Genomic DNA, 72,089 nt, shown 5'->3' with positions numbered 1-72,089 from the left:
ACACCAATAATTCTGGTCAGTCCTCTCATTTCAATGAAGTTCATATATATATTTTTTTTTGCAGTTTTAATTTCCATTCATCTCAGTATAGTTACATCACTTTACCATTGCAGGGTAGGGTCACATTGTTCAGGGCTGAGGTTTTGTTCTACATGCTTTACCACCACTGAATGAGATAAAGAAGCTTTTTGGTGGCCTGAGACAATTAGGCTCCAACCTTGATCCCATTTATGCTTCAAATCCCTCAATAATGTTCATGGCACAACTTTATTTAACATTTTCATCTGATTGTAATGCAACTTCCTAGTTACTTTATCGTGTGTCGTGTACATCCGTGCACTTTGTGTATACACTTTATTTTGGACATAATCCCTTCTAATTTTAAATGTCAATTACCATGCCTATCTGTGGTATATTTTCCTACACATTTCTATTATTTTCATTGCTACTGTTTTAGCAGCTATTGGCCGTTTACATCACTACACATTCATTCCGCGTAATCGTCCACAATTTCGTCATGCATCTCACAGTAGTGTAAACTATTTCGAATTTAAAACTATCGTAACTAATGCACTCCATTGTAGTAATTGATTCAACATCTAACAGTTAAAATATGTTACTGAGAGCAATAATTGAACAGAGTGCATGTATTTGAATTACTACTTATTGTCGTAATTCCTCAACCATAAATGTAACAAACACTACATGGCATTCTCTTAAATATATCCCTCCAGCTTCACTCTTCATCCAAACCACTACAACATTTTGTTATCAGTGATATATCATTTTATTGTCAATCAATATGTCAATTGTAGTAACTCAATTTCCAATTTATTCCCACAGTATCCTATACATCTAAAACGAATACAACTACTAAAAAAATGTAGTAACTACCACACTCCATTGTCGTAATAGATGTTAACTTTTATTGTTATCATGGTTGCATTTAAATATCGTAATTCATTTCACTTTATATGGTAAATTGATGTACATTTTGTGGTCAGCAAAATATCATATGACTTTCAACTAGTCTATATTGGTGGTGTGTGGCAATCAAACTAGTAGAGGTCGAGTTGGTCACAGTTTGAGTTGAGCAAAAATGAAAGTCCGAGTTGATTTTCATGTTCATGGATGATGCTTAACGATTTAAGTAGTTACGTATACTATGCTTGCGCTAATTTAATTCAAACCACACTATTACATTATTGTAGTAAATAGATCAGCATTTTGTAGTAGGAAAAGAAATATCTCATTGTCAGCACATGGTAATAGGTACTGCAATTTTACGGTAACACAATTAATACATCTCTTTGTTTAATAGATGTGGCTAGCTACGGTGGCCACCAGGATAATAAATGCTGCCAGATAGTTACGACTCAAATATAATTGATATTGGTTTCATTGCTGTAGCGGACACAATCAAATGTAGTCGACAATTTTAAGGGCCTAATTTGATTCTCGTAGACTCGACAATCAAGCATTAACTGATCCTTATGATTAGGATGGCAGTTTTTATCGGCTCGGTTCAGCTCGACTCGTGAATAGAAGGCAAGGAAAAACGTCTGGCTGTTGAACCACCTTATCAGATCCAATTTCTCCGGCGCTAGTCAGTTATGATGACCAGTCTCGGCAAATCATAATTAGCTCTGCTTGACTACGATGCAACCAGGACCGGCTACACGCAAAATCGGTTTTCAGGAACCAGAAAAGCCATGATAGAAAACTTGACTATAGGATAGTCTATTTTATAGCCGGCTTCAAATATATATATATATATATATATATATATATATATATATATATATATATATATATATATTGCATGCTTTTCACTTTAGGCCACAACATGGCACAAACGAAATCGCCGAAATTTCACTTTAGGCCAACATGACACATCATCCCTTCTCACCACTCGCACAGTCGCACTAGCTAGCTCGCTCGCCTGAAATAAAGAAATACAAAAGTCGAGAGGCGCAGTAGTAAGAATCGCAAGTACCAACCAAAGCCTCGACATGAGTCCTGACAAAAAAAAAAATGCTTGACATGCATGAGAAGTTGAGAACATCGCATTGAAATGACTGGCCCTCGTGCGTGCATGAGGCGAATTGCCACTCTGTGGACAGCTGCAGGTTAGCGAGGTGGGTCCCGGCCGGCCGGCCGGCTGTCTCAGACCAACCGATAATGCTCACATGCCAAAATTACTGGCGCGACCGTTCAAAAAAAAAAAAAAAACTGGCACGAGCATCCTGATCATCTGCTTTAATGTACGGCTTGCGCCATAGCAGCATCATTGGCGGGAGTTCCTCATCACATGCGCAATAGCCTCATCGTCGTTGTGGTCGCTGTCTACTTCTCCTTTCATTGCCTGGCAGCGGCTGTCTGCACCGCTGGTGTGGCCATGGTGAATATTCTCGTGCCGGTGGTGAATATGCTCGTGCTGTAACAAAAATAGTCTTATTAAATTATGATTATAATTTTGATGATTAATAATAACATAATTAATGATACTAATATGTTTATTACAAATATATATTAATAGGTCTTTTGATGCAATACATAATAAGTTACCGTTGGGACAAAGTTTGGTTGAATTACAGAAGTCGTAGGAAAAATGACTACACTGAAATATCCAGCGTATACAGTGAATTTGAGCCATTAGGACAATGGCTAGCCCGAGGGTTGAGACTATAAATACTCCTCCACTCGGCTATTTGAAGGTGCTGAAGTCTAGAGAAGCCTATATACACTTGAGAAGACATCCAAGCCATAAAAGTACTAAAAGTGATTATCTAAGAAGATTAAGCACCAGATTAGAGAGTGATTAATAGTTATAGGTTTAAAGAGAAGTGTTGCTAGGTGCTGTAACTGAAAGATGGATCACGGAGTGATCCAACTTTATACCAACAGGTACGCTGGAGTCTTAAAGTCTTAGTGACTCACGGGCACCTTAAGCTATGGTAGATCAAGCTTTTTACCCTTCGACTTGATGTGGAGCGGCGTCAAGAAGCGCGTACGGGGACGCAGATGCCCTTGTCTTGGTGGCTAAAACTTTGATGTGAAGATGGCGTGTAAGTGACCGGAAGAGAGATTAATGGTGAAACTTCGTCTTGGTGGCTTGGTTGCTTATCGTGGTTAAGGTCTTGCTTTGATGGCTTGGTAGCTTAAGAGTCGTGACTAGAAGAGTCTTGGTGGCTGGGAGCATATCCTTAGTGGAGCTCCAACGTGTACTAGAGGTGAATTGTGTGCCACCGATACCACGAGATAAAAATCCCTTATGCAGAGTTTGCTTTCTTTATCTTATTTATGTTTTAGCATTTACATAATTGCAATTTACCTTCCTAGAGTAGGTTGCAAACTTTTTTGAATGGTAGAGTAGACATATTAGATAAACCTAGAGGACATTTAGATCAAAATTAATATAGGTTTATTTTGTGAAGTTTTTAGAGCTATTAGTTTTTAAATATCATAATTCACTCTCTCTTAGAAAGTCATCGTTCCTCAAACCTACGATGAAGGCTTGTGTGGTTTTCTAGAGGCTTGTGATGCTTCAGTTGTAGAAGTGAGAATAAGGCAAAGAGTTGTGCTGGAAAAGAAGGGGCTAGTGACCTTTCCTTGAGGAACCACTGCTATAGAAAAGGCATCGTTGCCGGTTAAAAAACTATATTATTGTTGGTTTTTGAACTGGTACTAATTAAGTGTATAATTATCAGTGCTAGTTATAGAACCGGTAGTGATAAAATTATCGTTGTCGGTTCTTTAGCTTATTCTGCTGATTTGTATACTTATCACTGCTAGTTCCAGTTACAAACCGGTAATGATACTCAATCCAAGACAAAAAAAAAAATTAAGTAGTGAGGCAAAAAATTAACTGAGTTTTATATTACTAATCACCATAAGATTAAGGTTTATATCACACTAATCTATAATTAACTAACTAAATCTATTACTGTAGAACAAAAACAAAAGTCATACATGATGGTGCACAAAAAATCCTAAATGAGACTAACAGCCATCAGCCATGATGACGAAGAAGTAGTTATCATCCTTGTCATCAACGTCAACATCATCGCCGTCGTCATCGTCATCTTCCTCATTGTTGCCTTTGTCACTATCGTCATCGGCCATGCCGCCGTCGCCGGCCTACTCCTCCTCATCCGAGCGCGATCAGGGCTTCTTCGCCTTTATCTCGTCGAGGAAGAAGTCTCACACCTCATCCTCAGAGGCGGACCCTGCAAGTCAATGGAGTTCGAGGTCTCCGTCTCGTCCGATGACCGCGCTGGCAGTGCCTCCTGCTCCTCCCCAGACGATGGCACGAGTGTGGGAGCGGTGGCCGAAGAAGGTGGCAAAGGATGCAGCGGCAGCGGCAGTGGAGGTGTAGAGGATGAGAGCGATCAAATGTGAAATATTTAAAGACTCTAAGAAGAAACTGAGTAGACGAGCACGTGAAGACGTACTGATTTTTTCCTTATTACTATCGGTTCTTAAATATAAGTGACAGTGATAGCTATTATCACTACTATTTATTAAAGACATGTCTTTTAATGAACTAATATTACTGTCGGTTCATGCTGTATTGGTTTTTTATGTGCGTCGTGAGCTTATTGAACCGGCGGTGAAGGGGGCAGGAATGACCATTTTTATGGTAATGAACCCACAGTCAGAACCAGAGCGAAGCCAATTGCAATAATATCTCAATCGGTTTGCGGATGGAACCAGTGTGACATACCATATATCGTAGTCTGGTTCTATTCTCGGACCGATTAAGATATTACACAATCAGTTTTAGACCGGATCCGACTATGATGTCTGATTAAAAACGGACTCCAGATACAGTGCATCAAAGAATCGGCGGTGATGACCATGATCATAGTCAGTTTTCTAAAAACCTACTGCGATCATGGTCTTTAAACCGGCTGGATTTAAGGTTTTTTAAGTAATGATTGATAACCGATTTGGCCATGACTGTAAGATAGCTAGGGCGGGCCAGATCGCTGGCAAGGTAGCTAGGTCTCGGGGCGAGCCGGATCGCTGGCAAGGTAGCTAGGTCTCGGGGCGGCCAGGATCTAGCAGCAGGGTCGTTGCGCACACCACCGTGCAAGCACACAAGAAGACAACACTACCTTCTGGACGAGACCATACGTACTTGGCACAACAGGAAATAAATATAATTTAAGATTGTGCGTGTATACAGTTTATTTAGAAATCCTTTATCATTAGTATCATAATGGTACAGCTTATTTGGTAGTACCGTTTTAGTTTTCAAACTTTTTTGTTTCTCCTTTTTTCTATCTCTCTCTAAAACTTTTGGCTTTCTATATAAAGCTAGGATATTGTCCAAAAATATCATATAGATACATGTATGTTTCAAGATTTGTCACATGGAAACAATATTATAGAACGTTTATTTTAGGAAGTACCTCCATTAACTATTTACAGAGTGGTAGTTCTTTGCAACATTATAACTACATAAATCATGCATAGCCAAAAAGATGTGTAGTGAAAGTTGAGTTGCTATATATACGGATAAAATTTAGTGGAGTACACTACGTAAGAAACTAGCAAACGAGACACCATTTTAGTGACGGTTACTCAATACATGTCACTAATATTCTATTAGTGATAGGTATAATAAGGACACGTCACTAATATCCCTTTTGATTGAGACCAGATATAAACTCGTCATTAATAAGTGGTCATTAGTGACGGGTCATAACATAACCCGTTACTGATGATAATAGTAACGGGTCAAGTTGTGATCCATCACTAATGACTAGGTTATCACTAACTGGTTATCCTAGGTCAGTCATTAGTGACGGGTCAAGTTGTGACCTGTCACTAATGAGTAATCATCAGTGACGGGTAGTCCTATGCTAGTCATTAGTGATGAGTCAAGTTGTGACCCATCACTAATGATAAGGTCATCAATGACGAGTCATCCTACGCTGATCATTAGTGACGGATCAAGTTGTGATATGTCACTAATGACTAGGTCATCAGTGACGAGTCGTCCTAGACCAGTTATTAGTGACGAGTCAAGTTGTGACCTCTCACTAATGATAAGGTTATCAATGACGAGTCGTCCTAGACTAGTCATTAGTGATGGGTCACAACTTGACCCGTCACTAATAATCCACTTATTAGTGACGGGTCGTCCTATGCCAGTCATTAGTAACGAGTCAACTTATAATCTGTCACTAATGACGGTATTCGTAAATATTTTTTATTTTTATTTTATTTTTTCTCATCTCAGTAGCACTAGAATAGGAATAATAGTACATTTCTTCTCAAGTTTTATATAAGGGGTGACGGCTATGTACACAAACACACATTCCGAAAATAGTGCAAAAACTATCAGGGGTGAGAACTCAATCTTCAAGCTGTTTTTGGCCTAATAAAATCGCCGAACCCGACGAAGTGGAGGAGAAACGGATGTAACCTTTTTTAGATGTTCATAGAGTAAAAAAACATCGAAATCGAAGTCCGTATTCAAAAGTTATGCTCATTTTACTAAATACACTCCAGGTCACCTATCAAATTATAACCCTCGATGAAATTTGGCAAAATTATTCATTAGTGACGGGTCATGGTTATGACACGTCACTAATGACCTTCAGCAAACAAGGTTAAAAGGATAAAATATCCGGTTTCTATCACAACTACGTGATAGTAGAGATAGTAAGGTGGCTACACGCGCGAGTAGGAGGTGTGGGTTCGATTCCTATGGAACGTAAAATTGAAAATAATGTGAAAGAAGTGTGGCTTGTGAAACATGGTATGGGCCTGCGTTGGGATGGCTCGGGTGAAAAAAAAATTAACTTTTTTGTCCAAAAATATGAAAAAATTTCATCGGTCAATTTGATAAGTCAAGATTATGACCTGTCATTAATGACTGAACATTAGTGACAGGTCACGGTTATGATCAGTCACTAACAACCTCATTAGTGACGGGTGATCACCCATGACTAATGAACTATTATTAGTGACACGATAAGAGTGACGGGTCCGATACTAATACCAATTATTACTAGTCACTAATGACTTTTTTTCACGTGGTGGTAAGTAGTATCCATCTGATCATATCTTAAAACTTCTTATTTTAGACAAAATAATGCTTTTGGCCAGATTTTTATAGAAAGCATAGGTTGTTTTGCTGGGGTTATACCAGCTTTACAATGACAAGCATATTGCAGATAGCATCGCTATCGATACACAACTCTACCTCTAAAACGCATGAAAAGCATATTGCAGATAGCTTGCAAACCGAAGAATCTCCGAAGAAACCTGGATAAACTTCTTCGGTTTGCAACGGTTACAAGCATCGTACGTGACAACTTGTGCAAAACCTTCTCAAATTTTTATCACAGCCTCCACATATGATATCATTACATCTTGACAAGTTTCATGATTTTCGGACTTCGTTTGCTTTTTATACAATTTAAAAACAACTCGCCCGCAAGTTCGTGGTCATGTTTCGTGAACAAGATGTTCGCAATTTGTGGTCTGTTCCTGGATACGGCCTCACATTATACTAAATAACATGAATATCATTTTTCCATTCATTTTTTTTCATTATTCGAATGACTAGCAGTTATAATTTGAATTATCCAAGAAAATTCAATTAATTGAAATAAATTAAAGAAATATAGAAAAAGTCCGAGAAATGTGCCACATTGGAACATGGAGTACCAGGTATTGTATGAGGACTGCAGAAAAAGTTTGGAGGTCAAAAGTGAAAAAACAATTAGGGTTTGCCGAGTGTCAAAAAATGACACTCGGCAAAGGAGCCTCTTTGCCGAGTGTCAAAAAATGACACTCGGCAAAGGAGCCTCTTTGCCGAGTTCTTTTTCTCTGGCACTCGGCAAATAGCCTCCACGAACTTGCTCAAAAGTGAAAAAATAGGGTTTGCCGAGTGTCAAAAAATGACACTCGGCAAATTGCCTCTTTGCCGAGTTCTTTATCTGTGGCACTCGGCAAAGAGCCTCTTTGCCGAGTGCCAGATGTTTGCCGAGTTCTTTATCTCTGGCACTCGGCAAATGGCCTCTTTGCCGAGTGCCCGATAAAAAGCACACGGCAAAGTCTGGGACACTCGGCAAAGAAGCTGTCTCCGGTAGTGCTCTAAACGGACACCATAACCAAAGTACATAGTTCAAACTTACACTTCCTCAAAAGTCATCTTACAAGCAAAAGAGGACACAACTAAAGTTTTATCAGCCTATCCTAGTTGGCAAACAGGCTAAGTTCTGTTGAGAGCCTTCACTAATTGCCATTTTGATGCGCCCACCAGGTTGTCCACCTTTGCACGTTCATCCTCCTTGCTTAGTTGTTTCCATCGCTGCATAAACGATGTCAACCTGTAAACAACAGCTTGAGGCGAAGGACGTATATGATTTCTAAAAACAAGATAATTGCTAGTCAGCCAAAGAGACATATATGATTTCTAAAAACAAGATAATTACTTGTCAGTCAAAGAAACCAGCAAGTGGCTCCTAAAAGGTAAATCATCAAGTCATTTCGTTTGCTCCCCACGGGCTCAAAAACATCTCTACAAACTGAGAAACCAAGTTGAGCTATTTGTTTCTAAAGTCATTCACAACATTGTTTTTGAGTGAAACTTAGTTAGCATGAGTGCGTTTATGTATGACTTTGCTTATGGCTAACCATTGTTAGAAAGTACAATGGAGTTGGTACAAGTCCAGGGAAAATTACCTCACTGGATCGTCAAGTGCTTGGGATTTTAATCTCATAGGATTGTCCGGTGTTAAGGTGAAGAAAGCACTGGAGCATTTCAGCGTAGAAAGAAAAGTGAGAGTAGTGCACCAAATGGTCAGATGAAAGCGATGTCACTGGACTAATTCTTGCAGAGATGGTGTAGAAGTGAGTCAGGTGGAGATGAAGGCACCAGATGGTCTGGTGCTTATGCCTTGTGCACACTAGACTATTCACCAGATAAATTCTTGCAGAGGGGTTGCAAATGAGAGTCTGGTGCATGTGGACTGACCGGATGATCCGGTGATGGACATGAGATCACCGGAGCTTTTCTTGCAGAAAATAATTTTTATGTGTGCAAATGAAGTTGAACTTACCGGATGGTCCAGTGTTCAAGAGCATAACATACTGAAAGATCTGGTGTTCATGATTTCTACATGATGTGCTTTCATTTGAGGATTTTTTGGTTTGAGCTAACCTAGAGATGATTTTGGAGTGGGAGAAACATGTTTACTTATTTTATGCTGTGCAGGTGATGGATGTAACTTGGCGATCGACAACGGGATGATCAAAGCCAAGGAGGAGGCTTAGTGTCTAATTATCAAGGAGGTCGGGCGGAGTTAAGGGTGATCCTAGCGGTACACGTGGATGTTAAGCAAAGCATGGATGGAGAAGGATGAAGATGATATGTTGACGAAGTTAAGTGAATAGGATGCCGGTGCAAGTGACAAGGCATTCCGAGGGATCGGGAGCGGGAGAGACTTGTCGGTGGTCAAGATCGCAAGACAGAGTACACGCGCCGACATCAGGGCACTTGCTTGAAGCAAAGCAGGTGACGGCTAGTCGCGCTTTGAAAAGTGTACTAGGGTTTCACGATTTGGCCATAAAACCATGGGAGGACCGGAGGGTCATGTGGCATCATCGCAAAGGTTGCGTTGAGGTGAAGCTAAGTCATGAAGAAGCTAGACCATTCGATAGATGGAGAGAAAAATGGACTAAAAATACCCCGGTGATAGGTAGGAGTGTATTAACGGTGAGGGGTATTTTGAAAATAAGAACACTTAAGGGCCAAGGCACCTCCCTAGGCTTATAAATAGATAGGTAGATTTACAAAGAGAGGATGAGCCAGCCATTTTAGAGCCTAGTGATAGCTTTTGGAGGAGAGAAGAGGGTAAACTTAGTCTTTGTAATATGCTAGAGCTTTTGTGAGAGAAACAACTTTGTAATCTGCCTAAAATAGGGTTGACCTATTTGAGTAATGAAGTTTATGTTTTTGTATATGCTTGAATTCCCCTCCTTCTAGTCTCTCTCTATTGGTTCCCTTGCGAGTTTGCAAGTTTTCCTTTTCGGTTGTGATTTTATTTTTCTTTTTGAGCTGCAGTTTTTCCACCTTTATGGAGTAATTTTTCTTGTTGCTAGAGACATAAAGGTTCATATACTCATATATTTGAGAGGGTCTTGAATCCTCTTGCCTCTAGACTATCAATCAGGAGAGTTGCTTCTTTAGGTGACTATCTTTTTGCTTTTTTCTTCATTCAAGTTTCAAGCTTTTGTGCACAAAGACACATAGAATGGTCTTGAATAGAACCTATGGTTCATATTCTATCTGTGGAGTCATGTTGTCTTGTAACTTTCTTTCTCATTTTGTCTCTCTAAAGTTTATACTTCCGTTTATGTGTTTTTGAGGAGCGTTGGGTGAACAAAAAGTAGGCCATCTATTTTGCAAAAATCTATAAGGTGCCTATTCATCCCCTCTAGTCGTTTATCTTGGTCCTACACAAACCGTCCAAAGAAAATAAAATGTCTCTAAACACACACCACACATATTTAGCCAAAAGGACATTGGAACATTATGTGATATGCTGTTTCTCTACTCCCACAAAACTTCAGCAATCACTGCCCTTCCATTTTTTCCTCAACAATTGATCAGCAGATTGAATTCTATTTTTGTACAGCATCCATAGAAAAATTCTAATTTTAAGAGGTATTTTAGTTTCCTAGATTTCAATCATTCTAGCATCTCTAACACTAGAAAAAGCAATGTTTTTATAGAGAGCGGATGTGGAAATATCTCCAGATATCTCCAAAGCCCACTGATGCACTGAGTCCTGTACATCAGCCAACTAAATACTATCAAGCACAGCATTCAACTCTAGCCATTCTGCAACTTCTTGTGGACCAAATGTCAGCACAACAAAAATCTCGTGTAGAGACACTTTTGTAAAGACACTATGTGATTTGTCCTTATGAATATGACATATGATTATGTAAAGACATTTCTTATGACAGTTTAAAAGATGTCTCAAGTATAAAGACACTATATGAAATATTTTAAACTATATATACATGTATCTTTTTAAGATATTTTATAAAATGTTAATAAAAAATTATGTAGAGACATTTTTGAGGCATTTTTAATGTGACGTTATGTCGAAGAGATATAATTTGAGACACTCCTTTTAATATTCAAGAGATACTATTTTGACGTTTGATCAGGAATGTAGTGAACTACTCATAATAATTATAGCATACATTTAAGCAACAAATGATTTGACGTTGAGGTGGCTAGCTAATAGAGATTATGCATATACTTGTGAGTGCATGAGGTCTTGAGTTCGAGGATTGGTCCCTACAAAAGTATCATATTTTGCAATATATTTCTAGCATATAGAGATAATATTGTGTCTCTACCAAGTGTCTTGTAGAACCTATTGACATTTATCAAATTGTCTCTTCGTTCAAAGAGACAATGTATGCAATAACACCTCTATGACACTTTAGACAATGTGTCCACGACTACGTAAAGACAATATTGAATGTTTCTAGAAGACAAAAATAGTGTCTCGACATGTAGGGTGTGCTTCTAAAAGAAAGATTCACCCTTCTCCCAAAAATCTGGTGAATAGTATATTTCTGATCATGGCAAATTCTAAAGAGCACATCAAGCCTGACTTTTAGTGGACATTGCTCGACCCAAGTATTTACCCAAAATATAATTTTCTTTTCATCTCCAAGCACATACACTAACCCCATCGGATCCTTGTCAAAATCTATTTTTCTTATCAAAACATCTTATTTTTCCAGGAATTATTTATCCTATTATTTTAATTACATATTGTATACGTACTGTTTCAAAATAAGGTGCTGTACTAGGTAACTGCAAGTGTCGTTAAAATTTCCAATAGAGCAGCTCCCAATCTCTAGCCCTAGCTAGCCAATTGGAGCAAGGAAAGGACAACCTAACAATTGCGATGGGAGCCACAAGATGGTGAGCACCTACTATTACCTGGCCGAAGAGCACGTCGAGTCCCCGACACGACACAGTGACACCCTACAGGACATGGAGTTGATTAGGCCCTCCTCGTACCTCTTTTGTCTTTGTTGCAACATCGCGATAGAAGCGCTCTACCAAATCGACCGGCCAGTACACATATAGGGTGGGGCAAGCCATCTCTTGCAGGCTTTGATGTTATTCGTTGTGGTTAATTTGTTCCCAGCTTGTTCCCGCCCAACATATACATTATATTGCTCAACAGTAAGCATGTTTGTTGTTTAAGTTAGGATTTTGGATTTGATTACAATGGTACAATTATAAGTGTATATTATTTTATATCTTAAACACAGCTAGCGTGCCCCCAAATTGATTATACAACTCGATTGAAAATTATGAATAATTTAGCTACCGTAAGTATTAAAATGTATTTTTTTTGTGAAATACATGCATATATAAGCACCATACATATGCCGATCTATACTACTAGCAAAAAGTGGAATTTCAAATCACTCTTGTTTCCAGCATATTTTATGAGATTTTCTCCGAGTTTTTGCAAATTTACAAAGACGGTGTCCTAGGCGTGACATTATGTTTGAACCAGCACCCTACTTTTTTTCCCTGATAAGATCAGTACTCTGGTCATGCAACCTGGCCTGAGTTCTTCCGTTGCCACAGTAACGACGTGCACGACCTCCGTCCACTGGATAGATCCACCTGTCCATTTCTCCAGCACCCGTACTATATAATCCTCGCTTAGCACAATAGATTCTGTAGCAAATTAAGCTGGCTACAATGGGGAGTAGTGAGCAGGACCTCCATCCCTCCGCCTTGGCCGGGCCGGAGGAGCCGCCCGGCTTCTTCCTCTGCACGTACTGCAACCGAAAGTTCTACACCTCCCAGGCGCTCGGCGGTCACCAGAATGCGCACAAGTACGAGCGCACCCTCGCCAAGCGCCGCTGGGAGATTTCCGCTGCCTTGCGAGCGCACAGGGAGTCCGTGGCCGGTGCCGGCCAGGTCGTCGATGCTTCTGGAGCTGAGACTGAGCGTAAGAGGTCGAGGCCGCTGGATGCGCAGCATGTTGTTCCGGTGCCCGGGAACGTCGAGCGCGCCGTCGAGCTGGACCTGTCCCTCAGGCTATGATTGGCTTCTCCTGCACCAAGTACCTCTTCTCTTTGCCTTTGCCTGTTCTCTAATTTGGTTGGTTTCTCCTGCACCTTTAATTCGATCGACAGTGCCTCTTGCTTGTATAGCTGATGAATCTGTGTTGATGAAATTTCTTGGCAACAAGGACAATGTGTGGATCTATATATCCAGAGTGTTTCAGTTGCTTTTTCTTATTTGTTCTCAGTTTAGCTATTTAATTTTACCATCCATCTTCAGGTGAAATATTTTTAGTGGGGCTTCTTTTCTTTTCTGACTTGGAGCTTCTTGAAGTGATTCAACATTGTGCATATTCCATGTGAGACTTTTCTCACTTGATGACCAAGTACTAACTCTTCCAATTCTATATACCGAACTACTTGCTATCTAGGAGAAAGTGTAACTTATATATAGTAGTGGATTAATCTTGTTTGCCGCAATTATCATCAAGGCATCACTGGTTAATCACTTGTTTTCTCTTGCCATGGTCAAATGCACGACATACTTGCCCGGTCCATGCGTATTGGTAGCAATTCATGAACTCTTACATGGTTTGGTTTTTAGCTCTTGGATCATGAAAGAGCTAACAGCTCAATAAATGAAAGGGCGAAATGAGTTTTCATGAAGTGCACAATTTCAGGCTAAAAGAATTTAGAAAATTGGTGGCATTCATGGCACAATAAAAAACAATAAATCAGGATTATCTAAAATACGATACCCTATAAATTCTTAAATTAATTCAGAGACAAAATAGAGAGATCTGCCCCACTTATTATGGTTAATCCAGATTAATTATTGTGATGAGGATGTGTCCCTTTTAATCCCATTCAGCTCCTTTGTCACGTCACCCTGCCACATCAGTGCCACATATGGGCCAAGCCAATAGATCTGCCTACGTGTCAGTCCACGTGTTAGTCCAGTTAGCCTCTGCGCAATAAATAGGATTTTTAGTATAAAAATAATTCCAAATAATCCTAATAGTTAGCAATTTTGCAAATAGACCATAAACTTCTCTATTTTCACAAAAAGGCCCCTAGCTTTTTATAGTTTAGTCCCTAAACTTTTCCATAATTACAAAAAGATCCCTCTATTTGTATAAAAAGATCCCTAAACTTTCTGTTTCTTTCAAATTAAGTCCTCTTCTTTTTTAATTAAACCCTAAACTTGTTTTAGCGTAATTTTCTCGTCCTATCTCCTTTTCAGCGATTCTTGTGCCGTTAGATTTGTTTTTCAGAGCTCTATCTTTTTAGATAGGTTTTGTCTTGTTGTTCTTTTATTTTGTGCTCTGTTCTTAGTGTGTTTTGTTTGTGTGCTTTACCAGTAATTGTGCGATTACATGTCAATGCGTTGGATCAATTTGAGGAGCGTTAAGACCAAAAGCTAGAGTACACTAAATAGTAGCAAGGAGAAGGCAAGTGTCCTTGATCATCTTGAACCTATATTTTTAAATGTTTTGTTTTATTGCATGCAATGTCTATCAACTTTATGGGTAGTCACCTATGTTAGGATTACCTAGTTCTTCCTTTACATTCCTTGAAGCATAAGAGGTGGTTAATATGAGTCTTTTGGGTAGAATTACTTGGCCATGCTATCAGAAAGTTGGGTAGTGTCATATACATGATTAGTGGATATATGCAATGGTCATGGTGAACTTGATATAGTAACATGAAACCTTAGGACTTGAGCAAAGAGTTAGTTAGTTTACAATGGTAAGCGTGATGGGCTTGTAGATTCATTCCAAGCAGTTGTCTCTTTAGTTAGGATGGCTGTAACATCTGTTATCTTTGGTTAGGATGGTTGTAACATCTGTTTCCTCCCTCTTTCTGTTGGTTATTACCTGTTGAGTAGTCTTTTCCCTAGTGTCACAAATAAGGACCGGTTCGTGGAGTGACAACCCAAGAAATACCATACCAAATACGAGGCCAATATGGGTAAGGCTTAGCATATTAATTAGACACCTAGCTGGTATTTGTTGGAGTACCAGGACTTAATTGATAGACCATGCTTCGTAGTGATTTCCTGGTGGCACACCATTAATATGTGTTAAGTGTCTTGCAAACACGACAACATAGATATCACGACTCGTGGCTAAAAGTTGGACAACCTCTACAGAGTGTAAAACTGTTATAACAACTACGCCCGCAGTTATGGGAGACTTGGATCCTCACATAATTGGTTGATTATGGTTTTGTTTATAGGTTGGTAGTCTGCTGATGGTTGTATGGTTATGTTTGCATGGTGGTTAGCCTTGGGTAATGTCTAGTTGTTGGGTTGTTGGGTTACATTTACTTAACAATGATTTAATACTTTTGAATTACATTACTGTTTTTCTTACTCGTCTTTATGCAAATATACCATATGTTAGCCTATTCTTGTTGAGAGCCTAAATATCATTATGTTCCCATACTTTCTGAGTACTCCATGTGTTTATCCTTGCTATCTCCCATAATTTATATGTTGCTTAGTAGAGGACTTTGAAGATTTTCAAGATGATGATTTGGTGTTCTAGGAGCATGTCTTCCGATTGGTGCATGTGGAGTTGTGTGGTCACCGATGCTTTCATTTTGCTGCTGTCATTTAGTTGCTATATTTTAGCTAATAAAGTTGATTAGGTGAAGTCTTTTTGTAATAGTTAAACTGTTATAAGTTAAAGTATTGATTTTGTTACTTCACAAGTGATGTCCTTATGTGTGTTAAACTTCTTGTGTACACATAAGCCGTAATTGGTTTTGTCTGTTAAAATCGGATGTGACATATACCAAATCCACTTTCTTAAAAATATCTAACCTTACATCTCTTATAATCATTGCCTGAATGTGATTTGATTTCTGTTGAGCTACAACTAAGGTAAATCAGAGTTCCATCTTTAAGAATGAGGGACTGGAATTGGGTAGATTTTCAGCTAGCTTCTGGGTTGGTCTTAGACAATTAATTATAGTCGATTGACAGTTGGAGAAGAAGCTTAGACACAGAGAGAAGATTGATATAGTAGCACAAATATGCTGTTGCATATACTCGCTGATATGCATATGCACCTACTGCTACAGGAGAGCTCATTCCTGAGAGATCATTTTGTTTATTTGTAAATGTAGGATCGACATGGTGAATCAAAGTGATATACCAATGAGGATATATGTAATAATAAATCAAAAGGAGTTGTGATTCTATTTCCAGCAATAGTATTAGATTATCATCACAGGCCGAAACAAAAAACTTGCATTAAATAGAATTCCTCGTTATACAAACAATATTGTTGGAAATTTGGATTCACTACGTGAAAAACAGACAAAGAAGACATAAAATTAGTAACGTTTGTAATATGACCTGTCACTTATGTTAAAAGTAACGGATCATAGTTGTGATCCGTCACTGATGACTCGTCATTAGTGATGGGTCATCTTAGGCCAGTCATGAGCGATGGATCAAATTGTGATCCATCACTTATGACTCTTCATGAGTGAACTTATGACTCTTCATGAGTGATGGATCATTCTAGACCAGTCATAAGTAACATGTCAAGTTGTGATCCGTCACTAATGATTAACTCATCAGTGATGGGTCATCCAAGAGAGTCATCAGTAACGGGTCAAGTTTTGACCCATTACTAATGAGAAGTTTTGACCCGTGAGAACATATGAAGGAATCTTAATTAGTCAATTATTAGATGTATTAGTCAATCATTTTGATGAAATATTATATGTATTAGCCCATCAACTCTTCAGTTTTTTACGTAGTTGTGACATGTCTAATATATCCTTCATAATGTATCAATTATAAATCTAGATAGTATTAATTAATAATAATAACTATATAATTTCTTGTATCCAATAGTAAAATTTGCATTGATTTGCAAACCATAAAATATGTAGTAAAATGGTAAAAGCAAATATCATTTTTCTAAAGCAATTTGATTTATATATTGCATTTACAAATAATTTTTATTTTATTTTTCTCTTATTTTTTCTCACATCACAAACACTAGAATAGGAACAATTGTATATTTCTACTCAAGTTTGATGTAAGGGATGGCAGCTATGGACACAAACGCGTATTTTGAAAATGGTGCAAAAACTTTCAGGAGCGAGAAAGCAATCTTCCAAGCCGTTTTTGGCCTTAAAAAATTCGCCAAACCCGACGAAATTGAGGGGAACAAATGTAACATTTTCTGAAGATGTCCGTAGAATAAAAAAAATATCGAAATTGATGTCTGTATGCAAAAGTTATGCCCGTTTAACCGAAGATACTCTGGATCAACTAGTTGTGTGAGTATTGTACAAAGCTCAAAAGTGACAGGTCATAACGATGACACGTCACTTATTACAAGTCAAAAGTGATGGATTATAGTTATGACCTGTCACTTATGACCTTCGGCAAAAAAGTTAAAAGGATAAAATATACTGCTTCCTTCAGAACGCAAGCGAGGGTGAAGTGGTAAGATGGAGATGCGCGCGAGGGTAGGTCGTGAGTTCGATTCCCATGATACGCACATTATGAAAAACAGCTTGAAAAATAGCAAGGGACAAGTGGCGAGTGGTGATGGCTCTGAGTTGAGTTGGCTCGGGTGAAAAATATTTTTTTGACTTTTTTCATACCCAAAAAGAGCGAAAATTGTTCATCAGTTATAAGTGACATGAAATAAGTGACGGGTCACAGTTATGACCCATCACCTATGACGGTTATCAATGATGAATTATGTTTTGACTTGTCACCAATGATCTTATTGGTGATGGGTCTTTACCTGTTACTTATAATTGGTCATCCGTGACGCATTCGAGATGACGGGCGTCACCTATGGCAATTATGACCCATCACTTTTGAGATTTTTTTATGTAGTGATTTATCTCTGTAAAAACAACGAATTTGGATAAGAAATCAGAATACAAATAAATATACATGCACCAGAGAAGAAGGGGAAGTATAAATTAAATGCCGGTCGATCTACTCTATGAGCACCATTACAGATGATAACGGATGAAGTTTAAAAAATGTAAACACTACTATTCTTTTATGAGTGAAATATAATGGTAGTTATTAAACTTGTTCAGGAGTGTCACTTAGAAGCATGAACTCTCAAAATGCAGCTTCATGCCTCCAAAGTTGTTAAGTAGTTAACTTGATTTCCAAACCTCTCAGTACAAGCTAGGATCACTCTTTGATCCACTCTCTAGGCACCGACACCTAGCAATAACTCTCTCTAGGCCTATTAACACTAATCACTCTCTAATCATATGCTTAATTATCTTGGATGATCACTTTAAGCATTTTGGTGGCTTGGATATCTTCTCAAATATATATGAGCTTCTCTGGACTCCAGCTTATTGCCATACCTTCAAATGGCCGAGTAAGTGGGTATTTCTAGCCTCAAACCCATCAATTAACCATTGCTCCAACGTCTTAACTTTAATATGAACATCGGATGATCCGATGTAGATAATGGTACAAGCGCCAGAACATACAATGTGTACAACCTCATAAATTAGTTGTTACAACCTCACTCAAAACTCTGTGAACACCGGTTATCCGGTGTAACCTTCAAACCATCGCCGGACCATCCAACGTGTGTACTTGAGCTAATCCGAGACACTAACATCTTCTTTACACAAATACTCTGGTGTGATCCTTCGGTGATCACCGGACCATCCGGTGAGTTGATCCTCATGTTTAAATACTGAATCCTTCTATGCAAGAAATACTCTGGTGCTATACTCTGTTGAGTACAACTCGACATCGAACCATCCGGTAAGTTCACCTTCCTCTGCCTTCTTCTAGAACGCTCTGGTGTGTATTGCTTCATTGAGCATCGGATCATCTGATGGGGCTATCCTCACCCTCTATCAGAAATGCTCCAGTGTGTTCACCGGTTCATCACCGGACCTTTCAATGAGTGTAACTTCCTTAAATTCATTGACAGAAACACTTCGGTGTACACTCAAGCCTAACACCGAACTAACCGGTGAGGTTAACCGCATCCAGACATAATATTCTAGTGAGTGTAAACTCCTCTGCACTGGACCATCCGGTGATGCAAATCTTCCTAATACTTTTCCAATTCAATCAAACTTTATTCTGACTTCGATGGCTTCTTCATGTATTGCATCCATGAGATCTACTAAAGCATATACTTGATAAATATATTAGTCTCATTGGCTATATTATCATTAATCACTAAAATCACATTTATGGCCTAATAGGGACATTTTCGCTACATCCTACTGCTTGTACCTGTGTACTCATGGGTCCTCAGTCTCCCAGGCCACCAGCAAATCTAGCCCACCTAAACCCAACTAGACAGATTAGCCCATACCGTGAAACCTAGACACCACCCTCCCGGCCACCCCTCCTAGCCGCATCTAAGCCTCTCTCACCTACCGTCCACTCCTCCCAGTCGCCTATCTTGCCTGCCGCCCACCCCGCCTAGCCGCATCTCTCAACCGCTGCCCCTCCTAGCTGCCGCCGTCATCAGCCCTATTAGTCGCTGGTGCTACCTCCTCCGTCACCCTTCTCAGGCACAGCCCCCTTTGCATCCCCTCCCGGCCGCCGCCGCCTCATCTTGCATCGACCATCCCAACCGCCGCCTCTGCCTCTTCCATCGCCCCTCCTGGCCACCGCCTCCTCCATCGACCATCCCGGTCGTCACCGCTGCCTCTTCCGTTGCCCCTCCTGGCCACCGCCTCCTCCATCGACCTTCTCGTCCGCCAACGCTGCCTCCTCTTTCGTTGGCCCTCCCAAAGGTTGCCGCCTCATCCTCCTTCATCGATCTTTCAGGCTGCCACCGTTGCCTCCTCCTTCGTCACCCTTCCTTGCCGCCATTGTCACTGCCTCCTCTGCCACCCCTCCCGGCCATTAAGGGTGAGTTGCCGGGTGCAAGTAACCTATCGAGTACCCATTATCGCATGTGTATAGGCACTGGTGCATATCGTAGATGTGTGCAGATATGAATATTGTAATGGACATGATTTTTTTACATACGGAGTGGTACAGCTCGGCGGTTTAGACCCATTACCATCCTATACATGTATGCTGGGAGCTCAGCTTACAAGAAAGAACTAATGGACGTCGTACGGTGCATCACAGGTGAGTTCTGGCAGAGGATCCGTTCCATTGGTGCAGAGAAAGCGAGCTTGTTGGGCATGCCTGCGTTCTGCGCCTCTGCGGCGTGCCATGCATGCGCCCAGTCAGCCGGCCTGGTTCTCTGCGACGTACGGTGTATATGCTTGCATCCACCGGCTGTGATATTTGCAGACTATCAGAATTGCTTTGTTTGAGTCGGTTCTAAAACTAACTGCAATAAGGATCAGAACTGACTAGAATTAATGTCTTTTTAGTAGTGGCAGTAGGTAGTCCTGCATGCGCGCGAGCAGTTATTGATTCCTTGGTCTCGCGCGTTGATCGATTGGCATTAGTGACGAGCGGCGCACACGAGGGTGAGAAGCGGAGCAAGCATGTGGACCAGATAGCGTGAACGTGTGCGCTCACCAGATGTAGCCTGCACTAATCCATACTCCGTACAACTGAGCAGTAGTGTAGCCTGCATTACTGCATACAACTGAGCAGTAGCTCGTCAGTGCAATGCAATTACTCTCTCCATTTTTTAATACTTATCATTTTTAACTAAATACGTATATTAAGTAGTACCAATTTTAAATAAGAAATGATAAAAATATTTTTATAAACTAACATAAATATTCCAGAATCCATCGTAAATGGGGCGGTAAGAGATATTTTTTTTGAAGATAAAATTGAAAACTAAGTTTTAAAAAATGTGAAGTGATAAGTACTTGAAAGCAAACAAAATGGTAGAAAAAATAATAAGTATTGAAATACGGAGGAAGTAATTAGTTTGTCCGTACGACCATATGCTGTGCTAACCAGAAGGCGGCTGCTGCTGCTATCTTGCAGTGGAGCTAGCTAGGATGAGCACGACACTACTGAGGTAGCTAGACAAGCGGTCAAGCAGACAGGGCACGACAGAGGTTGAAGACGCAGGCATGCGCGCACGCAGAGCGGCACGATTGCCCTCATTTGCTATGAAAAGGCTATCAAAATTGTTTGGGACCACAAGAGAATCAATACGTACTGGAGTATCACTTATTATGGCGTTGAAGTGGAGCATCAATTTCTCTGATTTCGTTAGGGGGTGGTACAAAATATGACTGTGGTGGAAGTTATTTGGATAGAACCACTTATATTGTCCTTTTAGGAAGGACAAACATTATGACCACGTAGCCGCTAGTTCCTCCAAAAAAGGACCACCCTCTATGATTGAGTACGTATGTACAGCTCCATGAACCATTCAGTCTCATGTAAAAATGACGAGTTTCGATGGTGTTGTTTTTCTTCATATAGCAGTATATACGAAACTTGGCCGGGATCAATTTTATAAGTCACGATCGAAGAAATTGAACGATGTGACACGAAATCAGTAACCACTGCTAGTCTGCTACAACCATTTCAATGGCTTTCAGACTAGGATCCACGCTACTATAATTGCTGATACGGAAAGAAGGTGACACACTATTGTAGGACTCAACTTATATGTCAATCTATTACTATCGATTTCTCATAGATCATCAGTAATGAGACATCACTACTGGTTCATTAGCCGCGTAGAAAGAATCGATTATCCTAGCTTGTGAACCGACAGCGATAAGGGTCATTACTGCTGGCTGATGGATTGAGATAGCAGTTATGCATCCACTCTCATCATTGCTAGCTTAATCTACTGACCGACAGTGATATCTCTACATCACTGTCGGCGGAATATATGAGCCGACAGTGATATCTTCTTCCCCCACCTTCTTCTACCTCAAGCTAACAGAGCTATTTCAGAACTTTCTCCTTCACAAAATCTCCTATGCCAACAACCACTTTATCCCTTCTCTCGTATTGATTTTCCCACTACTCAAGCTCAATTTTGGTCAAGAAAGAGGTCTAGATGAGTTCTCTCTAGCTATCCAAACAAAATCCTTTCTTTCATCTCCATTTACTCATTTGTCTTTTTTCATTTTTTAGGCAAGTGAACTCTAGATTTTTCCTCAACAGCAAGCAAGTTTCTAGCAAAAGCCACTTGAGGTCAAGTAAGTTGAAATCCCAAGGTTAATCCTATATTTAGCATTTTAACTCAAAATGTTACCAGAAAAACCAAAATGGATCTTATTCCTTTAGAGACCTAGGCAAATCTTCAAAGTTGATCCTAATAAACCATAGAAATAAATTTAGAAGTCTACAATATAGAAACTTTAGGTATATATGTATACACATATTTATTTTTGATTTTTAATGAATTAGAAAAATTAGCCATGATATTTAGGTATGTAGCAAGATCCAATTGTATTTTTTTATATTTTATTTAATTAGCAACCTCCAATATAGAAACTTTAGGTATGAGCGTATTTATTTTTCATTTTTCCTTAATGAGTCCTAGATAAGGGTTGAATAATAAAGAAAATTTTTAGGGATAGCACCAACAAATACTCATCAAAAGCGGACACAAAAGCATACAAAAGACGGCTCCTCCAACCCAGGCCAATTGCTGGTAGGAGATGGGGAAGTAATTTATTTGTTGGTGATCGCAAAATCTTCTAAATATTTCAAATTTGGATTTCGAATAATGATATAATTGTAGATGGACAGAAGATGGATGTACGATGGAGCAGTGTGAGCATAGAGTACAAGAACGGCATGGAGGGTTTTTTGGTAGCCGCCGTGGCACACAAGTTAAATACACAGTCTCAATACATATGTTGTCCATGCGTCGATTGCAAGAATAAGAAGCAGTTCTCCACCACTCAGCAGATACATTCCCACTTGATGCCAAGAGACTTTATGTGTGGCTATACTCGTTAGACTGAGCACGGTGAAGCTGAGATCGTACATGAAACGCAATACATTGAAAGAGAAGAAAACAACATGTGCACCGATATGCCGGTCGATGAATATATCGATATGCCGCCTACTAGAGATACGTAGGTCGATGATGATCTAGAGGAGATGTTGTCCGACGCTAACGTCGATGATCTGAAGTAGATATTGCACGATGAGGAGGGGAACTTCACCAATAAAAAGAGAGTTTCAGAAGTTCCAGTGTATGGTAGAGGACTTTAAAACACCGTTGTTCCCGGGCTGCGAGAAAGAGCACATAGAGTTGCGTACCATGCTTTCATTGATGCAATTGAAGGCAAGCAACGGGTAGTCTGATACAAGCTTCACAGAGTTATTACTGTTCTTGAAGAAATTACTTCTAAAGGAAAATGTGCCGCCAGAAAATACGTACCAGGTCAAGTAGGTTGTGTGGCTATTGGGGTTGGAAGTACAGAAAATACATGCATGTCCAAACGATTGCATGTTGTATTGCACAGAGCATGCAGACTTGCAAGTGTGTCTCGTCTATGGTGCAGCACGGTACAAGTATGACGGTGATGATATCGATGGTGAAGGAAAAAAGAAAAGGTGTCTCGTGAAGGTGATGTGGTATTTTCCTATAGTCCCCCGTTTGGAGTGTTTATTCACAAAGAAAAGGCATGCCGAACTGATGCGATGGCACGCCGATGAGTGTAAGGATGATGGAATGCTGAGACACCCCGCTGATTCTACATAGTGGAGAAACATCGATAGGAAATATAAGAAGCCCTTTGCAGAAGGTGTGAGGAATATAAGATTTGGGTTGAGTACGGATGGGATGAATCTATTTGGCAACATGAGCAGTAGTCATAGCACTTGGTCTGTGACTCTATGTATCTAAAAGTGCCTAGAGCGGGGGGGGGGTGAATAGGCTTTTCTGAAAATTAAAACTAAAACAGCGGATTAAATCTAACAGATACTCCGGTGAAGGTCGGATACTCCGGTCTATACAGAAAATCTAGAACAACTACGAATTAAAGCAAGTAGCTAGAAACTATAGTTGAAGCTAGGTCTACTGGATATCACAGAGCTAAAATAACAATTAATACTAGTTAGAAGATCACTAGAGCAATTTTTATGAGGAATCACAAATTCACACGATTTAGCAAATTGTACAAATAAGAACGCAAGAGATTATCCCGGAGTTCGGCCACCTCACAAAGAAGTGCCTACGTCTCCGTTGAGGAGCTCACAAAGAGCCGGGTCTTTTCCAACCCTATCCTCTTCTAGCGACCACAAAGATCAAGCTAGAATTTCCTTACTCAATTCAAAGATGATTACAAACTTCCCGTGGCACTCCACAAAGTTTGGGTGCTCTACGGGCGATGCCTTGCCGTCTAGAAGCACCAAGCTTCAAGAGTAATGATCACAGCGAATGCTCGAGGAAGAACTCAATGCTCAAGTGGCTTAAACCCTCTCCAAACACAAACTCACTAAATTTTGCAAACTTTGCACTAGAGGTGGTTGGAGGGTTTTTGAATGCTCTTAAAGTGCTCAAAGAGTCTAGAGTTCACCAGCAACAGCAAGCTTTAAATGTCATGGGGTGTGGGAGTATTTATAGCCCTCTCTAAAAAACTAGCTGTTACTGTTCTGTCAGACCTGACCGGAGTATCCGGTGAACACCAGAGTATCCGGTCCCAAATCCAAAAATGGTGTCAGACAGGTCATAGAGCGTGTCAGAACTAGCCGTTACAATTCTGTTAAGTTACCGGAGTCTCCGGTGAACACCGGAGTCTCCGGTCCTGACGGGGCTTTCAAAAAGACTAAGTTCGGAGACTTGCCGGACCCTCCGGCCTCTCCAGGTACCAGAGTATCCGGTGAACACCGGAGACTCTAGTCTTTTATCAAAAAGATTAAATGCTAACTGAGACACCCCTGCCGGAGTCTCTCTCAGAAACTCCGGTTAAAACTTATTCTCCTACTGAAGTATCCGGTGAACACCGGAGACTCCGGTCTTTTTCAATTAAAATAAAGACTTAACCGAGACTCTCTGGCGGCGTCTCCCTCGGAGACTCCGGCCTCAAAACCCATAAACTACCGGAGTATCCGGTGAATACCGGAGACTCCGATCTTTTTCCAATAAAAATAAATCGGAAACGAGACTCTCTGCCGGAGTCTACCTCGGAGACTCCGGACTAAACACTGAGTACTGGAGTATCCGGTGAACACCAGAGTATCCGGACTCAGTGAACTTTTGCAGAACTAACTCGGTGTCCGTGGGTGAGTGTGTCTCTCAACTTGTCGGTTCTAAAGGATATCTTGAGCATTGAGACACTAACCAAGCAATCAAATGCAACCCTCTTAATAGAGCGGCTATCCTAGACTCAATTTCAAAAATAAAAGAATTTAAATCCTATTGAGTACTCTTAATTGCTTCTCCTTTTGTTTCGACGGGCATCAAACATCATATGTCTTCTCAACTAATACTTAAATATGTTCATAACTTAGATAAACATATTAGTTCCTTAATCGTTTTGTCATCAATAAGCCAAAGCCCACTTAGGGGGCCTAGATGCACTTTCAGTATCTACAATCTTTCTCCTTGGTTGTGTATGAAGCGGAAGTACATTATGATGCCGATGCTAATACCAAGGTCGATGCAACCTGGCAACGATATCGATGTCTACGTAAAATCATTAATGAAAGATGTTGTAATATTATGGAATGATGGTGTGCAAGTATGGGATGAATGCAAATGAGAGAACTTCACCCTACGCGCAATGCTGTTCGTAATAATTCAAGATTAGCCATCCCTTAGCAACCTATCGGGCTAGACTGTCAAAGGCTATTGCGCATGCATCCATTGCTTGGATGAAATAGAGAGCTTGTGGCTGAAGAACAACCAAAAAATGGTGTACCTAGGTCATCGTAAATTTCTTCGTAAGGATCACCAGTACCGCAACAACAGGAGAGCTTTTGATACGAAAATTGAGACTCGATCACCTCCTAAGTATCACACTGGAAGATATGTATATGAGATGGTAAAGGGACTTAGGGTTATCCTTGAAAAGGGAAGCGGGAGTACACCGGTTCCGAAATCTAATCTTAGAGCTCCTATGTTCAAAAAGAAATCTTTCTTTTATAACTTAGTATATCAGCTGGATTTGGTGGTTCGACACGCAATTGATGTCATGCGCATTGAGAAGAACATGTGTGATAGCTCGATTGGTACGTTACTAGACATATCTGGCAAAACAAAGGATACACTCTAAGCACGAAATGACCTGAAATGTTTGAAACTCAGACATGATCTACATTTTGAAGAGATAGAATAAGGCAACATATATCTTTGCCACGCTAACTACAATCTAAGCAATGCAGAGAAAATTGCAATGTGCAAGTGCTTGCATGGAATCAATGTTCCATCCCGTTACTCCACCAACATAAAGAGACTAGTAAACATGAAAGACTTGAAATTAACTAGCATGAAGACTCATGATTTTCATGTGATAATGACACAAATGCTTCCAATTGCAATTAGAGATATTCTGCTGCCGAAGGTCCGAAACTCAATCATAAAATTGTGTTCATTCTTCAATGCGATATCACAGAAGGCCATCGATCCGACCAAGCTAGATAAGCTGCAGGAAGACGTGGTCAAAACTCTATCCCAGCTTGAGGCATTGTTCCCTCCATCATTTTTTGATATCATGGTGCATCTCATTATTAAAATTGTGAAAGAGATACAGATTTTTGGCCCTGTGTTTCTGCATTAGATGTACCCTTTTGGGAGGTTCATGGGAGTTCTTAAGAAATATGTTCATAACTGAAATCGACTAGAAGGCTACATGGCCGAGGACTCGGGAACCAAGGAGGTCATTGATTTCTGTGTCAACTACATGAATCTCATATTGATTGGTGAGCCTGTATCTCGCCATGAGGGGAGGCTACAGGGGAAGGGACGATAGGTGAAAACTCATTCCGCACTAATGACCCCGTTTCATTCACACAAGCATATTTCGCAGTTCTGCAATAATCAGTTGTAGTGGACCCATATGTCGAAGAAAACCAGAAGGTGCTACGCACTAGAAACCTAGGGAAGTTTGATGTTAGGATCGCGCAAGAGCACCGAGATCATTTTAGCGCTTGGTTATGTAGACAGGTGATGGATAAGTAGATAGAGTGTGCTCAGTTGAATGCATTGGCTCACAGACCGTCAACTACAATCTTCATATTCTAAGGATATGACATAAATGACTGTACATTTATACGAGAGCTTAGGATAATAAGAGCCCCAACCAAAATAGCGGTATCCGTATAGATGCCTACTACTACAATGGAAATAGGGAGACCTACTATGGATTCATAGAGGAGATCTGGGAGCTCGACTATGGAGTGTTAAAGGTTCCTCTTTTTCGGTGCCAATGGGCCAAACTCTCAGGGGTGTGAAGATCGATAAGTACGGTATAACTACAGTGGACCAAAAACTCGTTAGATACAGGGAAGAACCATTCGTACTTGCGAATGATGTTATACAAGTCTTCTATGTAAAGGACCCAAACCCGACTAATAAGGAGGAGCGCCACGTGGTTCTTCAAGGAAAAAGAAGGATTGTCGGAGTGGAGAATGTTGTTGACGAGGAAGACTACAATCAATTCGACGCGCTACCTCCTTTTGTACAGGACATTGACCTAGGTCCCATGGAAGACACCGATGAACCTCCCTATGTACGCTGCGATCATAATGAAGGGCGAATCGTTAAGACAAAGTAGCTAAATTGTATTAATTACTATGTATGAATTTGTTTTAGATGCAATTATACCTCACTTTTGCTATGGAAGCTTCAATTTGTAATGGCGATGGTGGAAGAAGTCTTTATTATTGAGAATATTAATTTTTTATTTTTAATAATGAATTAGCAAATTTTAATGATTTAAAATATTAATCGATGAAATTAAGATATATATAGGAAGCTCCAATTATATATTTTTAATTATACCTCACTTTTGTTATGGAAGCTTCAATTTCTCTATGCGCGCACGTGAAACTAAAACAAATTTTTTGCAGCCCGCGGTACCAACTGTGAAAGGGGTTTCATTGCCGGTGGGCCGGCACTGAAACTAATTTCACTGCCAGTGGATTTGCCGGCAGTGAAAGTAGTTTCACTGTCGTCGTCTGCTTCAGCCCCAATATAGAAACTTAGTTATGAACATATTTATTTTAATTTTTTATTGAATTGGAAAATTTAACCAGGAAATTTAGGTATATACAAAACTTAATTTTGGTAAATAGCAAGTTCAAATTTAAATAAATATGTATTAGGATTTTAGGTCAACAGAATGTTAATAAATATAGATAGTACAAACTCAATATAAAACTCTTGAGTAGCGCAGCGGTTTGTTCGGTCTTACTTGGTGCAGGTTGTGGGTTCGATTTTCTATGCGCGTGCGTGAAACTAAAACAAATTTTTTGCACCCTGCGGCACCAACAGTGAAAGGGGTTTTACTGCCGGTGGACATATTCGGGCGGCAGTGAAACTACTTTCACTGCCGGTGAATTTATTGAGCCTGCAGTGAAACTAGTTTCACTACCGGTCATCCTCTTGAGTAGTGAAGGTACTCGTTCACTGCTGGTGAGCATATTGAGCCGGTAGTGAAAGCCCTCCCTGATAAAATGGCTCGACACCCATGCCCTCTGATACTTAGAAATTTTTTCCCTTCCCTCGTGCGCCCTCCGATGAAACGCCTCCTGACGCCGAGGAGTCCACGCCGTCAGAGGACCACGAGCCCGAGCCTACTATCCTTGTCCTCCTCGACGCTATCGTCCTCCTCCCCTGCGCCGTCACTGTTCTGCTCCGCGGCGCCATTCCTGTCATCCTCAACGCTATCATCCTCCTCCTCGGCCCACATTCCTCCCGACTCTGGCCGCCTCCTCCTTGGCCTACGCTCATCCCTGGCCTGTGCTCCTCCATGACTCGGGCCACCTCCTCCCTGACTCTGGCTGCCTCCTGCCCGATGACGACCGTCGAAGCCGTGGTGAGTAGCCATCCCCCTCCCGGCCGAGCCTTCATAGCCGGTGCTCCGGTCGAGCCGTGTGATGCCCCTCCATTCTTCTCTGTGTGATGCCGGCCATCGTGCCGCTGTGATGCCCGACCATCATGCCGCTATGATGCCTAGCCATCGTGCCACTATCATGTCGCATTGTGCAATAAGGTGCATTTGTATATCACATTTGCTCATATTTTGCCTAAATTGATGCATATCTGTCACTTTGTTCCTAGTGAGCTAGAAGGGCTTGATTATACAAACTTGAACAGAATGGAGACTAAATTGGCAAAACTAAATTATAGTGTCTTCCTTGCAGAAAGTTGACAGCCTTATGGGCTTACATTGGTTTCTTTTGTCTAGTAAGTTGTGGAGATTCTTCTCTAGTCTATTGCTTTGTATGTTTTATTTGTTTCGAAATGCAGGGAGAATGGTATGTAGATATAGAATTACCAACATGGAGTTTTGCTTGCACAACTATTTGAATTACCAAGCTTGTCTTTATCATGTTTGGATTTCTTTGATGGTGCTTTTTACCTAATTATTCCTTGGGAAATATTTATTTGTTTTTTGTATTTCAAGCAATTGGAGCTTGAATTTTTTTAGTTAAGCTCAAATGTTATTTACATGAGGTGTCAGTTTCTCTACATTGATATGATAGGACAGTGGAGGACATTGGTGCAAATTATCAAAGTCCTAATAAGGCCATTTACTTGAGCCACTGTGTTGTAATGTAATATGAACACTGTGTTTTCTTCACAGTAATATTTTTTGGTGTTATTGTGGTTTGTATAGTATGTCATTTTTGTATATTCTCAGAAATTTAGGACTGCTATAACATGGTATGTTGTTCAGCCCTGGTATAGTTCAACTCCAGTTATGTGTTGTATTAAAAATTGCACTGTTTTCATATTTGTTTTACCTTTTGGCAAATGATGAAATTGGAGAACTATGTACCATACATATGATTGCAAAGCTCGACTGCGATAGTTATTACACAATGTTATAAAACGTGCGATAATAAGAGCATATAAATCCATATTCCATAAAGGATAAAACAAGATCATAACAATTAGAATTCAGTACACATGTAACAGTTTGACAACAATGCTAAAACAACAGTGACAGAAAACATGTATAAGCCATGAACTGAACAGCACCTAGAGTCCTTTTGTGTAACCGCTCTCACTAAAACAATTGGCCCCATAACCAATATGATCTTGCTCCCTAATTGTAGCAGCGAGTACGTCATCGACTGAGACATGTTCCTAAGCCCTCAACTAGCAAAAGAACCTGAACTGAGCTCTGAAAACTTAAAGGCTTTTCCAAGACAGTGTTGCAGTGATACTTCAGATTACACAAAATGAACAGTAGAATCAAAATCACTGTCGAGACAGATATGAGAATTGAACAACCAATAAAAACAATAACATCAATATGGACTAGCAATTCATCTAGCAACAAGCAGGCATAGCATTCTCTAAAATCACTGCAACACTAGACTAGGACTTAGTTGAGCAGCCAAACAAACGGATGCTCCAACCCACATATTGTGTCACAGAGTATAGAAAAAAAATGATACAAACCAATTAGCCTTCAAGTGCTACCAAAGCCAGCCACACAACAAGAGGAATCACAGTCCTAAGCAAGTGTATCTTAGTGAACATGCTCAATCGCAGAATCTCTAAACATCATTGAGCTTTACTTAAGCAACCATACTGTCCAGATCAACACTAAGGGAGAAAGGAGTAAACCTTGAATATTCACAGTGATAGGCAATAAAATGAGTAAATAAGCGATGCAAGCCATGGCTTGACAGCCGCTATCCCAAAAATCCGATCACCCACTAGTTGACGCCGGTGAGAGAAAGACGGAGATACAATGTCTCAACCGTACCACCACTGCAAGTACGGGCAAGCCTTGGCGAATACAGCTCTAATCAACACCAACACAGGAGCTCCACCTCCCAATAACTCCAAGAAACGAAGCACCAAAGCCGGGATCAGAACCACCTTCAAATCTGGCTCAAAGATGTCAACCAATCGAGAGAAATCAGAGGAGCACCAAAAGGGAAAAAAAAGGTATTTCTTTATCTTTTTCTGGGAGAAGAGATAGGCCCTCTTGTAGCTGTGGCCTTGCCCTTCTGCAACCCCCAATCCCTGAAGTAATCGGGAGGAGCGGTTGCACCGCTGCTGCTACATCTGAGCCACCACCAGCCCTCTCTCCCTTCCTCATTTCTTTTCCTTTCTGCCACCCTTCCTCAAACAGCCCCTGCACCGCTACCCTAGAGGAGATGAGCTCCCAACATGGGCTTGGGCAATGCAACGGTGAACGGGCCAACAAAAGTGTAAGGAACCATCCAAACAGTATTCTAATTAATCATTAAGTCAATCATTTACTTAATCATGACTTTAACGATTAACCAGAATACTATCTCGGTAGTCCCGATATGTGTTTTGTGCCCAAGATCAAAACACATGCCTTTTTAAAATAAGCAATCACAACCAAGCTTAATAAAGAGCGATATATTAAATTATATTACAATTTCTTAAGCACTTACATGTTTAAAAATTTACATCAAAAGAGATCTAGGAGGATACTAAAATTGATCAACTCTTAGCCAAAATAGAAACTACGCAGCAGAAACAAAAGCTATAGACCACAAAAGGTGGGTGAAGCCATATGCCATTAGGCTTCACCCGAAAAGCGCGACCACCGAGTAGTTGCCTACTCATGCCAGCCACTCTCGGTATGCGTGAAGTAGCCAATCACCGTCTCTTCCTCACCTGCAAAACCTGTAGAGCAGCTAAGTACGAAGGTACTCGCAAGACTTAATCTAGTTAGGGTACATATAAATAACCCGACTCAAGGATCATGCATTGAGCCATTAGCAAGAAAAAAGCCATAAGGTTAAGTACATTAAAAGCAACTTAGACACATATGTGTGAGCACCTATGCTTAACCAGCATACCCTGTAACCAACAACTTGCACATAAATATAAAAGGAAACATAGTAATACATGAATAGCCAACATCAACATTTCCCAACAGACCATCCATATCATCGTCACACGCTCGTAACTATACGACCGATGCGGACAGACATAAACAAGCTTATGACCGAGAGCGTGGCAATTCGAATTATTTTTACACTTTGCAGGGGATAATCCTTTACCTACATGACTTGAGGATCATATGGCTCACGTGTCCACACAGGCCAACGCAAGGGGTAGTCAAGTCAACCTTTCCCAATAAGCTCTAACTGTTTGCTCATGCGTTGATAGGTGCGTGGGTCATCCAGAACTACTCCCAGAGCAAGCTGGATACCCCTACAGGACCGCCCACTCACACCATCGACTCGCACGCCAAAAGGACACAACTACAAAGGTATTAGGCTTGTCATACCCATAATGCGATATGTAGTAAGTACAAAAAGAGCTAAAGCCAACGGCGCCGATGGACGGTGCTTAAATGATGCAAAACGGTCTATGGTGCCTAGGCTCCTCTCCTGAACTAGCCCGAGGAACTTCTCCGGGGCAAAAGACACCCCTAACACCGTCCACATCTTGTCTCATCCTCACAACTCACCCAACCAACATCATCATAGTGAACCGTAATTCACCATCTGATCGAGATTGAGGCGGGAGGTTTGGAAAGAAAAGAAGGGACTAGAAAGAGAAAACTCAACTATACTATTAACTATAGAGATATAGTAGGAATGTCGTTGTTACTAGATGCTAAAGCATCACCCAACGCACTCCAGCACTCAAACAAAAAAAAAAAACAAATTAGACAAGGCACACAACACAAGCACACACTACTAATATCGCTCTAACATTTTTGAAGATCAGGGAAAATCCTCCTCTGACTAGAAGAACTAAAACTAGAAGCAACGTAGAGGTAGATCTTCATGCCTTCATTGTTGTGCGAGATCATTCTTCCCTATAGCGAAGAGTCTTCAACTTCATCATCGGAATCTTCATATGAGGTAGAAACGTCAAGTGAGATCTTCAAGAGCATCCTTCTTGATCATAGAAACTGGGATGGTTTTGCAACTAAAAGTTTGAAAGAGGGGGTGTTGAAAATTCATTTTGCCCAATAGATTAGAGTAGGTAAGTAGACAGAGAAATCGAGGGGTCAGAAAAGCACAGGGATGTGTTTTTCAAATTAGGCTTTTAAAATATGATTTATGGCACGACCATTCTATCTAGGCTTACGTCCTACGGTCAGTATAGCTCTGATACCACCTATGTCACACCCGGTTTTAACGAACAAAATAAGATACAGCTTATGTGCACCCAGGATATTCAACACACATAAGGACGTCACAGGTGAAGTAAAAAAAGTAATACTTTTATAGAATAAATGTTAAACTCTTACAACAATTGACATATATTGTCTTCTATGAAGATATCTGTAGCGGAATAGAAGCATTGGTGCCCAACAACACTGCAGGCAACCGACCGAGACACGCTCCTAGAATGTCATAACCGCGTCTTGATAGTCTTCATCATCTTCACTCACTGAGTAGCACCACACATGTCGCATGTTATAGGTAAAATAGCAAGTGTGAGCACATGACGCGCTCAACAAGTGTGGGAAAGATAATAATATGTAGGCTTACAACAAGATAGGGTAACACATGAAATATTTGCGTAAATACGAGTAATGAAAAGATATTTGGACTAAAAAGCATTAAACAATTATTAAGTGAATATAACCCATACAGTCCAACACTCGGCATACAAGACTCCCCACCTTGCATACCATAAACGTCTAGTACTCCTTCTACTATAACCAAAACTATAACCAAACTCATAACCACAACCCACTAATCATGTGAGGATCCAAGTCTCCCATAACTGTGGGCACAACTGTTATAACAGTTTTTACACTCTGTAGAGGTTGTCCAGCTTTTCCCACGAGTCAGTGAATTCTATGTTACCGTGTTCGCGAAACACTTAACACACGCAAGTGGTATGCCACCAAAAAATCACTGAATGATATTTTCCACTAACTAGAGCCTAATCCAGTATGCATCTGCCCACTAGGTTTCACCGCTAGGGTTTACGTGAGTCTAACTCCTACCCAAAAGCCCCCTTTTGTGCTGACACAATACACACTGAATAGACTCTAACTAGTATGTCACGCCTTACACATATCAGCCTCGTGGTTGGTACATTACTTCTTGGGTTGTCACTCCACTAACCGATTCTTATTTAGGTTACTTGAGTTAATACTAAACCAACAACATAACCATTACAACCACCAAAAGCACTTTGCTCAAGGCCTAAGGTTTCATGTTGTTAGACCATTAACACATTAACGACCATTATTGCATAAGCTCATTAATCAAGTATATGACACTTTCCAACATAACAAAAGCTTGGCTAAGCAAATCTACCCAAGAGACTCATATCAACTACCACTTAGGCTTCAAGAAATGTAAAGGAAGAGTTAGATAAACCCTAACATAGGTGACTACTATATAAACCCTAACATAGGTGACTATCCATCAAGTTGACAAATATTGCATGCAATTTTCTAAAATAAAACATTTAAAACATAGGTTCAATATGATCAAGGACACTTGCCTTTTACCCAATGTTGCTCAGTGTTGTCGAAATCTTGGTCTTAATGTCCCTCGAACTGCTCCAGAACGTTATCGACTAATCGCAAGAACTACCGATAAACAACACAAAGGAAAACACTAAGAACAACATACCAAACATCATTAAAACACTTTAAAAACATTATGGTTGGATATGTATGATTTTAGAAACATTTAGACGCAAGAATTGACTAAATCAGAGTTAAGATGAAAAGAGAACAATTTTCGGGAGAAGGGTTAGACTGAAAAGAAAATGCTGGTTTACCAGAACTATCTTCCTATGGGAAAAGTAATGAGGACATCACTCTTTCGGATACACACACTAAGTATTCCTCCAACAATAGGTCCATTGACACGAGCTCGTGCACGTCAACTAAATTATGAGGTGAGCTCGTTCCTTAGTGTTCCTTTATATTTTGATGAGGATGGGATGCTACTGAATAATTGTGATATATTGCTACTTAGGAACACAGGAGAAGAACAGAAAGGGCGCCCAAGCCAAGGTGGAGGTCCAATCCAGTTCGAGTCCGTTTCGGAGTCCAGGACCAGTCCGCACTAAAATCGTTGTCCAGGATGCATACGGACTCTGTTTCTGACGTTCTACACATGGTTGGAAAGCTAAGGAGATAAGCTTTCCAACGGGACTGGTCCCATGTCCAAATTTTTTCTGAGTCAACGGGAATTGTCGAAACAAGTGGACGTCCAGAATCTATCAGGGTGCTGCGCCACAATCTTTTGGGCCGTTGGCCCGTGTATCGTGTTGGAGTCCATTAGGGATGCGTCCAGGGGTTCTTGTCCGACCCTAATCCTTTATATACAGTAGCCGCCGCCCTAATTAGGGTTGGGTTTTGCTTAGATATTGATCTACACACAGTTGTGAGATTTTCGCTCTTGTTCCGGACCGACTAGGCCGCCGCAAGTGTTTGTGGAACCCCAACTTCGAGTACTTGAATTCAATTCGCAATATTTCAGATTGCATCTTCTACGTTCTTGCTTGTGTTCTCGGTACGCTTGCAGGGATTGAGCCTTCTTGGCGAGGTCAACCGCGCGACACGGTTGATAACCAACGGAGCTGTGGTGTAGAGATTGCAAGGGAGACGATCTGTTCGGGTCGAAGCCTTTGGATCATCAACGTCGAGTTCTCCACCCACCGACTTATCGCTACCTATCGGAAGATCAGGCCAACAATACTCATCAACTGGTATCAGATTTTCAGGTTGCCCGTTAGGTAATTTCGTTTTCCCCTTTAGATTAGTCTGTTTTTCATTATCTAGAGTCCAGAAAAAGCCAAAAAAAATTCCGTCAATTTCCGCTGCCCTAGAACCCTTTGTGCCTTTGCAAATTTTGTTTTCAGTTGCGCGTTGTTGAGTTTGTGTCCGTGGTCGAGTCTTGTTGCTGGTTTTAGAGTCGTGTTCTTGGTTTTTTTGTCAACGCTCCGTGCTGTTTTGATCACGCCGCTATCCCATCGCCACCATCCCCACCAACAAGTCGAGCCACCACATTACTCGATTTGCCACCGCGAGCCGCCTTGTGTTACTTTCCGCCACGCCAACCCTAGATAGGTCGCAAGCCGCCTTGTATCAATTGCCCTGCCACCGCTGCCATTCTTGTTTATCTCGCGATCCTATTGCTTGTAATACCTTAAAGAGGTCAATTTCTGCAAGAGTTGCTTGAAAAAAAACCCTAACTCGACAGGGGTTCAGTAAAACAGCCATAACTTTCTCATACGGACTCGGAATCAGGCAAAAAAAAATTTCATGGACATCTAGAGAAAAAGTTACATCCGTTACTCCCCGGCTTTGCCGGGTTCCGCAGAAATATTTTTCCCAAATTCAGCTCGGAAGATTGAGTATTCCAGCCGCGAAGTTTCTGCACGCTTTTCAGAGAACGTGCTTGATTTTCTATAGGCCACATTTTGCATCCGTTTCAGCTGAAAATTTCTGTGGTTGTTGCTTGTGTGCTCCTAGTTCAGAAAAAAAAAATCAGAAAAATACGGAAAAAAAAATTCATGATTCCTACTAGTGCTAAAAGACAAAAAAAGAGGAGCACATAGAGAACACCCAGATCATTGTGCTATTTGTTGTGTCTTTCTCTGATCATCCTTTTTAGCTTTGTTTCAGCTGTTGTGCTAGGACTAGGGACATGTGATAGACTAGCAACTGTGATTCATACTTTGGACACTTATTTAGCTTTGCTCTTCTGATTACAATTATTGCTAATCCTTGCTACCATATTGTGTCTTCCAAGCTCCACCTCCTTTGATCCGAACAGGTTCACTCTTGCAATCATCCCACGCTTCCACAGTTGTTCCTCCTTGCTGCGTTGGTAAGAACATTTGTAAAAGCGTGGTAAGACGCTTGCGTGTGTGTGATTCCACCTTCCACAACCTAGTAGTTGATAGGGATAATATTTGTTGTCCTTTGTTTTCTACTAACCATGTCAGGTGATGGCTCTCCATCGGATTTTAAGGATTGTGTGTCCAAGGAAGAACTCAACAAAGCCTTCCAGGATCATACTAGGCTATTGACAGACATTAGAACAAGCATTGCTAACCTCGTCACGCGAGTCAACGACCTTGAGTTGCGACAGCCACCACAGGATGATGACCATTCACATGATGATGATGATGATACTAATGATGGTGACCAAGAAGATGGTGAGGTTTTTGTTGGGCAAGATGCGCGTGCTGAGCAACGTCCTCATGCTGAACAATTACGTCGTGGCCAACAACAACGTCGTCAAGGTAATGGAGGTAATAATGTTAATCGCAACGGTCGCGATGATCCTTATTCTAAGATTAAGTTTTCCATGCCTCCTTTTGATGGTGCATATGATGCTGATGCTTATTTGAATTGGGAAATGACGGTTGATCAAAAGTATAGTTCTCATATGGTTCCTGAAATACATAGAGTTAGACTAGCCACTTGTGAGTTCACGAATTATGCTATTATTTGGTGGAATGGTCTAGTTTCTAGTGGCTTAGAACCTGAATCATGGCCTAGACTAAAGCGTGCCATGCGCAATAGATGTATTCCTCCTGATTATACACGTGAATTGAAAAAGAAATTGCAGCGCTTAAATCAAGGTTCTAAATCTGTCCATGATTACTATCAAGAGCTTCAAATTGCTATGCTTCGTTGTAGTATACAAGAGGATGATGAGGATACCATGATTCGTTTTTACTCCGAGTTGAGACGTGAAATTCAGGACCTTGTTGATTATAAAGATTACAATACTACCAATAGGTTGTTCCATTTTGCTATCTTGGCAGAAAAAGAACTGCAGGATCGACAACAGGTGCAGAAATTACGGAACAATTTTGGGAGTACATCTACTTCACGAGTACCACCGGGACAAGCAACAACATTCCCTTCTACATCTACACGATCTGCTACTCCCTCCTCCAACACTCGGGCGCGTTCAGCAGGAGCACCACAACTATCACGCGAGGTGAGTAAATCTACTGTTTCGCAGGATCCAATGCCATGCTCTTCTTCAGGTGCAGCTACCACATGTCGTACAACGGGCATTGTGTGCCGTCGCTGCCAAGGTATTGGCCACGTCATGAAGGATTGCCCAAGCCAGCGAGCATACTCTGCAACAGCAGATGGTGGATATGTTAGTCATAGTGATGTCGAGGAAGAATATGCATTTGAAGCTAATCTTGCAGCCGATCATGACATGGATAGTGAGGGGGAGGAGATTAGTGGTACCGCTGCCACGGAGAGTTATGCAGCCCGTACCTTCATTGTGAAGCGAGTTTTGAGTTCTCAAATGGGGCAAGCAGAGCAGCTACAACGCCATAATCTATTCCAGATATTCCTCATTGTCAAAGATGCACGTGTTCGTATCATAATTGATGGCGGGAGTTGCAACAACCTCTTGAGCTCTGATCTTGTGAAGAATCTTTCCTTGCCAACACGTGCACATCCTCATCCATACTACATTCAGTGGTTCAATAACAGTGGTAAGGTTAAGGTAACACAATCTGCGAGAGTACATTTTTCTATTGGTTCCTACCATGATTATGCTGATTTTGATGTAGTGCCTAGGCAAGCATGTTCACTTTTGTTAGGCCGTCCTTGGGAATTTGATATCGATGCTACACACCATGGTAGAAGTAATAAATACTCTCTCATGCACAAGGGAAAGAAAATCTCTTTGCTTCCTTTGACGCCTGCTGAAATTGTGCAATGTGATAAAGCTTTAGCTGAAAAAGAAAAGAAAGAACGTGTTTTGGAATCTGAAAATCGGCAAGTAGCTCATTCTGTTTTTCCACCTAAGAAAGAGAAGAACACACCTAGGTCCGAAGGCATTAAGTTAAAGGGTGGTGTTATGCTTGCTACTAAAACTGACCTTGCTGAAATTCAAGATAATGATACTTTGTGCTATGCTTTCATATGCAAAGAGGTTTTATTTTCAATTGATGATATACCTAGCTCTTTGCCGGCTGCTGTCACTAACCTTTTGCAGGAGTATAAGGATGTCTTTCCAGCTGAGATACCCCCGGGGCTGCCACCATTGAGAGGGATAGAGCACCAAATAGATTTGATCCCGGGAGCTACATTGCCAAACCACGCTGCATATAGGACCAATCCGGAGGAGACTAAGGAAATTCAGCGACAAGTCCAAGACCTTTTGGACCGTGGGTACGTACGAGAGAGCATTAGTCCTTGTGCTGTTCCTGTTCTTTTGGTTCCTAAGAAAGATGGTACATGGCGCATGTGTGTTGATTGTAGAGCCATTAATAATATCACAATAAGGTATCGTCACCCTATTCCTAGGCTAGATGACATGCTTGATGAGTTGAGTGGTTCTATTATTTTCACGAAGATTGACTTGCGTAGTGGTTACCACCAAATACGAATGAAATTGGGAGATGAATGGAAAACTGCTTTCAAAACTAAGTTCGGTCTATATGAGTGGTTAGTGATGCCTTTTGGTTTAACTAATGCACCTAGCACTTTCATGAGATTGATGAATGAGGTTTTACGTGCTTTTATAGGAAGATTTGTGGTGGTGTACTTTGATGATATTTTGATCTATAGCAAGTCACATGAGGAACACATTGATCATCTACGTGCTGTTTTTACTGCTTTGAGAGAGGCACGTTTGTTTGCTAACCTTTACAAGTGCACCTTTTGCACGAATAGAGTTGCTTTTCTTGGCTATGTTGTTACTCCACAGGGAATTGAAGTGGATGAAGCTAAAATTGAAGCCATCAAGAGCTGGCCGACCCCTGGGACTATCACACAGGTGAGAAGCTTTCATGGCCTTGCAGGGTTCTATCGGCGTTTTGTGAGAGATTTTATCACCATTGCTGCCCCACTCAATGAGTTGACAAAGAAGGGCGTTCCGTTCCAATGGGGGCCAGCACAAGAACAAGCTTTTAATACGCTGAAAGATAAGCTTACGCATGCACCTCTACTCCAACTTTCGGACTTTGGTAAGACTTTTGAGTTAGAATGTGATGCTAGCGGCATTGGAATTGGAGGAGTGCTACTACAAGGAGGTAAACCCGTTGCTTATTTTAGTGAGAAATTGAATGGGCCATCTCTTAATTATTCGACTTATGATAAGGAGTTGTATGCTTTAGTGCGAGTTTTAGAAACATGGCAACATTATCTTTGGCCTAAGGAGTTTATTATTCATTCTGATCATGAAGCTTTGAAACATATTAGAAGCCAAGCCAAACTGAACAAACGTCATGCTAAATGGGTTGAATTTATAGAGTCTTTTCCTTATATCATTAAACACAAGAAAGGTAAAGACAATGTCATTGCAGATGCATTATCTAGACGTTATACCATGTTGTCCCAACTCAATCATAAGATTTTTGGTTTAGAAACAATTAAAGGATTATATGCTACTGATTTGGACTTTAAAGATGCTCTCGAACATTGTAAAGAAGGAAGAACTTGGAATAAATATGTGCTGAATTATGGATTGCTATACCGTGCTAACAGGCTATGCATCCCAGCTAGCTCTATTCGCCTATTGTTCTTGCAGGAAGCGCATGGAGGTGGTTTGATGGGACATTTTGGAGTGAAGAAGACCGAGGATGTACTGGCTACTCACTTCTTTTGGCCTAAGATGAGGTGCGACGTCGAGCGCTACGTGGCACGCTGCACTACTTGCAATAAAGCTAAGTCTAGCTTGAACCCACATGGACTTTATATGCCTCTTCCTGTTCCTAGTGTGCCTTGGGAGGATATTTCTATGGATTTTGTTTTAGGATTGCCTAGGACCAAGAGGGGGAGGGATAGTATATTTGTCGTTGTGGATCGTTTTTCAAAAATGACACATTTTATACCTTGTCACAAGAGCGATGATGCTACAAACATAGCTGATTTGTTTTTCAGGGAAATCATTCGCTTGCATGGAGTGCCTAACACCATTGTTTCGGATTGTGATGCAAAATTTTTGAGCCACTTTTGGAGGACACTTTGGAATAAACTTGGGACAAAGCTGCTGTTTTCGACGACATGTCACCCTCAAACCGACGGACAAATGGAGGCTGTGAACCGCACATTATCCACCATGTTGCGGGCTATTTTGAAGAAAAATTTGAGGATGTGGGAAGAGTGTCTACCCCATATCGAGTTCGCTTACAACAGATCAGTTCACTCCACCACCAAGGTAAGTCCATTTCAGGTAGTGTATGGTTTTAACCCCCGTGCCCCTATTGATTTACTTCCTTTACCAACATCCGAGAAATTGAATTTTGATGCTAAGACACGTGCTGATTTGATTCTGAAAATGCATGAGTTGACTAAGCAAAATATTGAAAAGATGAATGAGAAGTATAGAACTTATGGTAGCCGAGGTCGGAAACATATTACTTTTGAATTTGGTGATCTTGTGTGGTTACATTTGCGCAAAGATAGGTTTCCTGATTTGAGAAAGTCTAAATTGCTGCCTCGAGCTGATGGTCCTTTTAAAATTGTGGAAAAGATCAATGATAATGCATATAAGCTTGAGTTGCCTGCAGATTATGGGGTTAGTCCCACATTTAATATTTCAGATTTAAAGCCTTACTTGGGAGAAGAAGATGACATTGCGTCAAGGACGACTCCAATTCAAGAGGGGGAGGATGATGAGGACATCACTCTTTCGGATACACACACACTGAGTATTCCTTCAACAATAGGTCCATTGACACGAGCTCGTGCACGTCAACTAAATCATGAGGTGAGCTCGTTCCTTAGTGTTCCTTTATATTTTGATGAGGATGGGATGCTACTGAATAATTGTGATATATTGCTACTTAGGAACACGGGAGAAGAACAGCAAGGGCGCCCAAGCCAAGGTGGAGGTCCAATCCAGTTCGAGTCCATTTCGGAGTCCAGGACCAGTCCGCACTAAAATCATCGCCCAGGATGTATACGGATTCCGTTTCTGACGTTCTGCACATGGTTGGAAAGCTAAGGAGATAATCTTTCCAACGGGACTGGTCCCATGTCCAAATTCTTTATGAGTCAACAGGAATCATCGAAACAAGTGGACGTCCAGAATCTGTTAGGGTGCTGCGCCACCATCTTTTGGGCCGTTGGCCCGTGTATCGTGTTGGAGTCCATTAGGGACACGTCCAGGGGTCCTTGGCCGACCCTAATCCTTTATATACAGTAGCTGCCGCCCTAATTAGGGTTGGGTTTTGCTTAGATATTGATCTACACACAGTTGTGAGATTTTCGCTCTTGTTCCGGACCGACTAGGCCGCCGCAAGTGTTTGTGGAACCCCAACTTCGAGTGCTTGAATTCAATTTGCAATATTTCAGATTGCATCTTCTATGTTCTTGCTTGTGTTCTCGGTACGCTTGCAGGGATTGAGCCTTCTTGGCGAGGTCAACAGCGCGACACGGTTGATAACCAATGGAGCTGTGGTGTAGTGATTGCGAGGGAGACGATCTGTTCGGGTCGAAGCCTTTGGATCATCAACGTCGAGTTCTCCACCCACCGACTTATCGCTACCTATCGGAAGATCAGGCCAACAATACTCATCAAAAAGACTTTATTGCATAATCACTGCGTCAGGCTTGACAATATCATTGCGCAAGATTCAAGAAGTGTAGGGTAGACCCGACTTTGCTAACTAGGCTAAGGAGAATGATGTGGTGCTGACCTAGCATGCTATGAAAGTATCAGCTTGGATTAAAGAAGGGATATAGATCAAAAAGGTTGGAGGTTGCGCTTCTGGGTTAAGGGTACTGCCGGTGACTCTGTGTATCAGAGGTGGCTTGAGTTTTGTCAGAGATGGCGATCGGGCATGTGACCACTGGCATCAATTTTGGGCTTCGATGGCGTTTCAGTGAAACGAGGGAAGCATGGTGTAGAACGCGGAAATACTAACTCAGCAGTATAGTTGGTTTTGGAAGGGGCCATCTGAGGTAGCGGCAAAACAACGATGATTCTGCTAGGTTTGGTGGTGACCACGAACAGATGCAGCGATCAAGATTCTCGCGTTCCAGGAGATTGGCTATGAAATTTGAGAAACCATTTGAACAGAGACGTTCATATTTTCTGGGAACACAATGCTACAACATGGGTTTTTGTAGATCATCCCCGAAGAGGAAGAACAATCAGCAGATATGAGATGGCTGATGGTTGCGACATGTTGTGGTTGGCAATCGTGTTCCAGTCATGTCGCTGCATAAACAGGGATGGGCTCCGAGGGTCACGTAGAAGACTCGATGGGACACACTATGACATGGTTGGGGCATCCATACGGCTTTTGTATTGATAGGGAACACGAATGCAAATCTGGTGCGCGTGTAGAACGTGTCTAGAAACCAGATAGCGGGCATGTCAACCTTGATTTCAGTGGTTTGGCTGCTCTACTAGCCAACCTGGTTGGTGATGGCATGGGGAACATCATGGGACATGCACTTGTGAAAGGGCTTGGTGATTTGACCTTTGGTCAGCCGAAACATCGATGCCAATCGGTGATGGCGCGACTGTCCGCGATGGCGATGACCGTGACGGCATAGATCAAGCTTTGGCCGAGCCTAGGGCTTGGCTAGGGACTTAGTATGATGGTAAAACAGTACTAAGGGAGGAGAAGGGGTCTTCTCCTTGCTTCGATGGTCGAGGAAGGAGAATTCGCGGAGACGATAACGTAGTGCATCACGGGCGGCGGCGACGGCTCCGGGGAACGACAGCGCACAGACTGAGCAGCAGTGGTGTCTAGGGCTTGGGGCGTGGAGTAGGGATACGAGAGGGCATGCAACTCCTATTTATAGGGTTAGGGGCAGCTGGTTGAGGTGGAGTCCAAGCGGAACATGAATCAGGTTCGAGTTCGAGTCGGTTAGGATTTCCTTTTTTTAGCTCTCTATTCCGAGGATAATACCTCTATCGTTCGAACTCCAAATTGGACGTTTCTGGACTCTAAATTGTAGAACTCGAAAAAATCTACAATCTTGATATTCATTGGAACTTATGAAAAAACCATCTTGATTTTCAACAATGCAACACAAGTTAAACTATTTGAACTCAGACTTATCTACGCAGCACTGATTTCAGGGGCCATAACTCCTATCTCCATCATCCAAAAGGGGACTTCCATAGGTTCAAATCTAAGCTCTCGACTAGAGCTACAACTTTGGTATTGCCAAGATTTGCATTTCAGACCGTTTTGAACTATGAAACTTCATGGGAAGATGAGGGTGTTCAGAACTCCGCGAAAATTAGCAGATTCTCTGGATCCTTTTTGTTGGGCCTTCTAGAAGACTTGGCTAAGAGTTTGGACTTATGCAAGATTGAGCCGAAAGACACTTTAGGTATATCTAGGTTTTAGAAAAAAGACTTCTGCAAAGAAATTTGAATAGGATTTGAATTTGAATTGAGCTTGGAGTGAATTTAAGATAAACGAAAAATGAGGTTGAACAAGAATAGGAGCATATAAGGAATTTGAATTTGGATTTGGGTAGAATTTGAGAAAGATGAGAGATTGGCTTTAAACAAGGATTTGGATAAGATTTTGAATTGAACTAAAGAAGGATCAGGTATGATCATGGATTGAATAGACGATGAATTCAAGGACTTTAAATTCCAACCATTAAGATCCTTAACTAGTTTACTACAGAGTTTTGTAAAAACCTTTTCAGAATCTTTTTCATTCAAAACACCAAAGAGAAATAAAAAGAAAAAGAACTCTAACAAGATTTAGCATGCAATGCACACAAAATAATAACCTATATTGATTGATTTATTAAGAAAATAGGTTTTGAACCTATGCTACTAGTGAAGCTATTCAATAATCTTGGAAAATTTTAGAAATTTGAGAAATATGAAAATCAGGGTGTGACAAATTCAAATGGTGCAATATGCTTAGATGCTTGCCTTGCTACTTTGGCGGTTGCCTGAAACTCCCTACATAACACTCACAGAACTCTGGGAGGTCGGCGTCACCTTCAACCATGACCACGACACGCTCTAGTTCTTCGTTCACTAAATGAGAACATGTGCAACGATGAGCATGAATAAAATGCATAATGTATGCTACAACATTCGTAACAACAACCTAAAGGTGTAAGATATATGGAGGAATAGCAAAACTTGCAATCTAAGCAATGCCAGAAAAGTAATAGGAGGCCGGAGACTCCGGGCTCCGGAACCTCCGGGCTATCCTCTGGACTGGGGTTAGCCATTTTCTGATTAACCCGGAACCTCCTTGTGAGTTCGGATACTCCGGATTGGGTCGAACATTCCTGGTGAGGCTCCGAGTGGGACTTTCTGCTAACTCCAAAACGAATCTATCCGGACTCTTTGGGTTTAACCCGAACTCTCCAGGTTCTGGTCGAGTTGAGTGCTAAAGTGTTTTTCCTTGGTCGATTCCACTCGCTTATTAAATCTATGCTACACAAACATATATATGCACTATACAAAGGGTTCTAGACTCAAATTACACACTAACTCTGCATGAATTTTGAATATAATTTGATGGGGTTTTCACTGGGCTACCCGGACTATCCGAGTTGATCCGAAGTATCCAGGTTGTCCCGAGAGGTTCCTTTGAAGGGGAAAACTCGGCCAATTTGATTTGCGAGCCTCTCCAAGCTAAAGGGAAACATGTTTGGGATAGTTCATAGAGTCTAGAACTCACTCACCAACCTAGCAACATGATTCCTAACTCAAATCTCACCCAAATCCTTATTTTAGCTCCAAAGCTCAAGAATTCAAGACTCACAACTTTAGCTCCAAACTCAAAATCAACCAACCAAATCATGCATTCTTGCCATAGGAAGCCTAAGGGAGTTACCCATGATGCTTGTGGAGGTTGGTGACCGTCGAGGGATGGAGTAAATGCTCCGAAAGAGGAAGAACGTCGGTGCTGCTTGTTCTTCAACCAAGAACACCAAAACAAGTTCAAACCGGCTCGAATCTTCCAGGAAAACGAAAACGAATTGGATGGATGGGTAGCTTATGACCTCGTGATCGCGTGAGTACCACATGCATACCTCAAATCCTTCTCTTGAGGTTGGATTTTGGGGAGAGGGGGAGAGTGCTTGAGAGAGGGAGGGAGAGAGGGAGCTCTCAGCTCCTTGGGCCGGTTGGGAGCATGGGAGAGAGAGAGAGGGTGGTGGGGCAGCTGCTGCCCATGAGAGAGGGAGAGGGGTGGTTGGCCCACTCTATGGGGCCCACGTGTTAGAGAAACAAGACATTTCCAATGCAATTTCTATTCTTTTCTCTCCCGAATTACCTTCTCTTATATGATTGACTTTAAACAAATTGCCCTAAAATTAATCATGACCCTAATGACACATAATTATACTTAATTATGTGACTAGTTTTCGGGACGTGACAAACCTCCCCCTTAAAAGAATCTCGTCTCGAGCTTTGGTATGAGTTGAGGAGAGTACGGTGACTCTAGGAACCTCGTGACTTGCGAAGTAACAAAAAGATTAGAGGAATATCAATGGGCCACGCTGTCAGGAATAATACTAAAGTAAGACTCACAGGTTGGAGAAGAACTCAGGATGATCGGAACGAAGCCGATCTTCATGTTCCCACGTGGATTCATCCTCGAAATGATTACTCCACTGAACCTTGAGGAACTTAATTGATTTTTGTCGCGTCTTCTGTTCGGCTTCATCAAGGATGCAGATCCGATACTCGTAATAAGAAAGATCTTGTTGCAATTCTTGATTTGCCACCTCAATGACTTTGGTTGGGACTCAAAGGCATTTCTTCAATTATGAGACATGGAAGACGTCATGCACGACCAAAAGGGATGGAGGTAGCTCCAGCCAATAAGCCACCTCACCACGTCTAGCAACAATCCACAAAGGGCCAACATAACAGGGTGCTAACTTCCCCTTCATCTGAAAATGATGCGTTCCTATGAAAGAGAGACCTTAAGATAGACAAAATCTCCAATCTTGAACTCCAGCTCACGCCGACGATGGTCAGCATAGCTCTTCTGACGAGACTGAGCTGTGAGTAGATGCTGGTGAATAGTTAAGACATGTTCTTCTGCCTCTTTGACCAAATTCGGACCTAGAAAAGCTCTTTTACTGGACTCGGACCAATTCAATGGCATTCGGTATCTTCAGCCATAGAGAGCTTCGAACGGTGACATTTCAATGCTTGCTTAATAACTGTTGTTGTAGGAGAACTCGGCAAATGGCAAGCAAATTTTCCACTTCTTCCCATATGTGAGAACACAAGCTCGGAGCATGTCTTCCAGGATTTGATTCACTCTCTCAGTTTGACCATCGACCTGAGGATGATATGTCATGCTTTGGAATAGCCCAGTCCCCATAGCCTCATGAAGGCTCTTTCAGAAATGAGAAGTGAACTGAGTGCCTCGATCAGAGACGATCTTCTTCAGGATCCCATGAAGGCAAACAATTCTGGCGAGGTACAACTCTACATAGTCCTTAGCATTGTATCAATCGAGTCTTCATAGGGAGAAAATGTGCTAACTTTGTGAGTCGGTCAACGATGACCCAGATCGAGTCATATCAACGTGAGGTCTTCAACAATCTAGTAATGAAATCCATGCCGATCTCCTTCTAATTCCAGGAGGGAATGGGTAAGGTTGAAGTGTTTTGACTAGCTTGAGATGTTCAGCCTTCACCCTTCGGTAGACATCACACTCAGCAACATATCGAGTGATCTCTCATTCATGCGAGTCCACCAAAATCTAGTTTTGAGGTCTTGGTACATTTTTTTTCTCTCAGGATGGATGGATAGCAAAGAATCATGTGCTTCATCCAGAATTCTCTTCCTCAATGCCTCGACTTTCGGAACCACTAGCCGATTCCCAAACCACAGAATACCCTGATCATCCTCAGAAAAGTAGGCAGCTTTAACTTCCTTTATTTTTCCTCAGATTCGGGCCATGCCCTTGTCATCCTTCTGGGCTTCTTTGATATCATCCAGGAGGGTGGATTTATTCTCCAAATTTGCAAGAAATCCCTCCGGAACCATCTCGAGTCCAAGCTGGAAGAAATCATCACAAAGTACGGTATTTCCAAACTTGACCGAAAGACAATTGCATCGAGCCTTTCGACTCAGTGCATCGGCAACCACATTTGCCTTGTCAGGATGATAATGCACTTCCAGCTCATAGTCTTTGATCAATTCGAGCCATCTTCGTTGCCTCATGTTCAGATCTACCTGAGTAAAAATGTACTTGAGGCTTTTGTGATTCGTATGGATATGGCACATATTTCCTAGTAGATAATGGCGCTAGATCTTCAGAGCGTGCACAATTTCTGTAAGCTCTAAGTCATGAGTTGGGTAGTTCTCTTCATGGCGCTTCAACTGACGTGAGGTGTAAGCCACAAATCTACCCTCTTGTATAAGGACACATCAGAGGCCTATGCGGGAAGTGTTGCAACAGATGTCAAAACCCTTGTCCACTTTGGGTTGAGCGAGAACAGGAGCGATCGTGAGCAGTTTCTTCAAAGTCTCGAAAGCTGATTCACATTCACTCGACAACTCAAACACACTTCCTTGCTTCAAGAGCTCAGTCATTGGCTTGGCAATCTTGGAGAAATTCTCGATGAACAAGTAGTAATAACCTGCAAGTCCGAGAAAACTCCGGATATCGGTGACATTCTTGGGTTGCACCCAATTTAGCACATCATGTATCTTGCTCGCGTCAACTGCGACACCATTTTCAGATAGTACGTGTCCCAGAAAAGTGACTTCCTTGAGCCAAAACTTGCATTTGCTGAACATGGCATAGAGTTGGTGATCTAGAAGGTGGCCAAGAACAACACGGAGGTGTTTTGCATGCTCTTCCTTAGTCTTGGTGTATATAAGAATGTCATCGATGAAAACCACGACAAACTTATCAAGTTCCTCCATGAACATGGTGTTCATTAAATAGATGAAAAATGCTGGAGCATTAGTCAAGCCAAAGGACATGACGATAAACTCATAGAGCATGTAACAAGTCGAGAAAGCATCTTTGGAATATCTTCTGGTCAAACCTTGATTTGGTGATAGCCCAGTCTCAAGTCAATCTTCGAGAAAACCCGGGCACTAGTCAACTGATCAAACAGAATATCGATCCTAGGAAGCGAATACTTATTCTTGACAGTGACCTCATTCAGCGAATGATAATCAATACGCATTCGTAGAGTACCATCCTTTTTCTTCACAAGATTGTTGGGCATCTCCAAGGTGAGGAGCTCGGACGAATAAAACCCTTTGATAGCAATCCTGAATCTGCTTCATCAACTCAGCTAACTCATTTGGTAGCATCTTATATGACTTCTTCAAAATCGGGGCCGCTCCGGGCAAAATATCAATTAAGAATTCCACTGCTCGGTTGGGCGACATTCCTGCAATTCTTCTGGGAAGACATCGGGAAATTCAAACACCATTGGGAAATCCTTGAGATCCGGGGTGGTGACGACCTTCAGGGCATAAAAGCAAAGATGAATCTCCTTAAGCTTCAAATGGACTTGGGTACCTGACATGTAATTAAAAGTGATAGTCCTACGAGCACAATCAATAACGGACTTCTTCTTGGCAAGCCAATTCATTCCCAATATGATATCCACTCCTCTTGTATCCAGCAGGGCTAAATTTGCAGAAAACTGAACTCCCTCAATGAGAATCTCAGCCAAAGGAACGACACAGTTGGTCCTCAATATAGCACTGGGTGCATCAATACGATAAGAGGAATGTAGAACCTTGGTGATCATGCTGTGACAAGAGACATAACACTCTTTGATGAAACAATGAGATGCAACAGAATCGAGAAGCGCAACTACAGGGCAAGAATTCACAAACAACATACCCATCAACATGTTGTCTTCCTTATGAGACTCCACGACGACGGTGTAGCGCACTCGACCATGATTGGGAATGTGCGCCGTCTTGGAGACTTGATGAACGGATGGAGCAGGTGGTGGTGTCCTTGAAGTAGTCACCGTGGCTCCCGACTTCGGATAAGGGCAATCACGTGCGAAATACCTAACGCGCCCACAGTTGTAGCACGGGCCACCAGTCACACTCGCTTGGGAACCGATGGGTCTTGGAAGTTGTTCTTGCGGAGCAAAGAAAGATGGGTGCCACACCATCCACATTGGTCGTGGAATGACTGAAGTCATCACATGTGATGGATGAGGTTGACTCTCTGTCCGTGCACGTTGAGAGCTCCCACCCATGGAAGGCAACGGAACCCTCTTGCGCTTCTTCTCCTCATGGTGGTTCTTTAACTTGAACTCCACCATGAGAGAGGTGCTTAGTAGCTGGTTGAAATCGTTGAACTCATGTGCTGACAGCCGGTCTTGCATCTTGGAACTGAGGCTGTTCACAAAGCGGTATTGCTTCCGCTTGTCGGTATTGACCTCGTCCGACGCATATTGTGCAAGGTGGTTGAACACCTGCACATACTCCATCACCGATCTGCCTCATTACTTGAGGTCCATAAACTCCTGTCTCTTAATCTCCATAAGGCCCTTAGGGATGTGAAAATTACCTATGCTTAACCAACACATCCTGTAACCAACAACTTGCACATAAATATAAAAGGAAACATAGTAATACATGAATAGCTAACATCGACATTTCCCAACAAACCATCCATACAATCGTCCCTCGCTCGTAACTCTATGACCGATGTAGATGGACAGAAACATGCTCATGACTGAGGGCGCGATAATTCAAATTATTTTTACACCCTACAGGGGATACTCCTTTACCTACACAATTTGAGGGCCGCACGGCTCACGTGTCCACACATGACCATGTAAGGGGGTACTCGAGTCAACCTTTTCCAATAAACCATAACCATTTGCTCATGCACTGATAGGTTCGGGGGTCATCCAAAACTACTCCCGGAGCAAACTGAATACCCCTACAAGCCCGCCTGCTCACACCATCGACTTGCACACCAAAAGGCTACAATACAAAGGTATTCAGCATGTCGTTCCCATAATGCGACATGTAGTAAGTACGGAAAGTGCTAAAGCCAACGACATTGACGGACAGTGCTTAAATGATGCAAAACGGTCTATGGTGCCCAGGCTCCTCTCCCGAACTACCCTTAGAACTCCTCTGAGGTAGAAGACACCCCTAACACCACTCACATCTTGTCTCATCATCACAACTCACCCAACCAAAATCATCATAGTGAACTATAATTAAACCTATAGCTCACGAGCGATGGATCACTCCACCACTTGACTTCTACCAGTGACCTATGCATTGATAAGCATTTTGATTGACCTTGCAAATTAGACATCAACAATATCGCCAAGGCTACAAAGATGTGGCTATTCAACAACTCAAGGTAGATGTAATGCAATCAATGAAAGTTCTACCCACATAAACCCGATATTGATTCGCTACACATGCAAACATACATAGAGCATATCTTATCAATTTTAGACTCCACACTTCAATTCAAAGGGTGTAATATGCTTAGATGCTTGCTTTGTTGCTCTGGTGGTTGCCTGATACTCCCCGCACAACACTCACAGAACTTTGGGAGGTTAGCGTCGCCTAGAACAACGGTCGTGACATGCTCCAGTTATTCATTCACTAAAGGAGAACGTATGCAATGATGAGCATAAATGAAATGCACAATGTATGCTACAACATGCATAACAATAAGTAAAAAGTGTAAGACATATGGAGGAATAGTGAAACTTGCGATCTAAACAACAGCAGAAAAGTAACAGGAGGCCGAAGACTCCGAGTTGAACTCAGAGACTCCGGGTTCTGGAACCTCCGGGCTATCCTCCAGACTGAGGTCTCGGTTAGCCATTCTTTTATTAACCTGGAACCTCTGGGTGAGTCCGGATACTCTGGGTTCCGCCGAACATTCTGGGTGAGGCTCCGAGTGGGGCTCTCTGTTGTACAATTCGATGGGGTTTTCACTGGGCTACCCGGACTATCCGGGCTGATCCAGAGTATTTGGGTTGTCCAGAGAGGTTCCTTCAAGAGGAAAAACTCGGTCGATTTGATTTGCAAGCCTCTCCAAGCCAAAGGGAAACATGTTTGGGTTAGTTCATAGAGTCTAGAACTCACTCACCAACCTAGCAGCACAATTCCTAACTCAAATCTCACCCAAATCCTTATTTTAGCTCCAATGCTCAAGAATTCAAGAACTCATAACTTTAACTCCAAACTCAAAATCGACCAACCAAATCATGCATTCTTGACATGGGAAGTCTAAGGACTTACCCATGGTGCTTGTAGAGGTTCGTGACTGTCGAGGGATAAAGGAAACACTCAAAAAGAGGAAGAACGCTGGTGCTCCTCGTTCTTCAAACAAAAACACCAAAATGAGTCAAAACTGGCTCCAATCTTCTGGGAAAACAAAATTCAATTGGATGGATGGGTAGCTTATGAGCTTGTGACCGCGTGAGTACCATATACATACCTCAAATCCTTCTCTTGAGGTCGGATTTTAGGGAGAGTGAGAGAGTGGTTGAGAGAGGGAGGGAGAGAGGGAGCTCTCAGCTCCTTAGGCCGGTTGGGAGCACGAGAGAGAGAGGGGGGGGGGGTGGGTGGGGCAGTTGCTGCCCATGAGGGGGAGAGAGGGGTGGTTGGTCCACTCCAGTGAGATCCACTTGTTAGATAAACAAGATATTTTTAATACGATTTTGATTCTTTTCTCTCCAAAATTATCTTCTTTCATCCGATTGACTTTAAACGAATTGCACTAGGGTTTCAAAATAAATTGTTTCAAAATTAATCATGACCCTAATGACACATAATTGGACTTAATTACGTGATTATAGTTTCAGACATGATAAAAAGCCAGCAAAAGGAAAAGCCCAGAAACATGAAAATTGATCCGATTTTTTTTTCAACAAACAATTCCAACGCAACCTCCCAGTCACCCACAATGCGACTGCAGCTTGTTCGAAGAATAGCATCACATCCAGCCCCAAGATTAACTCTGCAGATAATGGTCGGGGTATCTCTTGATATGAAACTCCATCTTCTCAACTGGATTATTGAAGACTGTCTACAGTTTCAATGAACAAAACTTCATATAGGACCAAGCCGAGTAAAGTGGAGAGGACACAAAATAAGAATGTAACAGCAGCACAACCTGTGGAAATACATGGCGACTAACCTTTCCACTTTCAATGTGACCAGCTATTCATAGCAAGAATTTTTTTTGAAAACGATCGTGTGCATTCATTCTTAGTGTTTATATTTTTATAAAAACAGACAAAACAAAAGAAATTTTTGGAATATGCTCATGTGTCATGCCATCTAGTCGCAAGACGCAAGTTCTAATTAGATTCCACGTTAAACCGATCTAGATACACCACTTGCAACTATTTAATTTTCATCAGGCCTCCAAACAAATTCAAAGTACAAAAAATCAGTATGAACACCGACATGTTCATCCTGAATTTCATATACAATATTCGCATTGCATAAGAAAGAAAACAAAAGTGGCCAGTTAGGTACAGTACTAGTAGGTCTTCATCTGTTACTTATGTACAATAACTGGTTAGACTATTATATATCCTCAGAAACTGACTGAACCTGACTGTAGCTGTATATGGAATTCAGTTTTTCTACATAATATTTTGAATATCTCATAAACTAGGAAAATGATATTTCACATAGAAGAAGTATCTAGTACTCCCTCCATCTTAAAATAGATGATGTTTTAGAGTTGAGCATAAGTATTAAAGTAAAAGATAAAATGATCATCTTACCATCTATTAATATCATTTATTGCATAAAAAATGATACTTGTATTGAGAAGAAAGTTACTTAATGAAGGGATAAATTAAAATTGAAAAATTTGGGCTAAAGTTACCTTGAAACCGTAGAACGTCATGTATTTTTAATATTGTAGAATAGCCTAAAACGTCATCTATTTTGAGATTGAGGGAGTATTAAGAAGGAAGAATTCTTCAACAGGTGGATTGTTCAAGTTATGTCACCCATTATAGAAAGCAGATTTAATATTCTTGAATTTCTGTTAGTGAAATCTAAGGAATTTTGCAAAACACTTGTAATCTGATTACGATGATGAACAAATATTAATTGAAAAATGTATCTCCCCCTTGTAGATGGAAGTACAAGCAGCACTATCCTCACATAACCTAGTGTTTCGAGATTCGTGCAAGGACATTAAAATGAATACAAGACGGTGTTGCTTGGTTTGAAGTTTGAAAAGTTTGCGTCAATCTTGGAGTACATCAGATGGTTGTAACAGTGCATGTATCCACATGTACATGTGGAAATACCCTATATATTGTCGAGAATAAGTGTGCACTCTTAAGCTAGGTAACTAGAAGTTATGAAGTTCACCCGCATAATGTTATGAATATTTAATGAACAAGAACTCTAGGAAAGTACAGTTTCAATCCACATCGAGTTACAAATAGGTATTTAGAAATTTAGAATAGGAGGGCATAACGCTGAGATCGACGGGACATTCCAGTTTTGAAACCAAGACCAAAACAGGGTGAAACAGCCTTTTACTCCAGTTACTGCAACGTTCAAAGTGGCCAAAGCAAATAGAATTATATAAGAAAGAACTCTGAATGCAACCGTAGTATAAAAGAGTTCTAAGCTAAGGTGTAACAACGAATAGTCTGAAAACAATTTTTGTATATACGAATTCTTTCCAACTCAAGTAGCAACATTCACATGCAAAGAGTATATAAAGTTCATTTCAGAACATTAGTACTGAAGATAATATAACTAAACAAAATCTTAATAGTTATTTCATATTTCCATTTGTTTGTACCATTGTTTACTGAAGCAACACATGAAGCAGGTGTAGAGATTGATTGAGGGGTTGAAACACGGGAACTAGAATTCTAAACTTATGTTGGGTTGATGCACTTGCACAATAAAAAAAATTCTCAAAAAATTGTATTTGTGCATCATGTCAAAACATGGGTATTGAAAAACCAATGTTTGATTCAGCAGGCAACCATGGGCAATTCGAATGGATGGTCACTACAGCAGATACCCTCATCAGTGTCGGTTCAAAATCACCATCAGTGGCGGGTTTTGAACCGACACTAATTACTTGGCACGGATAGTCTGATAGTCACAGACTATCAGTGCTGGGTATGAAACCGACATTGAAAATTATTATCAGTGTTAGTTTGTATATCAAACCGGCACTGAAAATCATTATCAGTGCTAGTTTATAGATCAAATCGGCACTGATAAGTGTACTATCAGTGCCGGTTTGTTTTTACTAACCGACACTGATAGGTATTTCCCGCCATTTCCAAGATGTGGCGGTTGCAGCTAATACCGTGGCTTTTTCAAATTTTTGCCATTGCCGGCAATAGTATACGGTAGACACACACATATGAATTTAATTTATGCGACGTCAAGTTTTATCATAGCATATATAGACAAGCATATATAAATTTCATTTCTAAAACATCAAGTCTCGTCACAGTATATATACACCGCATACATATGAGATTTTGTTACAACAATGAAAAAGGGTTTAAGGTTTCTTGGTAATCGAATGTTCTGAACTCTGCTTTTTCTTGTTGGATGAACGTAACAAGAGAGAGGAGCCAAATTCATGAAACTCGTCGGTTGGACTGATGACTTGGTCATTGATGAACCTGACAACTTGTTCTTGAAGTGTGTTGATTTCAATGGCCATAAGTGAATATCTGGACAACACGAGGAGTTGTAATTTTAAGAATTGAAGAAATCAATCCTTATGAACAAGTGTTGGACCTGAAAATTAGTCATCAAGATATATGTCGCATACCTCAGCATCGACCATCTAGTATGACGCGTCTCCGCTGAATCCGTTCATGAATTCCATTACATAAAACCACATCAATTATTTTCCGAACCCTGCTTCCTACAAGGAAAGTCATATCGAATAATCCATTCTTTCGCGAATGGCCGGTGTCTAACATTCTTCTTGATGTATCATAGGTACACTCTGCATTTGTGTGATTATTACCGTAAGTAAACTTAGATTCAATCAAATCAAATATTATAAGAGCAATTACGAAATGGCCGGATTTTACCTTTGTAGTAAGTCAATGACGGGTTGGTAGATTTCTTTTGGATTATTTTGTGAGTCGAAAACAACGATCTTGCTAATGTCTAGCTGGATGACAAGGAGGATCCAGTGATAACTACACATAGGTCACCATAGGTTAGTTGGTCCTAATTTCTAACTCTGTATTTCTCAAAAAGAGTAGAACATTCATGAAGGGAAACACATACTCAAAGTGGTACATCAAAAGTATGTATTTCTTCAATTGTAGCTCCATAATACACTTCAATGCATAGTCCTCGGTTCATTTTGGATCGGATTGCATCATTGTTGGGTTTACATGATGTGGGTCGATGGATCCCACATGGTAGATGCGCTCTGTCCTACATCTTTGTACCTCCATTCTACATAAGAAATAAGTTAAGACATTCAATCAATTGTATATGAATTTATACTATGAATTATATGTATATGACACTTACAGAGTCCAACAACTCAAGATAGATACGTCGAGGGCATCTTGCTTGTACAATCGATATATTTTCTTAAATAATATATAAATAGAGCCGTCCCTGTGGAGAAAAATCCCGATCCTTGTATCTAACCTCGAACATTTCGCTACCATCCCGCGACTCTTTCATGTACCACGCATGGAATTTTTGAAGTTGATATGTCAATTTGTCCCACATGTTTGGCGTGACCAAGAGTTCGTGCAACTTAAATTGCCATCTCTCGACTACTTTTGGTGTCAGGGACTTGTCTAGAAATTACTCTTTTGTCATTTTAGCATTTTCAAGAAATCTTTATAAATTTGTTCTTGTTGTATCTATTCGATAGAAGACTCCTTCAAGTATTTCTTGCTTTTGATGCGCGTGTAGTCTGATTTACTCTTACGCTCAATAGGTGTGGCCATCTTCAAGAAAAACTTTCATGTTTCTACATGAATTAGTATTTTCTTCTTAGGCTTTGGCTTTTCAAAGAATTTCTTGACACCGGTGTCTACTATCCTTTGGTTTTCTCTGGTGTTTGTTCATAAGGCAATTTCTCAGGTGCTGCCACCTTATTAGGTGCCCTTTGCTTCTAGGATGAAGCCGACTTTTAAGATGAACTCAAATTCTTAGACTGTGCAACTTTTGTCAACTTTGGAGGGGGAGGAGTTGCCTCTCTTAGTGGTGGTGGTGCTGACTTCGGAAGTGGAGGAGTTAGCTCTCTTGGTGGCATTAGTGCTAACTTCTGAGGGGGAGGAGTAGGCTCTCTTGGTGGCGACTTGTGTAAGGGAGGAGTTAGCTCTCTTCTGGGTGATGGTGGCAGTGGTGGTGACCATAGAGGAGTTGGCTCTCTTCTTTGTGATGGTGGCGGTGGCGGCGACCGTAGAGGAGTCGGAGAAATTCTATGTGGTGGGTCCAACTCCATATCAGACGACTCATCTGTCTCATCTTTAAACACTATGTAGCGTTTGGGCCATAGAACGAAGCCACCCACGTTTGATCTGAGCATTTAGAACCCGTCTCTCTGGGGTAATCCATATCAATCTTACAGTATGGCCTTCGCATGGAGTCCACGTCGACCTTAACGTATCCCTGCAGTTTTGGAAGATCGTTGAAGAGAGCTCCTTCCACGTATTGGTTGATCTGCCCTATAGCCACCGTGGTGGTAATGTTCAAGGTGGTTCCACATGTGGTTCCTTAAGTGAATCACCTCTAGAAATGGTTTTCACATACGGTTCTCTTAAGAAACCACATGTGGAACTAGATTTTTATAGGCGATTCCTTAAGTGAACTGCATGTGATAATCGGTCTCTGAATTGATGTTTTTGGTCAAAAAACAAAAAAAAAATTTACCTGCCACAGCCGCGCCATTGCAAGTCAACGGCCACACTATATTTTTGCACTATTTTTAGTTCCTGTGTTTCATGGGAATCGAACCCGCGACCTCCCTCCCCTCTACCCTAACTCACAAACCACCTTACCACCTCAAATATCAAGTAGCTGTGATTGAAATAGGATATTTTATCTTTTTAACCTTTTATGCCGAAGGTTTTCACAGACGGTTTCCTAAGTAAACCACCTATGATAATTGCTGTGAATCGCTTTCGGTAAAATGGCCATAACTTTTGCATATAGACTCCAATTTAGACATTTTTTTGACTCTACGGACATATATAGAAAAAGTTACACTATTTCTCCCTGACTTTGTCGGGTTCGGTGTTTCTTTTAGGCCAAAAACGGCTTAGAAGATTTAGTTCTTGCCTCTGAAAGTTTTTCACTATTTTCGGAATACATGTTTGTGTACATAGTCATCACCCCTTACATCAAACTTGAGCAGAAATGTACTATATTTCCTATTCTATGCTGCTGAGGTGAGAAAAAATAAGAGAAAAATAAATAAAAATAAAAATATTTATAACCGTGCTGATGCTTGACGATACTTGATGCTATTGTTATCACTAATACTTTTGTAAGAAGAGTCTTGTTATTGATAGTGGGGGTCTTTGATCTTTTCTAGTTGATCTTGTTGTTGATGTTGAAGTTGCTAGTATTCTTTGTCTTCTCTGAGTTTACTTGCATTAATAGGACTTATGGTAACAATAGCATATGTGTGATCAAAACTTATGTGTAAAATTTTAACTGATTAGTTAGATACATAAGTATCTTAAATAAAAAAGTTTTCAAATACAAAGTTGTAGATCTCATCGAGGTCTACAATTTTCATATAAAATTTATCTCCTTCTGAGTTCGTATGAAAATGTTATGATTTTTTAGATAAACTGGTATCTATTTTTATAAGCGATTCCTTATATAAACTGTCTCTGAAAACGGCTCTCTATTTTTAGAGTGGTTTATATAAGGAATCGCCTGTAAAAATAACCATAATCACATACGGTTTCTTATGTGAACCGTATGTGTTAATCAGTTTATTTCTACAGACGATTTATCTAAGAAACCGTCTGTGAAAATACACATGATTTCTTATGTAAACCGACTATAAAAATAACTTTTACATAGATAATTTTTTCTGTCACCAAAATCGTTCAAACAGTTTATCATATAACCCGCTGTAGAAAGGTATTTAAGTATCTCGAAAAGTTTCTGTAGTAGTGTACTATGGACGTGTTTGGTTGGCTTAGCCGTCTAGCTCGAGCTGGCAAAATAAATCTTAAAAAGCGTAGGTACCGAGACAACGAATAAGACAACAAAACGTCCAATTTCTTGCCCAGTGAAGCAAAGCAAGCAATGGCAAGGGATCCAAACACTGTATATGTTGATAAATTGGGCGAAGACCCACATGGAGTATATGGACAATTTTGAATCACTTGAAGAAGCTCCCCAGTAATTATTTCAATCAAAACATGCTAAAATTAAGTAGCTAATTCACAACAAAGAGAGAAAAAAACTGAAGTGTTAGTAAGCACTGAGCACAACAAGTTTCCACGCCCTCTGTGATAAACTCGAAGAACTGTACTTGAATCTCGCCAGAAATACCATGAAACAAACTCAACTACATACAACAGGCACTGAAGAATTAAAGGTGGAGATGAATCCAATCATTTTAGAGACGGGCAAAGCCCGAGTTTGTAAAGCCACAGATAAGATGTAGAAAGGTGCAGGGACAAAGCAATCTTCTTAAACCAAAACAGGTAAAGACAGAAAAATAGGAAAGAGGTGCAAGAGAAGCAAATAGTAGTAGGTAGGTTCATAGCCTGAGGGACAAATCCAGCTCGTCGGCGCGCTTGACGCCGTACTCCGACGAGCTGCTCTTTTTGTGCAGAAGGCCAGACCGCACAGTCAACGGAACCGCTGGCTGCACGACCATCCTGGCCCTCTCAAGCTCAGCTCCTGCTGCAACGTCGAGGACTCCGATGCCCCCGGGCCTGCAGACGGCGTCGACCCGGGCGCCGTGGGCGCGCATGGCGGCGGCGATCTGCCGGCGGCGCTTGGCGAGGGTGCGCTCGTACTTGTGCGCGTTCTGGTGGCCGCCGAGCGCCTGGGAGCTGTAGAACTTGCGGTCGCAGTACGTGCAGAGGAAGAAGCCGGGCGGCTCCGCCTCCGCCGCATAAGAGAAAGGGTGGAGGCTGAGCTCAAGGTCCAGCTCCTTCTCCAGCCTCTCCATTATAGCTAGCTAATAGTGCGTCTCTGTGGCAACTGTGCAAAATTAATTTTGGTACAGAAACTGTTGTGCTCATTAAGCGAGGATATTAAGTACACGAACGGGGATGGCGCCATTTTCCGCACATGTTTTTTGTTTTACTTGGCAACGGAAGAACTCATACTTAGTTTAGGTGTAAGGGTCTGTTTATTTGAGTTTATATTTCTAATTTTTTTTAAAAAAAAAGTTATGTTTTTGTCTTTTTTAAAAGTTAATTTTGAATTTTAGTTGTTAAATTTCACAATAATTTTTTAAAAATTTTCACCACACTATTTGTCAGAAAAGTTACTCATAGCTAGCTTCTTAACTTCTAGTTCATTTTCTTATAAACAGATTTCTACTGCCAAATTGAAGAGATGGAGATGGAGGATCAAGAGCTGGACGAAACTATTGCCGATGAGGATTCATCCAACGAGGAGGGAAATGCTCATATTCCTGTAGAGTGAAGGAATCAGGAATTTTCAAAGCTAGTGGTGAGTGAGAGTCATCAGACACCTTGGAATTTTCAAAGCTAGTGGTGAGTGAGGGTCATCACTCACCACTAGATTTGAAAATTCCTGATTCCTTCACTCTACAGGAATATGAGCATTTCCCTCCTCGTTGGATGAATCCTTATCGGCATATGAATCTTCGTATGTCCCAAACCTAATCTCAATACTTTTCTGTTTCACCCTCATGCCTTGACGTAGTTTATTGTGTATTGGAACTTTTCCTCAATAGCACCGATTATTGATCGTGGCTCATACTTTAGGTTGTCCACAATCTCTCCGTACATAACATTAGCAACAAAAGCAGATGACAGGTTCCATTGGGAGAACTCTATTTCCTCAATGTGACAATTATACTCCCTAACTATTGAGCACTCCCAGTAGTCAACCCACTTCCCCTGAATGCATGCACCCACCATGAACAATCAAGCACCAAACACTTGACGTTATACTCCCTTTTGCTCGACTTCACAACCTTGAATTGCCTCCGAAGCATCAACGACTAGAATTTCACTGCATCAATAACAACCTTCTTACTAGGGTACATAGCACCCTGGGACACCTCATTTTCATGATATTTCCAAGATGTCTGATGACCCTCACTCAACACTAGCTTTGAAAATTTATGATTCCTTCACTCTACAGGAATATGAGCATTACCCTCCTCGTTGGATGAAAACTCATCAGCAATAGCTTCCTCTAGCTCTTGATCCTTCATCTCCATCTCTTCAATTATGCTAGGAATGTGCTCCCCCTCATCGGCTACACCCTTTGGTTTTATCTCACGCACATCCCCAACATCTTGCTAGGTCTGGTTCATCCCCCACTGCCTGACTTCTTCCTGCTACTACTTCCGCAAAATTTATCTCTGTTGGATCCTTCTGGTACGCCTCAGCTAGCAGCACAAGAGGTAGACCACGTTCACATGATATATCTACGTGCTGCCTCCAAGTAGATGTCGTATTAATTGGGATGAGCTCCCCAAAGTACCCCTAAGTAGCACGGCTTAGCACAGCTCTTAGCTTAAACTCATGTTGCTGGGGATTCAGTTGAAAATGGTGCATCAGCCACTTGCACACGCCCACTATGGTCCTATCATTGGATCTACTAAGTCCCTTGACGACATCATGAAATCCAGCGAGATCTACATCGCTAGGACAATAACTAATTTGACCTTCACCATAATATATCTGAAAATATAATTTATGGGACATCCCTGGAAACATCTAAAAATATATCCAATATTAATATCGGAAATCTATACTTCTGATTATTGAAACTCTAACAAATTACCGACACCGATGATCACCTAACTATACGTTTATTTAATATTGCTCATAAGAAAACTAACCAATTTAAACTAATCAACCATGCGTCTATCTAATAAGTTTCTAATTAGCTATAACTATTACTTATATCATTATTCTAAAATCTAGATAATCAAAACTACCATACTCTAAATACTACTATGCATCTGATGACTATCCTACCATATCGAAATTGATCTTTACAATATACTATAAAAGACAGCATATCCTACTTTTAAACCCTAGTTCTCATATAACATAACTACTGTTATGTCATTAAACCCTAGATCTGGTGGTACTATAATTACTAATGAAAACATAAGTCTAAAAAAATTACCGAAAACCGAGATCCAAAATCCGTAGATCAAAAACAATAGAGCTTCGCCACGCTGCCTCCCTCTCCTCTCCTCTCCTCTCCTCCCCCACTCTTTCTATTTTTCTAGATTTAAATGGTTATTTTGGCTATTTTCAGCCTTTTATACTGGTGGAGGAGGGCGTGGATCGGAGGTTAACCGCCCCCTAAGAGGGCGGCAAGGGTTGATACAACCACGGGCAAGGGAGGAGGGCCCTACCTACCCTCTGAGAGGGTGGTAAGGGGTGGTGCTGCCACCGTGGCATCCTTACCACCCTTTGAAAGGGTTGCAGCCCTTTAAGGGGACGGTAGACGTCTATTTGTGCAAATCTTGCCATTAGAAATCTATTTATTTACATATTAGTTATAAAAATATTATAAAAAGACTCTACTGCGAGGACGAGGTTTTGCCCAGGTTTTTGGAGCGGCTCAACCAGGGTAGCCCAGGGCAAGGCCGCTCAACCTAGGTGGGCTAGCACAGGGGTGATGGCCAGGTGGGCGAAATGGATGAGGCGTTGGCGTACCAAGGCATGCAGCACTAGAGAGAGGTGGAGCAAGCACTGGGTGCGTGTGGGATGCTAGAGCAAGGCCCAAGCGAGCGTGTCAAGCCATGGCCGTGTCAGATGCACTATTAGCTGACTAGCAAATAAAATGAGGTGCTACAGTACATGAGTGAGAGAAGAAAGATAGGGAGATGGAGTTGCGATTTTTTAGGAAAAAGGTGAACTCATATAGGGTTTAGAATATCATGGAGATTCTTTTAGGGATGCAGTAGAGATGCATATTATGAACTTATCTGTGTAATGAAGATACAATTTTGTAAGTTGATGAATTTGTAATTTTGTTCCTTCTTCACATTTTTTTTCTTTTGTTCGTGTGGATTTTTAGTGGATCCTTCGGTCAACATAATTTTTTTTTAATCCATCCAAAATTATCCTAGAGAATCAAGGCAAAGTTCTGAAAAGCTTGCTTGGTTGAATTTTTACAATTCTTGCATTATCGAAAAATTAGTGTTTAATCTATTTTCGTCACCATCTATTATAGTCTGCTTACTAAGGTCATAACTCTTGATCCAAAGATCTGATTGACTTAATTCTTCTTGTAATAGTTTTGTAACATTATCTAGTTTTTACTATTAAAATTTGAGGACAATCAGACAAATAGATCTATATATATATATATATATATATATATATATATCTTTTATATATATATATATCTTTATATATATATATATATATATTAGTTTCACATATAGTTAATCTTTATGTGCTATTTTAATCTTCTGAAAGCTATAACTTGTCAACCTTAGCTTTGTTTTGATCCATTCCTTCGCCAAGATGCTTTTATGAATTTTGAAGATGAAGGCTTTGAAGGCCCAACTGAGTATTGTGAATGCATGTTACGTTCTTGACCATATTAATACTAGTATTTAAAATATTTTGTTTTACAAACATGCACATTAATAATATTGACACGAATCCCAAGTTGGGCTTTACCCTAGTATTACTTTATCATCCTTCTCGCTATGGTTATAGTTTGGTTATAGATGGGTAGATGATGTTTAACATTGCTTTGGGATAGTGATAATGATAATGGCTCTACTAAATATAATAATGGTCCTATGCAACTATGATAAAGATGATTGTATAATTTTGTTGAAACATGGAATTAGGATTTGAGCAACTGGTTTGGATGAGACCAGTACAAGTTATACGGTTGGGTTTGTGGTAGTCTTGCTTAAATCTAAGGACCATTTCATGGAGCGATCATTTGGAGTTAACAGTATAACCACAAGCCTAGTATGAGACTGACCAAGTTGATTAATTTCTTTACTCTCAATATGGTGTCGACCATTTGGTTGTACAGAATGGAATGGTGTACTTCCATTGTTGAGGTGTATTCATGCGGTGGTTAACCTAAGCGGGTATGCACATGTTGAGAGAGGCTTTGTGAAGGTGTTGTAATGGTCTCTCGGTGCACACCTTGGAAGTGTGTAAAGTATTGATGGGTACTGGTGTAGCATCTAGGCCCTTAGGTAAGTGACAAGTGTTTCGGTGATTAACGATAACCATATTATTGTGACTAACAAGTGTATTTTGAATGGTATAAAAAAATTTAGTTCATAATGATGATTGGCTATTCTTGGTTCCTAAGTTGATTATATGGATGGTCAAAGGACATGTGTATCAAGATTAAGGATCTTCTAGTTCTAAGTGTCAGAAAGGAGATGAAGGACACTTAGAGTAGTATAGGTCTTCTTTCGTAGTCTTTTTGACCGTATTATAAAGAGGAGCTAAGACTAGTAGGTTGATCTAGTCAGTATAGACTTGGTTTGATGCACACTTATGAATTTCTAGCACTAGGTAGCTCATAGAAGCCCTTGGTTGAGTCGTCATGAAGTTAGAGCTCAAAAGGGTTGAATTGGACGAGCTCGGCAATAAATATACCTCACCAGATAGTCCAGTGACATGAAATGAAGTCTCACTGAGTTTTTCTTTTGGTTCAGATCAGAAGAGAACTTAGTGCACAGGATGATCCAATGCCTAACTAGTGAAATCACTGGAAGCTTTTTTTTGGTGACACGTGTTCAAAAGTTTTTGAAGTGTTTCACCGAATGGTCTGGTGTTAAGGTGGTAAGTGAACCGAACTTGTTTCAATAGAAGAAAAATTTCCAAGGGAAAATGAATTTTAGCTCACCGGATTATCCGGTGATGTAAAGAGGGGATCACCGAACTACTTTTTGCAGAGGCAAATTACAAGTGCAGAAAAATGAAGCTCTACTCACCAGGTAGTCTGGTGTTTACGTTGTCCTCACCGGACAAATGCACCGAAGCAATGTTGTACAGAGGTTCAGAAGAGGCTTCACACACCGGATGATCCGGTGTAGGCAAAGATGACATCACCAGACTAATTCTTGCATAAAGGTATGTAATGAGCTTTTTGGCCTGGTTCTTATGACCAGATTGTCAGGTGTTACTTCAGTTGTCACCGGATGAGTACATCGAAGGATCAACGGCTAATGACAGTTGGCACAGTTATCTCTGAAGTTTCTACTCACCGAATTGTCCAGTTGTGTGAGATGGTTCTTACCGGATCATCTGGTGCTAATAGAAAAAGTGGGTGGTTAGGGAATGACATATTTTGGATCTCTAGCCTATAAATACTCCCACACTTGGTTTCAGTTGTCTTCTTGGCATCACAGAGGAGTCCATACACTATGTGTGTCATCAAGAAGTAAGGGAGAGATCTTGAGTTGATTTCCAAGTCCCTAATTGAACGTTAAGGGCTTCATTAGTGCTTCTATAGTAGCAAGTGTGCATCTAGCTGTAGTCTAGACTTGATCTTGGTCAATTGAAGCTATTGGTGATTGAAGGTGTTTCGATGAGCTCTTAGAGTTCTTGTGGAAGCCCTGAGAAGAGCTATATGCTTGGTTTGATGCCCACCAATCCGAAAATAGAGAAGTGACAATCATGAGTGAGAACTTGAGAGTTCATGACTCAAGGGGGAGTGATATCCTTTGTGGATGCTCCAACGAGGACTATAGAAAAATATCAATTCCTCGATACCTCGAGAAAAAATCGGTGTTCTCTTGTACATCTTCTTACTTTCCGCAATTTACATTTGAGCATTTTACTTCTTGCAAGCTTTTCTTTCGACATTTATTATGTGTTCTAGCTTGCTAATTTTTTCGTGTTTCTGTCTAGTTTGATCATGTAGTCGTGTTTCATTTCATCTAGGCTAAGGTTGCTACTTGTTCTAGATTTTGGTAGGAGTATTTTTTTTTAAATAACCTAATCTACCCCCCTCTTTGACCATTCGATCTTTTCAATTGGTATCAGAGACTTGTGCTCTTGATAGACTTAAAATCCTAGAGCAATGGCCCCTAGTAATGGAAGTAGCATGCCAACGTTCGAGGGGAAGAACTTCTCCTATTGGAAAGTTTGCTTGGTGAGCCATCTTGAGGCTATTTCCCCTCAAGTTTGGTTAGCCGCTTCCATTAGGTTTGATCAACCATTTAATGAACAACAAATTAGAGGAATGCTAAGTCTAAAAATGCTATTTTTGAGAGAATTAGTGAAGAAGTGTTTTCTAGAGTAAGGAGCAAGGAATTAGCTCATGAAGGTTCTATAAAAATCCGGGGGGAAAGATATCATGTGCTAATGAACAACCTTAATCAATTTAAGATGCTTTCTAATGAGATATACAATGATATGTATTCTCGTATGAATGTGCTTGTTGAAGAAATCAATTCTCTTGAACTCACTCAATTGTCTTAAGGAGACATTATTCGTAGAATCTTGATGTTGTTTTCTAAGCCGCAATACAACATTGCCATCTCTGTTCTTCATGAGAAAGACATCAATGACATGACGATTCCTGATACCGTGGGCAAGATTCATGCTCATGAGATGCTCTTGTTTGGAGATCAAGAAGAATCCTCCTCCAAGAGGAATCTTGCTCTCAAGGCCAAAATGAATGACAAGAAGAAGAAGAAGGTGAAGATTCCATCAACAAGTGAAAGCGATGAAGATGATGATGATGACTCCGACACCGAGCTTGCCCTCCTTATGAGAAGAACCACAAGGATGATATCCAAGTTGGGCAAGAAGGGCTACAACTATGATCCCAAGAAGAACAAATTTTGCTCTAAAAAATTTGACAAGTTCGATGGTGGAGACAAGAAGTGCTACAATTGTGGTGAATATTGCCACATGTCATATGATTGCCCTCATCCTGACAAGAGAACAAAAACAAGAACAAGATAATAGATCCAAATGAGGATGAGGACAAAAACAAGAGAAAGGGTCAAGACAACAACAAGAAGGGTGGAGGCCGCAAGACTTATATTGTTGGTGAATGGGTCTCCGATAAAAGCTCAAGTGAAGATTCAAGTGATGATAAAGGCAAGGACTTTGCAGGCCTCGCCATCACCAATGATGATCCACCGCTACCTCTGCCACCTATGTGCCTTATGGCAAAAGGTAACAGCAAGGTGAGTAGTGAGGATAATGATAGTAGTGATGATGATGATCTTTCTCCTAATGATCTATCTAAGCTCATGAATGACTATGCTACCATCATCAAGAAGCAAAAAGCAAAAATCAAGTCTCTCGAAAATGATAATGCTAACCTTAGCTCTAGTAATGATGAGTTACTTGCTAAATATAACGATGCGCTTAAAAAATATGATTAAATAGTTGTATCTAGCAAGTCTCTTGAAGAGAGCAATAAGAAGCTAAAACATGAGCATGTTAACTTGAAACAAAAATATCAACAACTTGAGTAGTTAGCTTATAATGCTAATGATTCTAGCATGAACTAATTGCCTTCTATTGATGTTGTTAAGGTCAATGCATCTACATCTTGTGATGATCTTCTTGATATCCCATGCTCTTGTTCATGAGATACTATATCATCTTCTAAGACTAATCATGCAAGGGAGTAAGAGCTCATTAATGAGATTGCAAATCTCAATTTGTGTGTGGCCCTCGGTTGACTAAGAGGGAGTACAAGCACAAGAAAATCCTCATGAAGAATACCATGTACTACAATAAGAGAGACCTTGGATGCTTCCCAAACCCGGTGGAGAACATCACCAAGAGTCACCGGAGATCAAGAAATGCTTTATCAAGTAAGTTGGTTCATATTGCCAACATTGCGAGGTCACCGGCCACCACACAAGGGACTGTCCAATTCCTACTAAACCCTTTTCTACTTTGCCTCTTAAATACAAGTATACTTCAATGATCATCATTTCCTATTGCATAAGCTTAAAAGTAGAAAAGTCATGGCTAAATTCTTTGGAACTCAAGCTAAGGGCAAGTTTCCTAGGCAACTTTGGGTGTCTAAAGCTCTTGTATCTCACATGAAAGATACCAAACTTGGTTAGGTACCTAAATAAAAGGTTTGATCCCATGTGTGTAGGTGAACTACAAGGCCAGTGGAAAGTATTAGGTGCTTGATAGTGGATGCACGCAATATATGACCGACAATGTAAAGATGTTTACCACTCTAAAAGATGAAGTGGGCAATCATGACAAAGTCACTTTTGGTGATAATTCTAAGGCAAATGTGGTAGGTTAATTTGGGTAAGGTGGCAATCTCCGATGATCTCTCTATTTCTAATGTGCTTTTAGTAGAGTCTCTTAGTTTTAATTTTCTTTTCGTAGCTCAACTATGTGATTTAGGCTTCACATGTTTATTTAGTGATGTTAATGTTGTTATAACTAGTATGAAGCATAATGATCTAATCTTTAAAGTTTTTAGACATGGACATATATATCTTGTGGATTTTCTTCTAATGAAGCTAGCTTGACAACATACCTCTTCACCAAGACATCCATCGGTTGGTTTAGCATCGTCGACTTGGACGTATTGGAATGAGCCAACTCAAGAAGGCATTCAAGAATGGAATGATGGTTGGTTTGACAGATGTAGTATTCGAGAAGGACAAGTTGTGTAGTTCTTACCAAGCGGGAAAGCAAGTTGCAAGTTCTCATCCATACAAATCAATGATGTCTACATCAAGAACTTTGGAGCTTCTACACATGGACCTCTTTGGACAAACTACCTACAAAAGTCTTGTGGTAATCTCTATTGGCTTGTCATTGTTGATGATTATTGAGATACACTTGGACTTTATTTTTAGATGACAAGAGCAAAACCGTTGGGATCTTCAAGAAGTTTGTAAAAAAGGCTCAAAATGAGTTTGAAGCCAAAATTGTAAAGATCTAGAGGGACAACAGCGTGGAATTCAAGAACACTCAAATTGATGATTATTGTGATGATAGAGGCATCAAGCATGACCTTTCTTCAACCTACACCCCTCAACAAAATGTCATGGTGGAGAGGAAGAACAAGACTTTGATTACTTTTGCAAGAGAAATATTGGATGAGTAGAGTACACCAGAGAAGTTTTGGACGGAAGCAATCAATACGGCGTGTCATGCATCCAACCGAATGTATCTCCACCGACTTTTGAAGAAGACTCTATACGGACTTCTCATTGGGAGGAAACCCAATATCTCCTACTTCTGGGTGTTTGGGTGTAAGTGCTTTATCTATAAGAAAAGAGAATGCCTAGGCAAGTTTGAAAAATGTTTTGATATTGGTTTTATTGTTGGTTATGCATCGAACTTCAAAGCATATTGAGTATTCAACAATACCATCGGCTTTGTTGAAGAAAGTTGTGATGTGGAGTTTGATGAATCTAATGACTCCTAAGGTGAAGGTATTTCTTGTGATCATATAGACGATGAACCCTTGAGAGATGTGATGAAGAATATGGTGATTGGGGATATCAACTCTAAGGAGAATGACGAAGATGTACCTTCTACTTTCACTCCACATACCTCCATGGCGCCCCAAGTTGATTAAGATGATGAAAAGGATGATCAACCACTTCTATCACAAGATATCCATATCTCTCAAGAGGAAGCTCAAGCTCAATCTCAAGATGTTGGACCATTACAAGACACACCTCAAGAACCACAAGTGAAGCAAACACACATCTCTAAGGATCACCCAATTGACTTGATCATTGGGAGTCCATCTAGGTGAGTAAGAACTCGCTCTCGTCAATATGCTTCATTTTATGAATATTACTTGTTTGTCTCTTGTTTGGAACCCACACATGTAGATGAGGCTCTTAAAGATCCAGATTGGGTAATTACTACGCAAGAAGAACTCAACAACTTCAGCCACAATGAAGTATGGATACTTGAAGAAAGACCTCAAGACAAGAATGTGATTACAACCAAGTGGGTCTTTCGCAACAAGAAAGACGAACATAGTGTGGTGGTACGCAACAAGGCAAGACTAGTCGCATAAGGTTTTGCACAAGTTGAAGGTTTGAATTTTGGAGAAACATTCGCTCCCATGGCATGACTTGAAGCCATCCATATCCTTCTTGCATTTACTTCACATCATAACATTAAGCTTTATCAAATGGATGTGAAGAGTGCATCATTAAATGACTTCATTAATAAACTTGTCTATGTTGAACAAACCCCCGGTTTTGAAGAGCCTATATATTCTAATCATATTTATAGCTTGCACAAGGTGCTTTATAGACTCAAGCAAGCCCCAAGAGCTTGGTATAAATACCTACATGACTTTCTCATCAACCAAGGGTTCAAGATCGGGAGGGTGGACACTATATTGTTCACAAAAATCATCGACAATGAACTCTTCTTATGTCAAATTTATGTTGATGATATAATATTTGATTCAACTAACATATAGTTTTGCAAGGAATTTGGTGACATGATGTCTAGGGAGTTCGAGATGCCAATGATTAGCGAGCTCAACTATTTCCTTGGTTTTCAAATCAAGTAATTAAAGGAAGGGACATTCATCCATCAAGAGAAGTACACGAGGGACATCCTAAAGAAATTCAAGATGGATGATTGCAAGCCAATCAAGACCCCCATGTCTACTAATGGACACCTCGACTTGGATGAAATGGGTAAACTAGTTGTCCAAAAGCTTTCTCATTCTATGATTGGGTTATTTCTTTACCTTATCACATCTAGGCTTGATATTATGTTTAGTGTATGCATGTGCACTCGCTTTCAAGGTAATCCTAAGGAATCACATCTTAGCCCAGTTAAGAGGATCCTTAGATACCTAAAGCATTCACCTAGCATAGACTTGTGGTACCCCAAAGGTGCTAGTTTCCTACTCTTGGGTTACTCAGATTCGGACTTTGCCGGATGTCGTGTGAATCATAAGAGAACTTCGGGTGAGTGCTACTTGCTAGGGCGATCCATAGTCTCGTGGTCTTCTAAAAAGAAAAACTTCATAGCATTGTCCACCGTGGAAGTCGAATACATAGCCGCCAGAGCATATTGTGCTCAAATCCTCTATATGAAACAAACTTTGTTAGACTTGGGTGTTCGTCTAGAGAAGGTTCCACTCCTTTGTGACAACGAGAGTGCTGTAAAAATTGCAAACAATCATGTTCAACACTCCCGTATAAAGCACATTGATAACCGTCATCACTTTCTTAGAGATCATGTGGGTAAAAATAATATTCTCTTGATAGTGTAAGATCGGAAGATCAATTGGTGGATATCTTCACAAAACCACTAAATGAAGCTACTTTTTGTAAATTGTGAAGTGAGTTGAATGTGATAGATGCTTCAAATATCATATGATGTCTTATCATATAGATGCATTTCATGATAGGTGCTTGTCTAACCTTCTCAAGATAGTGGTGAACATGGGTTTTGCTTGAGTTGGTGGCCCCCTAGTTTCTCTCAAGGCATGTTGTTGGGTTCGCCATGAAGAAGCTTGAGGAGGGACGTAATATGATAAGATAGATATATTTATGCTATGCATTCACATGTCATATAGCTTGGACTCATGTTTACTTTCATGCACTTGTTATGAATTGCATGTGCATTGGCGGTAGAGAGATCACAGAGGAGGATATCACTCTTTGAGATTGTTGTTTGCTCTTAATGTGAACATACACCTCTAAAAGTGTGATTAAATAAACGTAAGTGCTTAATGCCTATTGAGTCGTATCCTAGCTAATTTAAAGTTTTAATATTTAAGTTCTAAGGCAATATGGCTCATACATTCCTTTGGAGTTTTCTCCCTCCTTTTTATTTGGTTCTTATTGCCTATTGAAAAAATATGTATGCTATAGCCGCTTTGGCACATATTTGCAAATGAGTGTTTGAGAGCATAAGGTATTCACTCAAACTAGTCCAAACATGTGTTTATGTTGTTTTTTGTTCGA

The 72,089-nt window shown here is 40.8% G+C and overlaps 3 protein-coding genes across 5 annotated transcripts; 1 reads left to right on the top strand and 2 right to left on the bottom strand.

Moving 5' to 3' along the window:
- The first annotated feature begins 12,616 nt into the window (after positions 1-12,616).
- Positions 12,617-16,162, top strand: LOC133912594 (uncharacterized). 3 transcript variants are annotated; one of them, XM_062355419.1, is made up of 2 exons: positions 12,617-13,139; positions 15,589-16,162. In XM_062355419.1, the coding sequence occupies exon 1, from the start codon at positions 12,773-12,775 to the stop codon at positions 13,118-13,120; it is 348 nt and encodes a 115-aa protein (XP_062211403.1). In that variant the 5' UTR covers positions 12,617-12,772; the 3' UTR covers positions 13,121-13,139; positions 15,589-16,162. The 3 variants fall into 3 exon arrangements, with proteins under 3 accessions (XP_062211403.1, XP_062211402.1, XP_062211404.1); XM_062355418.1 differs by having other exon boundaries at positions 15,586-16,162; XM_062355420.1 differs by lacking the exon at positions 15,589-16,162 and adding an exon at positions 13,361-13,707.
- Positions 16,163-49,377: 33,215 nt separating this feature from the next.
- On the bottom strand, positions 49,378-50,475 carry LOC133910586 (uncharacterized). The gene has a single exon (XM_062352930.1). It carries the CDS (start codon positions 50,473-50,475, stop codon positions 49,378-49,380), a length of 1,098 nt encoding a protein of 365 aa, XP_062208914.1.
- Positions 50,476-59,488: 9,013 nt separating this feature from the next.
- Positions 59,489-60,222, bottom strand: LOC133911077 (uncharacterized). The gene has a single exon (XM_062353294.1). The coding sequence runs from the start codon at positions 60,153-60,155 to the stop codon at positions 59,739-59,741; it is 417 nt and encodes a 138-aa protein (XP_062209278.1). The 5' UTR covers positions 60,156-60,222; the 3' UTR covers positions 59,489-59,738.
- Between the last annotated feature and the right edge of the window lie 11,867 nt (positions 60,223-72,089).

The sequence above is a fragment of the Phragmites australis genome, chromosome 3 (genome assembly GCF_958298935.1).
Source record: "Phragmites australis chromosome 3, lpPhrAust1.1, whole genome shotgun sequence".
Lineage (NCBI taxonomy): Eukaryota > Viridiplantae > Streptophyta > Magnoliopsida > Poales > Poaceae > Phragmites > Phragmites australis.
Note: the sequence above shows the minus strand (reverse complement) of the source record. Positions and strands in the feature narration are given on the sequence as shown.

Excerpts from the sequence above, each read along its gene's own strand:
- LOC133912594 (XM_062355419.1), top strand. The coding sequence starts at position 12,773 with ATGGGGAGTAGTGAGCAGGACCTCCATCCCTCCGCCTTGGCCGGGCCG.
- LOC133910586 (XM_062352930.1), bottom strand. The coding sequence starts at position 50,475 with ATGGAGTATGTGCAGGTGTTCAACCACCTTGCACAATATGCGTCGGAC.
- LOC133911077 (XM_062353294.1), bottom strand. The coding sequence starts at position 60,155 with ATGGAGAGGCTGGAGAAGGAGCTGGACCTTGAGCTCAGCCTCCACCCT.